Source organism: Bombina bombina, chromosome 10 (genome assembly GCF_027579735.1).
Source record: "Bombina bombina isolate aBomBom1 chromosome 10, aBomBom1.pri, whole genome shotgun sequence".
In the NCBI taxonomy this organism is placed as follows: Eukaryota; Metazoa; Chordata; class Amphibia; order Anura; family Bombinatoridae; genus Bombina; species Bombina bombina.
The window spans coordinates 174,217,000-174,282,321 of record NC_069508.1 but is presented as its reverse complement, the minus strand read 5'-3'; the positions used below and the strand labels follow the sequence as shown (position 1 = coordinate 174,282,321).

The window sequence follows — 65,322 nt, the reverse complement described above, 5'->3', positions numbered from 1 at the left end:
CAGCCTTACGTGCCTGAATCAAGGTATCAGTGACCGAATCAGAGAACCCTCACTTAGATAAAATCAAGCGTTCAATCTCCAAGCAGTCAGCTGCAGAGAAATTAGATTCGGATGATGGAAGGGTCCCTGAATGAGAAGGTCCTGCCTCAATGGAAGCTTCCACTGTGGCAGAGATGACATGTCCACCAGATCGGCATACCAAATCCTGCGAGGCCATGCAGGAGCGATGAGGATCACTGAAGCCCTCTCCTGTTTGACTCGAGCAATCACCCGGGGAAGGAGAGCAAACGGAGGGAACACATAAGCTAGGTTGAACGACCAAGGCACTGCCAAGGCATCTATCAATTCGGCCTGAGGATCCCTGGACCTGGATCCATATCTCGGGAGCTTGGCATTCTGACGAGACGCCATAAGATCCAGCTCCGGCCTGCCCCATCTGAGAATCAGGTTGGCAAATACCTCCGGATGGAGTTCCCATTCCCCCGGATGAAACGTCTGTCTGCTCAAAAAATCCGCCTCCCAGTTGTCCACTCCTGGGATGTAGATTGCTGACAGATAACAAGAGTGAGCTTCCGCCCACTGAATTATCTTGGATACTTCTGTCATCGCTAAGGAACTCCTTGTTCCCCCCTGATGATTGATGTAAGCCACAGTTGTGATGTTGTCCGACTGGAATCTGATGAATTTGTCTGAAGCCAACTGAGGCCAAGCCTGAAGCGCATTGAATATTGCTCTCAACTCCAGAATATTGATGGGAAGTAGAGATTCCGACCGAGTCCACACACCCTGAGCCTTCAGGGAGTTCCAGACTGCACCCCATCCTATCAGGCTGGCGTTCATTGTCACTATCACCCATGAGGGTCTGCGGAAGCACGTCCGTTGGGACAGATGATCTGGCGACAACCACCAAAGAAGAGAGTCCCTTGTCTCCTGATCCAGATCTATTTGAGGAGACAAATTTGCATAATCTCCATTCCATTGTCTGAGCATGATCAGTTGTAGAGGTCTGAGATGAAAACGAGCAAACGGAATGATGTCCATTGCTGCCACCATCAATCCAATTGCCTCCATGCACTGAGCCACTGACGGACGAGGATTGGACTGAAGGGATCGGCATGTATTCAGAATCTTTAACTTTCTGACTTTCATGGATAGAGAGTCAATTAGAGTTCCCAGGAAAAGAACCCTTGTCTGTGGAATTAGTGAACTCTTTTCTAGATTCATCTTCCACCCGTGAGTCCTTAGAAAGGGCAGAACAATGTCGGTATGAGACTTTGTCAGCTGACGACGCCAGGATCAGAATATCGTCCAGATAAGGCGCCACTGCAATGCCCCACGGCCTGAGAACCCCTAGCAGAGACCCCAGTACCTTTGTAAAAATTTTGGGTGCCGTGGGCAGACCGAAAGGAAGGGCCACGAACGGAAAATGTTTGTCCAGAAAGGCAAACCTCAGGAACTTGTGATGATCTCTGTGGATAGGAATATGAAGATATGCATCCTTTAAATCCACGGTAGTCATATATTGACCCTCCTAGATCAATGGAAGAATTGTCCGAATAGTCTCCATCTTGAAGGATGGAACTCTGAGAAACTTGTTTAGACTCTTGAGATCTAAAATGGGTCGTAACGTTCCCTCTTTTTTGGGAACAACAAAGAGATTTGAGTAAAACCCCTGCCCCTGTATTGGAACAGAACAAATTACTCCCATGGAGGAGAGGTCTCTTACACAACGTAAGAACGCCTCTCTTTTTATCTGGTTTACAGACAATCGTGAAAGAAGAAACCTTCCTCTGGGGAAGGAATTTTTGAACTCCAACTGATACCCTTGAGACACGATTTCTAGTGTCCAAGGATCCTGAGCGTCTCTTATCCAAGCCTGGACAAAGAGAGAAAGTCTGCCCCCTACTAGATCCGGTCCCGGATCGGGGGCCGCCCCTTCATGCTGTCTTGGTAGCAGCAGCAGGCTTCTTGGGTTGCTTACCCTTGTTCCAAGCCTGGATGGGTCTCCAGTTGGACTTGGCTTGTGAATATTTCCCTTCCTGTTTAGTGGAAGAAGAATAGGGGACTCCCTTGAAATTTTAAAAGGAAATTACTCTGTCGTCCCCTTTGCTTAGATATTTTATCTTGAGGGAGGAGGTGACCCTTACCTCCCGTAATGTCAGAAATGATTTCTTTCAAGTCAGGCCCGAATAGGGTCTTTCCCTTGAAAGGAATAGCCAAAAGCTTGGATTTAGAGGACACATCCGCAGACCAAGATTTTAACCATAAGGCTCTTTGTGCTAAGATGGAGAATCCCGAACTCTTAGCCGCCAATTTGGTGATCTGAAAGGAAGCATCCGTAATAAAAGAATTAGCCAGCTTAAGGGCCTTAATTCTATCCTGTATTTCCTCCAAAGAAGTCTCAGTCCTAAGAGACTCTTCTAGAGTGTCAAACCAAAAAGCAGCCGCAGTCGTGACTGTTACAATGCAGGCCGCCGGTTGCAATAAGAATCCTTGATGAACATAGAGTTTTTTGAGAAGACCCTCCAACTTCTTATCCATGGGATCTTTGAAAGCACAACTGTCCTCGATAGGTATAGTCGTACGCTTAGCCAGGGTAGAGATAGCTCCCTCCACCTTAGGGACCATCTGCCAAGAATCCCGAATGGTTTCAGCTATAGGATACATTTTCTTAAAAACAGGGGAAGGGGAGAACGGGATACCCAGTCTTTCCCATTCCCTTGCAATAATTTCCAAAAATCTCTTAGGAACCGGAAAAACATCGGAATAAGAAGGAACATCTACGTATCTGTCCATCTTACTCAATTTCTCTGGTGGGACCACAATAGAGTCACAGTCGTCCAGAGTCACCAAAACCTCTTGTAGCAAAAGGCGGAGGTGTTCAAGCTTAAACCTGAAGGACATGACGTCCGAATCTGTCGGGGGCAATGCACTTTCTGAGTCAGACAGTTCCCCCTCAGACAGGGCCTCCCTACCCCCCAATTCAGAGCCTTGGGAGGGTACATCGGAGATCGCCATCAAAGCATCAGAAGTCGCAGAGACCACGTGGGCCTCTGTCCTACTGCGTTTGCCTTGTAAAGCTGGCAACTTATATAAAACTTCTGAAAGAGTGGATGACATAACTGCAGCCATATCCTGCAGGGTGAATGAAGCGTACGCAGTTGAAGAACACGGCGGGCTGTGACGCTTGGGAAGAAAGTTTCGGCATACCCTGAGTCTCATCAGGCTGAGAAACATACTTAGATATACTTGCATTAAAGAAAATTTGTTCTTTAAACTGTAAAGCCCTCTCAGTACATGAGGGACAAAAAGGAATAGGGGGTTCCACATTGGCATCTAAACACATAGAACATGTACTTTCCTGAAGGTCAGCCATGACAAAAACAAGCAATAGCAATATTGGTTGTGGTACTGTAATTAAAAAATAAAAAGCAAGAACTTTGAGAAAATTTGCTGAAAAACGAGTGTATTGTGTCTTTAAAAATTAAAACTGTATAGTTTTTACTGCTCCGCAATAAACAATGCAATAACAGGGAAACACTATAGGACTTTCAGTAGATCTCCCTTATAAATGTACACTCTAACTTTGCATAAAGCCTTAGGGACAAAAATTAGCACTTGCACCTCGCCACAGCTCTGCTGCGGCGCCTACCTGTCCCCACGAATCACTCAATAGTACTCTGTGAACGGTGCGCCTTAGAACGCTTGTGAGTATTACAGACACAAGCCGACTTAGGTCACACCGGAGCCTCTAGATATGCTGCCGTAATCGTCAGTATCCGGATATCAACTGCGCGGCTAAGCGCAAAAAATGCTAAGCCCCGCCCATCGTGGGCGGCAACGAACTCCGGAAAAGTAGAGACCGCATGGGAAATAAACATGTCGGTAACAAAATACCTGTCCCCACACAAACTTATAGAAAGTGTACCGTGACCACTAATGTGCCCCTTCAAACAAAAACAAAAAACACAACCCTGTCCTGCCATTAGCTTAGCAACCGTTAAGGTTAGGACACTTGGGTCAGAGCTCCCACAATCTCCTAGCATCAAGCCCACAATCAATGTGTATCCGCCGGGCTAATTACTCATTAGAGCCCACTGATAGTACCGCTGAACTTCAGCTCACTGAATAAAAAGGGTAGACCCATGCACACAATTTATGTACCATGTGCAAACTGATAACCCCTTCCCGGTATAGGGAATAAATGCCAGTCTGTTCTGAGTTACTCAGTCTCCCCAGAAGCAAAAAGACTGTACATACCTTAATGCTGAGCGCAGCATGAACTTGTCCCACACAATGAAGATGTTCTTTTCATCACCTCCAGCAGATCTGTGGGAACATACAGGGTCTTAGATAATATCTGCTAAGACCAACAGCAGGGCAGCAAACAGTATGGGAGTCGCAGAAAGAATGAAAATCTCCCCAGTCCCTATTGCTGAAAAGCCTGTAGCTCTAGCCCTGAGAAAAATAGCACACACTGGTACCATTTGAAAATAATAAACTCTTGATTGAAGAATCTAAACTAACACCTCACTTTACCTCTCCCTATCACTAACACAAGCAAAGAGAATGACTGGATTGGGAGGGAAGGGAGGAGCTATATATACAGCTCTGCTGTGGTGCTCTTTGCCTCCTCCTGCTGACCAGGAGGCGATATCCCATAAGTAAGGATAAATCTGTGGACTCGTCGTATCTTGTAAAAGAAATTAAAATAAATATATATATAATAAAAAAAATATATAAAAAAAATATATATAAAAAATATAATACAAAAAAGGGTGTGTGTGAGTGAGTGAGTGAAAGTGATGATTGGTGTAAAATAAGATAAATAATATAAAATTATTAAAATCAAAGATCAAACGCTGCTAGGTCCACACATTCATTAAGACCTTCAGGGGTCAGAGTATGTAATTTGAGGATCCAGTAAGTCTCCCTACGTCTAACTACACTGTACTAGATCAGTGATTTTTAACCCTTTTTTTGCTGTGGCACACTTTTTTACATTAAAAAATCCTGTGGCACACCACCATCCCAAAATTTTAAAAAAAATCACACATTGTAGCCTAATACAGCATATATATATACACATACACACACACATACTGTATGTATTGTGCTGTTATGCCATGCCTCCTACAAACTACCCCTGCACTGGGAGTAAAAAACAAGCAAAGTTTAAAAAATATGTCACACTGTTCTCAGTCTGCTGTGGCACACCTGAGGATCTCTCACGGCACACTAGTGTGCCACGGCACACTGGTTGAAAAACACTGTACTAGATATATCACATAAGTGGATTCACATGTGAGGCGTTTCTTGATGGCAAACTTCTCTCCTGTACTATTTGAGTGAAAAATCTTTGTGCCATTTTTAACAACTTTACACATATTGCATCTAGATTTATAGCATTTAAACATACCACATTGGGGTACAAAATTACCCAAAAAGGTTTTCTTGTAATTATTAGTAGCTATAGTAGTTTGATTTTGAGATATTTTCTCTCTATCTTACTTGGTGCCTATTTGTTTTTTTTTATTGTGGGAGCTCTTCTAAATAATAATCTAGGTCTGGAGGATATTTTATTTTTTCAAAAATGGATCATCACATAAAATCGACCAATGTTTGGAGATAATCTTCTTGATCTTACAATGATGACTACTGAAACCAGTTATAGATAATGGAGTATTTAATTCATCCGAGGACTTCTTGGATGATAGGTTTTGTTTATTGTTTCTTTTCTTGGTAAAATATAAGGCCCTATCGTCATTAAGGGCTCTAAGATAACCTTTTTGTACAAGGTCCAGAGGATATCCCTTTTCGAGAAATCTATCTTTCAAAATTGCCGACTGCAATTTATAATTTTCTATAGTACTACAATTCCTCCTTATGCGCCTGAACTGTCCGTACGGGACATTCTTCTTCCAGCTTAAATAGTGGTTGCTATTGAAGTCTAGAAAGCTATTGCAATTAACCTTCTTGAAATAAGTTTCAGACATAATGTGGCCCAAATGAGAGAAAGAAAGTGTCATATTAAGATAGTCTATTTTGGTGGATTGAATATTACTAGTAAACTCCAGGCCATAATCGTTAATGTTGAGGGATTCTGTAAATAAAGATGCTTCTTTAAACGACCCCCTAAACACAAAAAATAAATCATCAATGTAGCGGTCATAGAACACCGCCCCCAAAGTGGAACCATAACCACAGGTATCCTCAAAATGACCCATGTACAGGTTCGCATAACTGGGGGCAAATCTGGTGCCCATGGCCGTACCCTTGATCTACAAATAAAAACCACCCTGGTATTTGAAATCATTGTGTAGTAAAATAAAGTAAATAAGTTAACTGATATACTTTTGTTGTTTGACCGGCATATATATATCAGTTTTAAATAGGATTGGATAGCCAATAAGCCTTTATCATGAGGAATGTTAGAGTAAAGGGAGCTCACATCACTAGTGATCCACCAAAGTTCTTCATTTGTTTTTGTAATTTCAGATGGCTAGATTACGAGTTTTGCGGTATGAGTGAAAAAGCAGCGTTAAGGCTCATAACGCTGCTTTTTCACTACCGCTGGTATTACGAGTCTTGCAGGTTTAGGGGCACTGCACACTTTTTGGCCTTAACGCAAATTAACTTACGCAATTTGTGTAAAGTCTTTTTTTAATGGGACTTCCATAGCGCCGATATTACAAGCTTTTTCTGGGAGGCCAAAAAGTGAGCGGTACAGCCTATCCCGCAAAATTCGTAATGCAATCTAAAGTTAGTAGTTATGAGTTTTACGCTACAAAGCATAAAACTCATAACTAAAGTGTTAAAAAGTACACTAACACCCATAAAGTACCTATTAACCCCTAAACCGAGGCCCTCCCGCATCATAAACACTAAAATAAAATAATTAACCCCTAATCTGCCGCTCCCGACATCACTGCCACTATAATAAACATATTAACCCCTAAACCGCCGCACTCCTGCATCGCAAACACTAGTTAAATATTATTAACCCCAATCTACTGTCCCTAACATTGCCGCAACCTACATTACAGTTATTAACCCCTAATCTGCTGCCCCCAACGTTGCCGCCACTATACTAAAGTTATAAACCCCTAAACCTAAGTCTAAACCTAACCCTAACACCCCCTAACTTAAATATAATTAAAATAAATCTAAATAAAAATTACTATCATTACCTAAATAATTCCTATTTAAAACTAAATACTTATAAAATAAACCCTAAGCTAGCTACAATATAACTAATAGTTACATTGTATCTATCTTAGGGTTTATTTTTATTTTACAGGCAAGTTTGTATTTATTTTAACTAGGTAGAATAGTTAGTAAATAGTTATTAACTATTTACTAACTACCTAGCTAAAATAAATACAAATTTACCTGTAAAATAAAACCTAACCTGAGTTACACTAACACCTAACCTTACACTACAATTAAATAAATTACCTAAATTAAATACAATTACCTAAATTACAAACAAACACTAAATTACACAAAATAAAAAAAGAAATTATCAGATATTTAAACTAATTACACCTAATCTAATAGCCCTATCAAAATAAAAAAGCCCCCCCAAAATAAAAAAACTCCTACACCCCCCCCAACAGTAAAACCCACCACCCATATAACCAAACCCCAAATAAAAATCCTAACTAAAAAAAAACTAAGCTCCCCATTGCCCTGAAAAGGGCATTTGGATGGGCATTGCCCTTAAAAGGGCATTTAGCTCTTTTTCTATTGCCCAAACCCTAATGTAAAACTAAAACCCACCCAATAAACCCTTAAAAAACCTAACACTAACCCCCGAAGATCCACTTACAGTTTTGAAGACCGACATCCATCCTTAACGAAGCCGGGAGAAGTCCTCAGCGAGGCAGCAAGAAGTCCTCATCCTAGCCGGCAGAAGTGGTCCTCCAGACGGGCAGAAGTCTTCATCCAGACGGCATCTTCTATCTTCATCCATCCAGCGCGGAGCGGGTCCATCTTCAAGACATCCGATGCGGAGCATCCTCTTCAATCTAAGTCTTCTTCCCGAATGAAGGTTCCTTTAAGTGACATTATCCAAGATGGCGTCCCTTGAATTCCGATTGGCTGATAGAATTCTATCAGCCAATCAGAATTAAAGGTGAAAAAATCATATTGGCTGATGCAATCAGCCAATAGGATTGAGCTTGCATTCTATCGGCTGATTGGAACAGCCAACAGAATGCAAGCTAAATCCTATTGGCTGATTGGATCAGCCAATAGGATTGAAGCTCAATCCTATTGGCTGATTGCATCAGCCAATAGGATTTTTTTAACTTTAATTCCGATTGGATGATAGAATTCTATCAGCCTATTGGAATTCAAGGGAGGGACACCATCTTGGATGACGTCACTTAAAGGAACCTTCATTCGGGAAGAAGACTTTGATTGAGGAGGATGCTCCGCACCGGATGTCTTGAAGATGGACCCGCTCCACGCTGGATGCATGAAGATAGGCCCAATTTGGACATTTCCACTTAGGGGTGTACTCACTTTTGTTGCCAATGGTTTAGACATTAATGGTTGTGTTTTGAGTTATTTTGAGGGGACAGCAAATTTACACTGTTATATGGGCTGTACACTCACTACTTTACATTGTAGCAAAGTGTCATTTCTTCAGTGTTGTCACATGAAAATATAATAAAATATTTACAAAAATGTGAGGGGTGTACTCAATTTTGTGAGATACTTTATATATATATATATATATATATATATATATATATATATATATATATATATATATATATATATGAGCAAACAAGATAGGAAGCGCACCTACATAGTGCAGATCAATTTATTCAAACAAAAATATACACTCGTATAAAAGGAAAATCCCCTGTAGGGTATCTACTCACAGGAGCAAACCTCAAACATGTGAGGTATGTGAAAGCGTATATGGATACAAGCACACAGCTGAAGATCAGTGTTCACTGTAATTAATCCAGAACACTGAAACAATCACCATAAATCCAGTGTGTTCCTGAGGTTCCAAGCAGTCATGCAGTTTCTCAAGTCTATTATATAGACTGCTCAGATAACAAAGATATCGCAATTTCAGATGATACAGTGTCCATTAACACAAGATGCAAACATTAAGCTGATCACTGGTAACTGACGCAAGGTGGGCGTGTGTGTATATATATATATATATATTCCCAGTTGCATCAACAAAATATAGCCAAATTTATTGAAGTTTCGGGGGGTATATTTCCCCTTCTTCAGAACAATAATTACACAAATGCTGTGCTTATGGTAAATTTATTTCTTTTACGATATGACGAGTCCACGGATTTCATCCTTACTTATGGGATTTAACCTCCTGCTAGCAGGAAGTGGCAAAGAGCACCACAGCAGAGCTGTATATATAGCTCCTTACCTTCCCCTCCCCCTCCAGTCATTCGACCGAAGTTAGGAAGAGAAAGCAAGAGCCAAAGGTGCAGAGGTGACTGAAGTTTAACAAAAAATAAATACCTGTCTAAGAAATGACAGGGTGGGCCGTGGTCTAGTCATATCGTAAAAGAAATAAATTTATCAGGTAAGCATAAATTTCCTTTTCTTTTACAAGATATGATGAGTCCATGGATTTCATCATTACTTATGGGATACAATACCAAAGCTATAGGACACGGATGAAAGGGAGGGACAAGACAGGAACCTAAACGGAAGGCACCACTGCTTGAAGAACCATTCTCCTAAAACCAGCCTCAGAAGAAGCAAAAGTATCAAATATGTAAAATTTGGAAAAAGTGTGAAGAGGCGACCAAGTTGCAGCCTTGCAAATCTGTTCAACAGAACCATAGTTTTTAAATGCCCATGAGGAAGCCACAGCCCTAGTGGAATGAGCCGTAATTCTTTCAGGAGGCTGCTGTCCAGCAGTCTCATACGCCAGACGGATGATACTCTTCAGCCAAGAAGAAAGAGAGGTAGCCATAGCTTTCTGGCACCTACGCTTTCCAGAAAAAACAACAAATAATGAAGATGATTGACGGAATTCTTTAGTCGCCTGTAAGTAAAACTTCAGGGCACGGACCACGTCCAAGTTATGCAATAGACACTCCTTCTTATAAGAAGGATTAGGACATAATGAAGGAACAACAATTTCCTGATTAATATTCTTATATTCTTATTAGAAACAACCTTAGGAAGGAAACCAGATTTGGTACGTAAAACCACCTTATCAGAATGGAAGATAAGCTAAGGCGAATCACATTGTAACGCTGAAAGCTCAGAAACTCTACGAGCAGAAAAAATAGCAACCAAAAATAAAACTTCCAAGATAACAACTTAATATCTATGGAATGCATGGGTTCAAACGGAACCCCTTGAAGAACATTAAGAACAAAATTCAAACTCCAGGGTGGAGCAATTGGTCTAAACACAGGCTTGATTCTGGTCAGAGCCTGACAAAAGGACTGAACGTCTGGAACATCTGCCAAACTTTTGTGTAGTAAAATCGACAAAGCAGAAATTTGTCCCTTTAAGGAACTTGCTGATAACCCCTTCTCCAATCCCTCTTGGAGAAAAGATAAAATCCTGGGAATCCTAACTCTACTCCATGAGTAGCCCTTGGATTCGCACCAAAAAAGATATTTATGCCATATCTTATGGTAGATCTTTCTAGTAACAGTCTTACGTGCCTGAATCAAAGTATCAATGACCGAATCAGAGAACACCCGCTTAAGATAAAATCAAGCGTTCAATCTCCAAGCAGTCAGTTGCAGAGAAACTAGATTCGGGTGTTGGAAGGGTCCCTGAATGAGAAGGTCCTGCCTCAATGGAAGCTTCCATGGCGGCAGAGAAGACATGTCCACGAGATCGGCATACCAAGTCCTGCGAGGCCACGCAGGTGCAATTAGAATTACTGAAGCCCTCTCCTGTTTGATCCGAGCAATCACCCGGGGCAGGAGAGCAAATGGTGGAAACACATAACCTAGGTTGAACAACCAAGGCACTGCCAAGGCATCTATTAGCTCGGCCTGAGGATTCCTTGACCTGGATCCGTACCTTGGAAGCTTGGCATTCTGACGAGATGCCATCAGATCCAACTCCGGTCTGCCCCATCTGAAGATCAGAGTGGCAAAGACCTCCGGATGGAGTTCCCACTCCCCCGGATGAAACGTATGTCTGCTTAAAAAGTCCGCTTCCCAGTTGTCCACTCCTGGGATGTAGATTGCTGACAAATAACAAGAGTGGGCCTCCGCCCACCGAATTATCTTGGATACTTCTGTAATCGCTAAGGAACTCCTTGTTCCTCCCTGATGATTGATGTAAGCCACAGTCGTGATGTTGTCCGACTGAAAGCGAATGAATTTGGCCGAAGCCAACTGAGGCCACGCTTGAAGTGCATTGAATATTGCTCTCAATTCCAGAATATTGATTGGAAGAAGTGACTCAGACTGTGTCCACACACCCTTAGCCTTCAGGGAATTAAAGACTGCACCCCAACCTAGTAGACTGGCGTCCGTCGTCACTATCACCCATGAGGGTCTGCGGAAGCACGTGCCTTGGGACAGATGATCCTGCGACAACCACCAAAGAAGAGAGTCTCTCGTCTCTTGATCCAGATCTATCTGAGGAGACAAATTTGCATAATCTCCATTCCACTGCCTGAGCAGGCTCAGCTGTAGTGGTCTGAGATGAAAACGAGCAAACGGAATGATGTCCATTGCCGCCACAATCAATCCAATTAACTCCATGCACTGGGCCACTGATGGCCGAGGATTGGACTGAAGGGCTTGGCATGTATTTGGAATCTTTAACTTTCTGACCTCCATCAAGAACATTTTCATAGATATATAATCTATTAGAGTTCCCAAGAAGGGAACCCTTGTCTGTGGAATTAATTAACTCTTTTCTAGATTCACCTTCCGCCCGTGAGTCCTCAGAAAGGACAGAACCATGTCTGTATGAGACTTTGTCAGATGGTAAGATGACGCCTGGATCAGAATATCGTCCAGATAAGGCGCCACTGCAATGCCCCACGGCCTGAGAACCGCCAGAATTTACCCTAGAACCTTTGTGAAGATCCTGGGTGCTGTGGCCAACCCGAAGGGAAGAGCCACAAACTGAAAATGTTTGTCCAGAAAAGCAAACCTTAAGAACTGATGATGATCCTTGTGGATAGGAATATGAAGGTATCCTTCAAGTCCACGGTAGTCATATATCGACCCTCCTGGATCAATGGTAGAATTGTACGAATAGTCTCCATCTTGAAGGATGGGACTCTGAGAAACTTGTTTAGACTTTTTAGATCTAAAATAGGTCAAAACGTGCCCTCTTTTTTGGGGACCACGAAAAGATTTGAGTAAAACCCCTGCCCCTGTTCCAGTATTGGAATGGGACAAATTACTCCCATAGTAGAGAGGTCTTTTACACAATGTAAGAATGCCTCTCTTTTTATCTGGTCTACAGACAATCGTGAAAGAAGAAACCTCCCCCTTGGGAGAGAACTTTTGAATTCCAGTTGATACCCGTGGGTCACGATTTCCAGTGTCCAGGGATCCTGAACATCTCTTACCCAAGCCTGGGCAAAGAAAGAAAGTCTGCCCCCTACTAGATCCAGTCCCGAATCGGGGGCCGCCCCTTCATGCTGTCTTGGTAGCAGCAGTGGGCTTCTTGGGTTGTTTACCCTTGTTCCAAGGATGGTTGGGTCTCCAGACGGGCTTAGTCTGAGCAAAAGTCCCTTCCTGTTTAGCGGAAGAAGAGGAAGAAGAGGGGACTCCTTTGAAGTTCCGAAAGGAACGAAAATTATTTTGTTTACACCTCAGTTTAGCTGTCTTATCCTGAGGCAGGAGATGACCCTTACCTCCCGTGATGTCAGAAATTATTTCTTTCAAGTCAGGCCCGAATAGGAATTTTCCTTTGAAAGGAATAGCCAAAATCTTTGACTTAGATAACACATCAGCAGACCAGGATTTTAACCATAACGTTCCGGCAAATCCGACATTCTTAGCCGCCAATTTGACAATCTGTAACAACAACATCTGTAATAAAAGAATTAGCCAGCTTAAGAGCCTTAATTCTATCAAAAATATCCTCTAAAGGAGTCTCAGTCTTAAGAGACTCTTCTAATGCATCAAACCAGAAGGCTGCCGCAGTGGTAACTGGTACAATGCAGGCCGTCGGTTGTAAAAGGAAACCCTGATGAATAAACAGTTTCTTTAGAAGACCCTCCAATTTCTTATCCATAGGGTCTTTGAAAGCACAACTGTCCTCAATAGGAATAGTTGTACGCTTAGCCAGGGTAGAAATAGCTCCCTCCACCTTAGGGACTGTTTGCCAAGAGTCCCGAATAGTGTCAGATATGGGATACATTTTCTTAAAATTAGGAGAAGGGGAGAACGGGATACCCGGTCTGTCCCATTCCCTCTTAACAATCTCCGAAATATCTCTTAGGAACCGGAAAAACATCCGTGTAAGCAGGTACCTCTAAATATTTGTCCATCTTACACAATTTCTCTGGTGGCACCACAATAGAGTCACAGTCATCCAGAGTCGCTAAGACCTCCCGAAGCAACAGGCAGAGGTGTTCAAGCTTAAATCTAAAGGACATAACATCCATGTCTGTCTGAGGCAACACACGTCCCGAATAGGAAAGTTCCCCCTCAGACAGAAGTTCCCTGACCCCCAAATCAGATCCCTGTGAGGGTACATCGGAAATAGCTAACAAGGCATCAGAGGACTCAGTATTCACATTGACTGCTGTCCTGCTACGTTTGCCCTGTAACACTGGCAACTTAGATAATACCTCTGTAAGGGTAGTTGACATAACTGCAGCCATATCCTGCAGAGTAAATGAATTAGACGTGGCTGAAGAACCCGGCGTTGCTTGTGTGGGCGTTAAAGGTTGTGACGCTTGAGGAGAGTTCTGCGTTAGCCATCAAAACCAGCGTTAAGGGGTCCTAACGCTGCTTTTTACCGCCCGCTGGTATTTAGAGTCAGCCAGGAAATGGTCTAACGCTCACTTTCTAGCCGCGATTTTCCATACCGCAGATCCCCTAACACCGGTATTTAGAGTCTTGGCTGAAGTGAGCGGTAGACCCTCTACCGACAAGACTCCAGCTGCAGAAAAAAAGTCAGGAGTTAAGAACTTTATGGGCTAACGCCGGTTTATAAAGCTCTTAACTACTGTGCTCTAAAGTACACTAACACCCATAAACTAACTATGTACCCCTAAACCGAGGCACCCCCACTATAATAAATGTTTTTAACCCCTAATCTGCCGACCGGACACCGCCGCCACCTACATTATCCCTATGTACCCCTAATCTGCTGCCCCTAACATCGCCGACACCTACATAATATTTATTAACCCCTAATCTGCCCCCCCCAACGTCGCCGCTACCTTACCTACACTTATTAACCCCTAATCTGCCGACCGGACCTCGCCGCCACTATAATAAATGTATTAACCGCTAAACCGCCTCACTCCCGCCTCGCAAACCCTATAATAAATTTTATTAACCCCTAATCTGCCCTCCCTAACATCTGCGACACCTAACTTCAAGTATTAACCCCTAATCTGCCGACCGGACCTCGCCGCTACTCTAATAAATGTATTAACCCCTAAAGCTAAGTCTAACCCTAACACCCCCCAAAGTTAAATATAATTTTATTCTAAAGAAATAAATTAAATCTTATTAAAAAAATTAATCCTATTTAAAGCTAAATATTTACCTGTAAAATAAACCCTAATATAGCTACAATATAACTAATAATTACATTGCAGCTATTTTAGGATTTATATTTATTTTACAGGCAACTTTGTATTTATTTTAACCAGGTACAATAGCTATTAAATAGTTATTTACTATTTAATAACTACCTAGTTAAAATAATTACAAAATTACCTGAAAAATAAATCCTAACCTAAGTTACAATTAAACCTAACACTACACTATCAATAAATTAATTAACTAAACTACCTACAATTACCTACAATTAAATCAACTAAACTAAAATAAAAAAACAAACACTAAATTACAGAAAATAAAAAAAGATTACAAGAATTTTAAACTAATTACACCTACTCTAAGCCCCCTAAAAAAAATAACAAAGCCCCCAAAATAAAAAAAAAATGACCTACCCTAATCTAAAATAAAAAGTTAACAGCTCTATTACCTTACCAGCCCTTAAAAGGGCTTTTTGCGGGGCATGCCCCAAAGAAATCAGCTCTTTTGCCTAGAAAAAAAAATACAATACCCCCCCAGCGGGTCCATCTTGAAGCAGCCGGCGCGGATCCATCCTCTTCTAACGACGTCCTAACATCGAATGAAGGTTCCTTTAAGGGACGTCATCCAAGATGGCGTCCCTCGAATTCCAATTGGCTGATAGGATTCTATCAGCCAATCGGAATTAAGGTGGGAAAAATCTGATTGGCTGATTGAATCAGCCAATCAGATTCAAGTTCAATCGGATTGGCTGATCCAATCAGATTGAGCTTGTATTCTATTGGCTGTTCCGATCAACCAATAGAATGCGAGCTCAATCTGATTGGATCAGCTAATCCGATTGAACTTGAATCTGATTGGCTGATTCAATCAGCCAATCAAATTTTTCCTACCTTAATTCCGATTGGCTGACGTTATTTAAAGGAACCTTCAGTCGGTGTTAGGACGTCGTTAGAAGAGGATTGATCCGCGCTAGCTGCTTCAAGATGGAACCGCTCCGCTCCGGATGGAAGAAGATAGAAGATGCCGTCTGGATGAAGACTTCCGACCCTCTGAAGGACCTCTTCTGGCCGGATAGGATGAAGACTTCGGACCCTCTTTTGGACGGATCGGATGGTACCCGGCTGGGTGAAGACAAGGTAGGAAGATCTTCAGGGGCTTAGTGTTAGGGTTTTTAAGGGGGGTTTGGGTGGGTTAGATTAGGGGTATGTGGGTGGTGGGTTGTAATGTTGGGGGGGTATTGTATGTTTTTTTTACAGGCAAAAGAGCTGATTTCTTTGGGGCATGCCCTGCAAAAAGCCCTTTTAAGGGCTGGTAAGGTAATAGAGCTGTTAACTTTTTATTTTAGATTAGGGTAGGGCATTTTTTTTATTTTGGGGGGCTTTGTTATTTTTTTTAGGGGGCTTAGAGTAGGTGTAATTAGTTTAAAATTCTTGTAATCTTTTCTTATTTTTTTTTTTTTTTTTTTAAATACCAAGCTTTATTGAAGACAAGTTGGGTTTTACATAATATACCAAGTCATGAACAAGCAAATAGGCATTTACACATATTTTAAAGTGCTATAGTTCGTTCCTCTTTTATGTCTATCAGTATTTATATAGTCTAAAGTTCTTAAAGAAGGTGTAGTCCAATTTGCTTGAAGATTCCAACTTTGTCATTTGCTTCTATCTCAATAAACATGGCCCTTGAGCTTGCTTTTTCGATACAAGATTATATTATCTTAAGAAACTTTAACTGATAAACAGAAAATAAACATTTTGAAAAATGCATCAGGCAGGTCATTATACACTACTAAGGTTTCCAGCGTTTCTAACACATACTGCTGGAAATTTCATGATACCTGATGTTTACTCATTGAGATGAGCGAAGATAGGTTCATAGGAAGTGAAGAGATAGGAGAAAAGTAGCTTTAAGAAGTTATTAGTAGAGGAGAGAGCGAGATGAATAATGAGGAGAGAGAGAAAAGAAAGAAAAAAAAAAGGGGGGGGGGGGAGGGCGGTGGGATCAGAGGGAAGAGAGGGGAGAGAGGGGGCACGGGGCAGGGAGAGAGCGCGCAGGGCACCAAATGTTTAACAAGGGACTCTCTCTACCGACACCCACCAGGTCCATTATAAGTAGGCTAGTATTCTCTACCTTCCCAGGTCAAAGTCATCATTTCATGTGTTGCAATTTTGTCAATTTTCAGATAATGGTAACGTTCCAATCGTAACATGTCTCCCACTATGGCCTCCCACTCCCTCACGCTAGGAATCTGAGTGCTCTTCCAGTGGGCCGGGATGAGTCCCTTGGCACTGCTTATCATCAGGAGGAAGAGAAGGTATCTCTCCTCTCCGATTATCTTAGGGAATCCATGAGAAATCAAATATGTTGGTTTTGGAGGAATTATGACCTTAAGGCGATTACCCATCGCTCCCAGCACCTCCTCCCAGAACGGCTGTATACGTGGGCAGTCCCACCATATATGGAGGAATGTCCCCCCACCCCCACACCCTCTCCAACACTCCCTTCCCGCCTGGGGATAGATCCTATGGAGCCTCGAGGGGGTGAGGTACCATCGGCTCAGCAGCTTGTAATGCATTTCTTGCAATCTCGCCGACACCGAGGCTTTCTTGGTTTTCATGAAGATTTTGTCCCATTCTTTGGGCGATATTTCTATGTTTAGTTCGGTTTGCCATGCAGCAGTATATGACGGGAGTTCTGATCCTCCCCTCATCAAAAGCATCCTGTATAAACATGAGATCAAGTGGGTTGGGGTCTGCTGCATTGTGCACAGGGACTCAAACTGAGTCCTGTGCCTATTCAGAGCTGGTCGTTCTTTGTGCATGGCATAGTAATGCCTAATCTGTGCATGCCTGTACCATGAAGCGAACATTTCTCTGTCCCACTCCAGAAGTTCAGATATCGGTTTAAGTTTTCCCTGTTGTATAATGTTGGAGAATGCTGTCTCAGCCAGCGCATAACTATTTCCCCAGGCAAATGGTTCAATTTCCATGCCCAAGTCTGGGTTGTCATGAACCGGTATATTAGGCGAGGTCCTGGAGGAGACCGCAGGCTCCTTTGTCAAGATTTTGTCCCAGACCTTAAAGGTGTCGGACAGTAGCGGATAAGCTGATATCACCTGAGGTCGTTTCCTCTCTGTGATCCAGGCCAGTGACCCAGTGTTTCTCCTCCCAAGGATCTCATTGTCAACTTGGGTCCATCTCTTATTAGGGGAGTTTCTACACCACTCAACTATGTGCTGGAGGAATATGGATCTCTGATACTCCCTCAGCAACGGCACTCCCAAACCCCCCTTCTCCCTGGGGAGGTAGATGGTGCGCTGCTTGATCCTAGGTTTTATCCCATTCCATATGTACACTTCCATGGCTGTTTGGATACGGTTAAGGTAACCTGTCGCTGCCAATGCTGGGATTGTCTGCATGATATACAGAACCCTGGGAAGTATATTCATTTTAACCACCCCGATGCGGCCAAGCCACGAGATGGTTTTCTTTTTCCAGTTACCAAGATCTCTCATGACCTCCTCGCTGATATTTTTATAATTCAGCTCAATGATCTCCGCCAGGTCTCGGGTGATCTCAATACCCAGGTAAGTGATGTGATGATCAGCCACCTTTATGGGACAAGCTGATTTACCGCCTTCAAAGGCGTCCGTTGGGACCGTGATGTTCAATATTTCAGATTTAGATGGATTGAGGAGAAAGTTCGAGACCCCACCGTAGGCCCTAAACTCCTCCAAAGCAGCCTCTAAGGAGCTCACAGAGTCCGATAGGGTGAGAAGTATGTCATCAGCATACATTGATAGTTTGTGTTCCGTTTTTCCTATAGTAAAGCCCCTCACCTCCTGATTGGCTCTGATTCTTCTTGCCAGCACTTCGATGGAAAGGGCGAAGAGGAGGGGGGACAGGGGACATCCTTGTTCCATTCCTTATCTGAAAAGTGTTTGAGAGTGTGCCATTCACTCTCACCCTGGCGTTTGGTGCTGAGTATAAGGACATGGTTTTGTTAATGAAGCCTGGTCCAAACCCGAATTTTAGCAGTGAGCACCGAATGAACTGCCAGCTGACCCGGTCGAACGCTTTTCGGCGTCGGTTGTGACCAGGGCCAGTGGTCTATTATTCACCTGGGCGTAGGAGATCATCTGCAGCACCTTGAGGGTATTGTCTCTTGCCTCGCGAAGAGGGACAAACCCCACTTGGTCAGTAGAAACGAGGTCCGGCAGAAATCTGTTTAGGCGAGCTGCTAAGACCTTTGCTAGTATTTTGACGTCTGCATTGAGCAGCGAGATCGGCCTATAGCTCTCAGGTTTGTCTTGAGGCTTTCCAGGCTTGGGAATCACAGCGATGTGCGCTTCAAGCATGGAGTCCGGTAAAGAGGGGGAGTCGGAAAGGGCGTTAAACATGTTTGTTAATATGGGGACCAGAAGGTCTGCGTATAGTTTATAATACTTAAGCCCGTAGCCGTCCGGCCCCGGTGACTTCCCGGTCGGCAGATCTTTTATGGCTTTGTGCACTTCCTCGTTAGAGATCGGGAGGTCCAAAGACTCGGAGTCTGATCTATTTAAGATCGGGAGCTCAGTGTTTTCAAGATATGTTCGGATGTCATCTTCGTTACCCTCTGCTGCTGGGAGCGCTTGGTCATTCCGGCTGGATGAGGGTAAGTTGTATAAGGACTCGTAGTAGGCTCTAAAGCTCTCTGCTATTGAGTTGCCGTCGGAGCAGATCGCTCCTTGTGCGCCAGTTATGTGGTGCACATAGGCTTTTGTTCTCTTTCTCGCAATTGCTCTAGCTAGAAGTTTGCCTGGCTTATCGCCCTGTTCAAAATAAAGCTGTTTTAGTATAAGAGCTTGCTTTTGATATCCTTCCTGAAGGAATTGCAATAGGGTTTTCCTGGTGGAAAGCAGAAGAGCCAATCGTGCCTCGTCTTGGGGATGGGCCTTGTGGGCCAATTCTGCTCTCTCAACCTGTGAGAGTAGGCTACTGTAGCGCTCTCTGCCAATTCTTTTGAGCTTTGCTTTGTGTTTAATCAGCAGGCCTCTAATGGTGCATTTATGTGCTTCCCATATAGTGGTATCTTTTAGTTGTTCTGAGGCATTAAGCTGGAAGAATTCAGTCAGTGCTTTCCGAATTTCTAATTGGAATATTGGATCCGTCAATAGCGTATCGTCCAGCCTCCAAACAAAGGGAGTGACCGGGATAGTGGGCCATTGTATAGAGCAGCTTACTGGTGCATGATCCGACCAGGTGATCGCGGAAATATTGCTACTCTTAGTAATTATGAGACCTGTTGAGTCCGTGAACAGGTAATCGATCCTAGTGTATTTCCGGTGCGGGTGAGAGTAAAAGGTATAGTTTTTCGTCTGTGGGTGGTGTGTGCGCCAGATATCGTGCATTGCTAGTTCCGATAGGATAGCAGTTATGCGTCTCCGCACTTTCTGAGGAGAGCTGGAGATGCCATTTGAAGTGTCGAGTGAGGGGTCTAATGTCGCGTTTAGGTCTCCTCCAATGAATAGGATCCCCATCCGGTGCTCCATAATTTTGCTGGAGACTCTATGCAGGAAGAGGTGCTGCGAAGCATTAGGGCAATAGACATTAACAAATGTCACGGGCCTACCATAGAGGGTGCCAGCTAGAAGCAAGTACCTGCCCTCCGGGTCTCTGTATATCTGCGTCATTTGGAAGGGTATTCCTTCGCGTATGAGGATGCCGACCCCGTTCTTTTTGTGCGGGTTCGAAGCAAGGTATGCAGTCGCATAATGTCGGCTAAACCACTGGGGTTCGTGCGTGTTTGCGAAGTGGGTTTCTTGTAGGTAAATTATGTCACCCCCCATTCTATGTAAGTCCCTGAACACTATGGAGCGCTTGTTAGGGCTGTTCAGGCCTTTCGCATTTATGGAGATGAGCTCCAAGGGGTGAGCTCCACCCGATCGCTGCATCTTATTGTGGGGTGGGTCCCGGCTGAGGACAGGGGACGCAGGGGCCAGGGGGGAGGCAATACCCCGGGGGGGGTACGTATTGATGAAGGGAGGCTATAGCAGGATACGCAGCGGGGAAGAAGGGGAGGGTACGAGGAAGGAGAAGAGGGCTAATAAAGTAAAAAAAAAAAAAAAAAAAAAAAGGGAGGGAAGAAAGAGTGAAGTCAAGAGTAGCAAATGGGGTATACGTATAAGAGTCAGGTCAGTCACAGAGAAGGGTGCTTTCTGAGGTGAGTGTGAATTACTCTATAGAGAGTTTGCAATCTTTGGTGTAGTTCCCTGGTACTAGGAAGATAAGGCAAGGGTATAGGAGGAGGGAGAGAGAAAGAGGAAATAAGATAAAAGAAGAGTCTTGGTAAGAAATAGAAATATAATCAAGGTCTATATTTCACAGTGCAATATAATTATCAACTACTAAACCAAACAGGGGTAGTTGTCCCTGTATACTTTGCCTGAGTCATAAACAAATAAATAACTTTGTAACTAGGAATGATCTAGGTTTGTTAACAGTAAGTACGTGTATTAGGTGAGCCCTGGATGCATCGTGAGCTGGATCACTTATCTATGTTATTATCCTCTACCACTGCTAGTTTACATATATGCTTTTCCATGTGATAGTCTAATAATTTTTGCCTGACCCTTCCTACATCAGAGTCTCTACGCAGGTACTTTTGAAAGAGAGGCTAGTGCTGCGTGAGCTAGTGGAGTTAGAGTGTTTTGAGGGCATATGATGTCTAGCTACCTAAGGTGTTGTAGTGTCCTTCAACTTAGAGGTGTTCCATGTAAGGCCTAGATAGTTACTATTCTAGTTTGTATCATCGGTCTTGTATGCTTAATCTGTTGTGACAGTTCCCCCTGACAGCAGTACCTGGTGTTGTTATTCTGCGGCTCCTACTTCCCTGCTTGTCATTTTATGACATATCTTAGATTAGCTGTGTCTGGAAGGAGTTACCTAATTATTGCTATGAGCAGTGGGACTGGTGCAGCATTCCCTATCAAAGTGGATATGTTGCTGTCTATCTCAGTTATAGGTTATCATTTTTCATACATTTCAGACAACTATTACACAGTTAGAATATAGTATGACATTATGTTCAAAGGTTATCACATTACATGCATCACATAGAACAGCTACACAGTCTAAGCATAATATAACATCATTTCAGATAACATTTTCCTGGCGTAAGACTGACAATTATAGTAAGTTGTAAAAGTGTAAGAAAGTTCCGCCTCTAAGGCAAAATGTCTTTTTGTGGCCAAGTGTCCTAGTACCCTAAGTATCTTAAAGAGCCTTTGGCTTAACATACATTATAATTGTTGTTTAACATGGTGACATACGACCTGAATACTCTGCATCGTCAGACTTGGGATCAGGGTCCTTGTAGGGAAGGGCAGTTCACTGGTGTCAGTGATAGAGGATAGGCCCCATTTAGGGCTGCGGAGATATGGATACCATACCAGGGCTACCTGAGAGAATAGTGGAGTCCTCCACTCAGACCTGGCGAGCTTCTTCTCGAATTCTGTGGTTTGGAGCGGCATCCTCCTCTCCTGGTGGTCTGATGTCAAGCTCTAGCGCCTGTGCAAACCTTGGTATATCTTCTGGGGTCTTCAAAGTGTGAGTGATGTTGTTCTTGGTTGCTATTAGGCTGGTAGGGAAACCCCATCTGTATGGGATCCGTTTTTCTCGGAGTGCTGAGGTGATGTGCCTTAAGTCCCTTCTTTTTTGCAGGGTTGATGGGCATAAGTCTGAAAATACCTGTATTTCTGTCCCTCTGAACCTGAGTGGATGTGGATGTTTGGCTCTTGCAAGTTTCAGCACTTCCTCCTTTTCTTTGAATGAGAGGAATTTCATTATAACATCCCTCGGTGGGGCTCTGTTAGGGGGTTTAGGGCGCAGCGCTCTGTGGGCCCTTTCAATTTGTATATCTGGAACAGTGGGGTCTGTTTTGAGATGTTTGACAAAGTCTTGTATGTACTGTTGCAGGGCAGGGGGGTCCACAGTCTCAGGGATGCCTCTCAGTCTCAGATTACTCCTCCTGCTCCTATTTTCAAGGTCTTCTATTCTTTCCATGAGACTTTGCACAGTGCCCTCCTGGGCCTGCAGGTAACTTGCTTGCTGCTGCATATCTGAGCTGAGGGTTTCTTGCTTTTCTTCGATCTGTGTGACCCGCCTGCTTACTGCACCCATATCTCTCCTGAGTTCCCCAAACATATTCTTAAAGTCCAACATTGCATTTTTAATGTCGTCTTTTGAAGAGAGATGCAGGATGTCACTTTTAGTAAGATATCCGTGTGACTGCATATTGTGTGCTTGGTCTGTTGTTTGGGCTGAGTTCTGCTGGCCCACGCTGTCTTGTATGAGCTTGCTAGAGGGATTTGAAGGGTCTGCAGATATTAAGAAGTTCTCCATTACTGAGGATTGTGACCCTTTATGGGGTTTATTGGTCTTTTTACTTGTCATACTGCTGTTAGGTAGTGCCACAGCTGGGGGCCTTCTGTGTGTTCTCCTATCAGAGTGATTAGTTATGTATTTTAATGAGTTACACTGGGCATTGAAAGAGTCCTCACTCTGATTAGGTTAAGGGTGAGTAAGTCTCCCTTCGTTGCTGTTCTGCAGTGTCTTAGCATGTGTGGAGCTGCTTAAATGGACGCCATGCGGTTTTGGCCTATTTTCTGGTTGCGCAGTATGTGCCCAGCTTACCCACTTCTGTACTGCCCCTACATGTAATATAATGATCTTACCCTAGTCAGAGGTTACTGTGAGTCAGGTATAGGGTCGGGATGAGCTCCGTTCAGGAGGGTTATGCCTGTCGCACAGTTTTCTCAGCCGAGGCCTACCTCTCCGAATCCACCGGGTAGTCTCGTGAGCGCTGCCCCCTGCGAATAGCGGTACTGACCCCAGTCAGGGTTAGCAGATGCCAGTGATGGTACGTTCCTCCGTGGGAACCGGGAGGGAGCTTCAGGCAGGTAAGTCTCGTCCACCTCGTTATCTCTCTGCACAGGCTCACTTCAGCCCGATCACCGGGTTATCACGTGGGCGCGGCCCGTATGCCTCTGGCCTGGTTGCGGTGAATAAGGTCAGCCGCTCGGTGCAATGGTACACCACTAAGTGCCTTAGCTTGGCTGACAGGTTCCGGAGGGTGTCTTGTGAATGGGACGTCTCCTGAAGTGCTGCAGGGCCTAATGCATGCGTAGGGATTGTTACACGGCCTATCGAGCTTCCTTCTTAAGCTGATACCTCCGCTCCGTTACCCGCTGTTTTTTGGGTCTTTGCTAGTTGTTAGCTTTGAGTCTGGGGTGCTCACCACAGTACTTTTATTTTGTATTGTGCTGTGCGATCATTCCTAATTTCGGCTAAGTATAGTCAGGACTACGGAGCACTAACAAATTGCAGCCATTTCGTTCAGTGGCTAGGCTCCGCCCCCGATAATCATCTTTTCTTATTTTTTGTAATTTAGTTTAGTTGATTTAATTGTAGGTAATTGTAGGTAGTTTAGTTAATTAATTGATTGATAGTGTAGTGTTAGGTTTAATTGTAACTTAGGTTAGGATTTATTTTACAGGTAATTTTGTAATTATCTTAACTAGGTAGCTATTAAATAGTAAATAACTATTTAATAGCTATTGTACCTGGTTAAAATAAATACAAAGTTTCCTGTAAAATAAATATAAATCCTAAAATAGCTGCAATGTAATTATTAGTTATATTGTAGCTATATTAGGGTTTATTTTACAGGTAAGTATTTAGCTTTAAATAGGATTAATTTTTTTAATAAGATTTAATTTATTTTGTAAGAATAAAATTATATTTAACTTAGGGGGGTGTTAGGGTTAGACTTAGCTTTAGGAATTAATACATTTATTAGAGTAGCGGCGAGGTCCGGTCTGCAGATTAGGGGTTAATACTTGAAGGTAGGTGTCGCAGATGTTAGGGAGGGCAGATTATGGGTTAATAAAATTTATTATAGGGTTTGCGAAGCGGGAGTGAGGCGGGTTAGGGGTTAATACATTTATTATAGTGGCGGCGAGGTCCGGTCGGCAGATTAGGGGTTAATAAGTGTAGGTAAGGTAGCGGCGACATTGGGGGGGGGCAGATTAGGGGTTAATAATTATAATATAGGGGTCGGCGATGTTGTGGGCAGCAGATTAGGGGTACATAGGTATAATGTAGGTTGTGGCGGTGTCCGGAGCGGCAGATTAGGGGTTAATAATAATATGCAGGGGTCAGCGATAGCGGGGGCGGCAGATTAGGGGTTAATAAGTGTAAGGTTAGGGGTGTTTAGACTCGGGGTACATGTTAGAGTGTTAGGTGCAGACTTAGAAACTGTTTCCCCATAGGAAACAATGGGGCTGCGTTAGGAGCTGAACGCTGATTTTTTGCAGGTGTTAGGTTTTTTTTCAGCCCAAACTGCCCCATTGTTTCCTATGGGGGAATCGTGCACGAGCACGTTTTTCAAGCTAGCCGCTACCGTAAGCAACGCTGGTATTGAGAGTTGAAGTGGCGGTAAATATGCCTGTACGCTCCCTTTTTGGAGCCTAACGCAGCCCTTCAGAGAACTCTCAATACCAGCGTTATTTAAAAGGTGCGGGGGGAAAAAAACACGCGTAGCTAACGCACCCCTTTGGCCGCAAAACTCTAAATCTAGCCGATAGTGAACTATAGATTATCTAGTGAATCTAATTTATAAAAAAATAAAAATGTAAAACCAGGTGACACTATGTCAATATCTCGACTGATATATGTTACAATTAGCCCAAGTATACTTGAAATGACAAGGGAGCAGCATATCTTACTAGATATAACATAGGAAACAGAAAAATATATGTTTTAAGGGGTTCTATCTTTATATGGCTAACGCAATAACTATAATCTTCCAGTAGACCAGCATACTATAGCTGGATTAGAGGAAGCAATGCCTTTCCATTTTAACATTTAACCCCTTTGGGGTAAGGGTTTCCAGTTCATATGTCCATCTTGTCTCTTTCTGCATCAGGATCTTATTCCTATCTACTCCTCTTGAGAGGATGGGGATGTGATCTATTATTGTGTAGCGCAAGTCAGATACATTATGACCATTCTAGAGGAAGTGGTGTGCCACTGGCTGATCCGAATCTTGTTTCTTGATGGCTGTCCGGATTGCACTCCTATGGTTGGCCATCCTAATTCTCAGATTATTCTAAGTGGGTAAAACCAGTGACAAACTACATGGGCAGTGTAGCAGGTAAACCACATGACTAGTGGCAGGGCCACCATCAAGGGGTGACAGGGGTGACTCCTGTCAGGGGCCCAATGGGCCAGGGGGGTCCCATGAGGCAAGAACTAAAAAAAAAATTTTTATTTTTTTATTTTGGCAGCCACCAGTGGGTACTACAGCAGAGTGCTAGTTGAGCATGGGAAATGTTATTATAAGGTGTAAAGTATTAGCATTTGAGAGGATTTCTGAGTGTGCACTAAACCACTATGCACAGTGTGAGACAGACTTGGCACTTTGTTTGTACAGTGTGTGCCCGAGTCAGACGGCAGATCACTTTCAGTTGCAGAGGAGGTAGGACTTACTTAGCAAATGTTTTTTATTTCTTTGTGCAATTTCGGATTGTAACTTCAGTATTGTAGTAGTTGTATGGTGGGGCCAGGGGTCCATAAAAACACATTTTTTTTAGCAGCAGTGTATTTATGATTATTTGACAATGCTGTAGAAATACTATATTTAAAACCATGCAGAAATGTTTCCTCCTGATTACACAAATGGTAGGTGCACTTTTGGCAGATATGCATTTTTTTATTAATAAATATATATATATATATTACATTACAGTTTACTGCCCCTTTATGCAAGGACTTTCCAGATAAAAGGAAGCATTTTATCTAAGACTTTTACATCTGCATAACATGTTATACTCTCAGACTAAGATTTCTCAGTGTTTGAAATGAGACAGGCTAACTTAAAACCGTTCAGTTTACACTACAGCTGAATTAATTTTGAAATACATACAAACAAGCCTAAATCCTGCATTTAACCAGAGCTAATGGTATGAGTACCACAGCTTATGATTCCACCAAGACCATATAGAGTACAGCATTTTCAAAATCCATAAGTACAGCTGACTTGGTTGGGGATAATGGGGGAAAATCAAACAAACATATGTCAACCTTTTAAAAATACTTTTCTTCATCTAGCCATCTACCCAGATCATTAATGTACAATTTTGAATTCACAGAATTATTTTTGTTTGCACATTTACAAATATGATTCTTTAAAAAGTGATCTGTTAATTTCTGCAATTTTTTTTATCATGCATGTCACACACTGTTGATTTAGGGGATGCAAGGTGCATAAATGTTTCCTCCTGTGAGTGTTTCTGTGGGTGTCTGTGCTTTGGTTTGTCTCTCTATGAGTGTGTATGTATTTTTTTCTGTGGGTCTCTCTGTGAGGGTTGGTGTGTATGTCTGTGCATTTTCTGTGGATGTCTGTGAGGGTGTGTGCATATGTCTTTGAGCTTTTTCTATGGGTGTCTCTGTGAGGGTGTGTGTATGCTTGTCTTTGTGTATTTTCTCTGGATGCCTCTGTGAGGGTGGGTGTATATGTCTGTTTTCTGTGGATGTCTCTGTGAGGGTGTGTGTGTGTGTATGTCTGTGCTTTCTGTGGATGTCCTTGTGAGGGTGTGTTTACTGTGGATGTCTCTGTGAGGGTGTGTGTATGTCTGTGTGTTTTCTGTGGATGTCTCAGTGAGGGTGTGTGTATGTATGTCTTTCTGTGTTTTATGTGGTTGTCTCTCTGTGTGTGTATGTCTTTCTGTGTTTTATGTGGTTGTCTCTGTCGGTGTTTCCTTGGGTGTATGTGCAAGTTTGAGTTTGTGTGTGTGTCCATTGTCTGTTCCTTTTTAGGACATTTTGACATTACTACTGATTATTCACATCTTTCTACAGACTTTGAGACTAATGAGACCTTTCCGGAAGTCGCTAATCTACCATTTAACCTTTAAATGATTGTTTAGGCAGTTCAGGGCCCTTCCTTTCAGCCACTGCATGCTGTTGTCATCATTTAGTTGGCATCTTCCTTTACAAAATGATAATCAGAACTCCATATTTTGTTTTCTAAATCTCCTTTTTTTACAAAACTGTAGTTTACCTCATTACTTGTCAGGCCAATGTAAACAAGTGCTGAGTGTCTGTTTGGGTGTCTGTGTCTGAGTGTGTTTCTTTGCGTGTCTGCTAGAGTGTCTATATGTGAATCCTTATGTGTGAGTGTGTGTGTTTCAGTGTATGAGTGTATCTGTGTGTTTGTATGTTACTACCTTTACAACATTTCCAAGTTTAAATAGACACGTAACCCCTTAATGACCACAATGTAACCTGTATGTCACTGGTCGTTAAGGGTTTTTTCACGACATAATAGCACAAGTCTAGCAAGAACACGTTATTAATACCCTCCCTCCAGCAGGCTTTGTGGAATAGAGCAGTCTCAACGATGGTGGCAAGACCGCGCTATAAAACAATCAAGTCCCAAAAAAAAGGCCAGTGACATACAGGGTACATCGCTGGTCCTTAAGGGGTTAAGAATAAAGTGCATATACATTTTAGTCACTTGGTCAAAAATTGCACATGTCAAAGGGAGGGGGGGGGGGGCTGATCAATGGTTAAGTCAGGGGCCCCAAAATTTCTAGTGGCGGGCCTGACTAGTGGTGCAGGTCATCCTGTGTTTGTGGTAATACTTTTTCCTGCTCCTTGGGTGGTGAAAGAATTGACCAGTTAACATCCCATTGCAGGTGGTACATCCACTACACTTGAAACAGCCAGGTTTGGCTTCTTCTAGCCAGGTTTTCGTGATGTAGCAATGGGTGGGATCAGTTTATTGTAGAATATCCTTTAAAGATCTGCCTCGTCTGTATCCTATTCTCGGAATCCCCATTCCCTTAAAGGGAAGAGATTCCTCTGCGCTCAGTATCTTCCAATTATCTCTGAGGATCTCATTAAACCTGTTTTTATCTGGGGCATAGGTGTAGCCATAGTAATTTTTTCTTGTTCTCCACTACCTTTTCTTATATTGGCAATTTCACTTGTTTTTATTTCGGATATGTGTTGCTGGAGGAGTTGATTGTGATATCCTCTTTTTAGGAACCGGTCACACATTTCCTCAGTTTGTATATCAGCCTTTCATTTGTCAGTGTTATTTCTCTTAACTCTGACAAATTGTGATTTCGGTAGAGCTCTCGTCAGGGGGTGGCAGCTAGATGCATCAAGAAGTGTATTTCTGTCAGTCGGCTTTCTAAATAAAGTAGTGCCCAATCTCTCACCTTCTTTAAATATCTTAAGGTCCAGGAATTCAATTTCTTGAGGACTGTGGTTGATTTTGAATTTTAAAGGAGCATGTTAAATTCATTAAACCAGGTGTGTAGATCTTCCTCTTTACCTGACCAGATTATCATAAGATCATCTATGAACCTCTTGAAGTATATTATCTCCTGCCTCTGGAAACATTTGGTGCCATTACTTTCAAATTCAGACATAAAGAGGTTTGCGTATGATGAGGCCACATTGGACCCTATCGCTGTACCCATTAGTTGCTGGTAAAACTGCTGTTCAAATCTGAAGTAGTTCTTCTTTAGGCACATCTCCAATAGGTCTAATATGAATTCTATTGGAGGTCCTATATAGGGGTATCTCAACATTTGTTTCCTTACTGCTGCCAATCCCTCATGATGGGGGATGACTGTGTAAAGGATAGTGACATCCAGTGTCACTAGCCATTCTTCTCCCTTTAGAGGAATGTTTGTTAGTTTCTTTATCACAGCATTTGAGTCTCTAATATAGGTGTCCATGTTTTGAACCAATGGTTGTTAATTGTAGTTGGGTTAATTGTAACAGATATCAGTCGAGATATTGACATACTGTCACATGGTTTTACATTTTTATTTTTTTATAAGTTAGATTCACTAGATAATCTATAGTTCACTATGTTAGTAGTGTATGGTGAATAGGTTGCCTGGCAACGAACGGCACCTGCAATGACGCACGCTATGCACCGAGCTACAGCTCTGATCTGATTACACGAGGTGTTAGTTGCCTCTGGCCACTGATTGCTAGGCAACGTACGGCGGCTCTGATAATGCAAGCTATGTGCCGGGTGGCTACTGCTGGAATGCACTCACGGTGTGATTACCATTAAATAAGGCACTTGGGGTAAGTAGGGTATATAAGTTTATATTCACAGTATTCAATGTTATGTAAGTCTGAAGACGGGGGTGAAGATACGTTGATGCTGTTTAAAGATACAGAGAGTGCCTGCCTTTTTTTACCTTTGAAATATATATACACACACACAGTATATGTGTGTGTGTGTGTATATATATATATATATATATATATATATATATACACATACATACATACATATACACACACACACAGTATATGTGTGTGTATATATATATATATATATATATATACACACACACACACACACAATCTCACAAAAGTGAGTACACCCCTAACATTTCTGTAAACATTTTTTATATCTTATATGACAACACTGAAGAAATGACACTTTGCTACAATGTAAAGTAGTGCGTGTACAGCCTGTATAACAGTGTAAATTTGCCCCTCAAAATAACTCAACACACAGTCATTAATGTCTAAAACCGTTGGCAACAAAAGTGAGTACACCCCTACGTGGAAATGTCCAAATTTGTCCCAATTAGCCATTTTCCCTCCCCGGTGTCATGGAACTCGTTAGTGTTAAAAGGTCTCAGGTGTGAATGGGGAGCAGGTGTGTTAAATTTGGTGTTATCGCTCTCACACTCTCTCATACTGGTCACTGGAATTTCAACATGGCACCTCATGGCAAAGAACTCTCTGAGGATCTGAAAAAAAAGAATTGTTTCTCTACATAAAGATGGCCTAGGCTATAAGAAGATTGCCAAGACCCTGAAACTGAGCTGCAGCACGGTGGGCAAGACCATACATCGGTTTCACAGGACAGGTTTTACTTAGAACAGGCATCGCCAAGGTCGACTAAAGAAGTTGAGTGCACATGCTCAGCATCATATCCAGAGGTTGTCTTTGGGAAATAGACGTATGAGTGCTGCAAGCATTGCTGCAGAGGTTGAAGGGGTGGGGGGTCAGCCTGTCAGTGCTCAGACCATACGCCGCAGACTGCGTCAAATTGGTCTGCATGGCTGTTGTCCCAGAAGGAAGCCTCTTCTAAAGATGATGCACAAGAATGCCCGCAAACAGTTTTCTGAAGACAGCAGACTAAGGACATGGATTACTGGAACCATGTTTTGTTGTCTGATGAGACCAAGATAAACTTATTTGGTTCAGATAGTGTCAAGCGTGTGTGGCGGCAACCAGGTGAGGAGTACAAAGAAAAGTGTCTTGCCTACAGTCAAGCATGGTGGTGGGAGTGTCAGGGCCTGCATGAGTGCTGCCAGCACTGGGGAGCTACAGTTCTTTGAGGGAACCATGAATGCCAACATGTACTGTGACATACTGAAGCAGAGCATGACCCCCCTCCCTTTGGGGACTGGGCTACAGGGCAGTATTCCAACATGATAACGACCCCACACACACCTCCAAGACAACCACTGCCTTGCTAAAGAAGCTGAGGGTAAAGGTGATGGACTGGCCAAGTATGTCTTTAAACCTAAACCCTATTGAGCATCTGTGGGGCATCCTTAAACGGAAGGTGGGGGAGCGCAAGATCTCTAACATCCACCAGCTCTGTGATGTCATCATGAAGAAGTGGAAGAGGACTCCAGTGGCAACCTGTGAAGCTCTGGTGAACTCCATGCCCAAGAGGGTTAAGGCAGTGCTGGAAAATAATGGTGGCCACACAAAATATTGACACTTTGGGCCCAATTTGGATATTTCCACTTAGGGGTGTACTCACTTTTGTTGCCAAGGGTTTAGACATTAATGGCTGTGTGTTGAGTTATTTTGAGGGGGCAGCAAATGTACACTGTTATACAGGCTGTACACTCACTACTTTACATTGTAGCAAAGTGTCATTTCTTCCGTGTTGTCACATGAAAAGATATAAAAAAAAATATTTACAAAAATGTGAGGGGTGTACTCACTTTTGTGAGATACTGTATGTGTGATATATATTTTCAATAGTCGCAGACAATAGCTGCTATGTGCAGGGTAGAGTCTGTGCAGCTAAGATCACATTTCATGGAGCAAAGTGTGAGTGTTGTGGGCTTCAGCAGCCTATGACTGCACAGCCAAACCAGTTACCTAGGCAATGTTGCATATATGTTAAAAAAAAAGTAAACAGAGCAGCACTGGTTATGTTGGGGATGGGCATTTGCTGCCTCACTCATGTTTTTTTTTTTCTCCTGTGCAAGTTTGAAACAGAAAATCTCAGCTCCTGGTTGCAGATCCGCCAACATTAAACATGATTTCATATTGCACATTAATTTCATATCCAGCAATTGTACAGAAAGTGCCACCACAGAGACGTTTGTTATGTTATTAACCTCTTAAGGACATATGACGGAATTTTTCCGTCATAAAACAATTGAGCAAACTGAAAGCTGTGTCCTTAAAGGGTTAATTGCTTTCTCACTTCTTTATTTATATTTAAAGGGACATTAGAAAATAAAACCTGTGTGTTAATATTTTATTTTTAAACCCTTAAGGACCAGGTATTTCAGACAAAAACTTCCCCAAGAGCATTTTTAGCATTTTTGCCATCACTACATTTAAACAGAAATAGAGCCTTTTTTATATTTACCTATCAAAACTATATATATATATTTTTTTTTAGTAAACAACCTAGAGTATTGATCTAGGCCTATTTTGGTATATTTCATGCCACCATTTCACCACCAAATGCGATCAAATAAAAAAAATTAACTTTTTCACAATTTTATGTTTCTCACTGGAATTATTTACAAACAGCTTGTGCAATTATGGCACAAATGGCTGTAAATGCTTCTCTGGGATCCCCTTTGTTCAGAAATAGCAGACATATATGGCTTTGGCATTGCTTTTTGGTAATTAGAAGGCCACTAAAAGCTGCTGCACACCACGCTTGTATTATGCCCAGCAGTGAAGGGGTTAATTAGGTTGCTTGTAGGGTTAGTTTTAGCTTTAGTGTAGAGGTCAACCTCCCACCTGACACATCCCACCCCCTGATCCCTCCCTGACCCCTCTCAAACAGCTCTCTTCCCTCCCCCACCCCCTAAAGGTCACCCCCATCTTAAGTACTGGCAGAAAGTGAGCCAGTATAAAAATACATTTTTATTTAAAAATTATATATTTTCTGCAGGGTAATATCCCCCCTTACCTCCCAATCTCTCTGACCCCCGCCCCCCCCAAACAGCTCTCTAACCTTCCCCCTCTACCTAATTGCCGCCATCTTAGGTACTAGCAGCTCTCTGCCAGTATCCCGTTTGCTACAAATTAAAAAAATAAAAACAAATTACCCATTTTTTCTGTAGTGTAGCTGCCCCCTCAATAACCTACCCCTCCTCCCAGATCACTTTCCCACAACTTTTTTTTTTACAGATGATACCCTCATTGCCTCTCCTCCCTCCTTCCCCCTCACTGGGACAGCACACCAGAATTTTTTTTTCTTTCCCTTATCGCCTCTAGAGTGGCGTAGCAGGCCTGCCCTCCTCCCGCCCCCTCCAGCAATGGGCCGCCCACCCGCCTCCCTCCTTAAGTGGCCCTCTCTGCATTGGTAACTCTGCAAATCTATTTCTGCATGCACCACTAGTGGGGCATGCAGAAATAGCGCATTCTCGCAATTTTGAGTAAGACTGCGGCAGAGAGAAGCCCAGGGGGTTAAAACAGTATAAATTCTTACTCCTTGATATTGTTCAAAATAATAAAAGCAGTTTTACTTTTTAGCAAATACTACATTTCCAAATAATCTGATTTTTCAGAATATTTATATAGTAATTATTTATATATAGAGATGCCACCCAACTAGTATTTTACTGACATGGGCGCTATTTGCAAGAGATAAAGGGATAGTCTAGACTTGATACAGAGTCCTTATTACTTATTGTTAAATACCAGACAAGTATCTACAACGGGTTCCACATCTATAAGCTTGTAAGAAATACATGAAACTTTTAAATAATCATTGTTTATTAGCAGCCGAAAATGGCGGCCAGGCTCCGTCCACAGCTTTCTTCTTTTCCAGTTAGATGTTTGCTTGTATGACAGTTTAGCAGTGCACGTTTAATATTTTTCAGTTAGCTATTTCATATTGCACGTGCACAAATCAGCGTATGCGAGTAAAAAACAGAATTTATGCTTACCTGATAAATTACTTTCTCCAACGGTGTGTCCGGTCCACGGCGTCATCCTTACTTGTGGGATATTCTCTTCCCCAACAGGAAATGGCAAAGAGTCCCAGCAAAGCTGGTCACATGATCCCTCCTAGGCTCCGCCCACCCCAGTCATTCGACCGACAGACAGGAGGAAATATATATAGGAGAAACCATATGATACCGTGGTGACTGTAGTTAGAGAAAATAATTCATCAGACCTGATTAAAAAACCAGGGCGGGCCGTGGACCGGACACACCGTTGGAGAAAGTAATTTATCAGGTAAGCATAAATTCTGTTTTCTCCAACATTGGTGTGTCCGGTCCACGGCGTCATCCTTACTTGTGGGAACCAATACCAAAGCTTTAGGACACGGATGAAGGGAGGGAGCAAATCAGGTCACCTAAATGGAAGGCACCACGGCTTGCAAAACCTTTCTCCCAAAAATAGCCTCCGAAGAAGCAAAAGTATAAAATTTGTAAAATTTGGCAAAAGTGTGCAGTGACGACCAAGTCGCTGCCTTACATATCTGGTCAACAGAAGCCTCGTTCTTGAATGCCCATGTGGAAGCCACAGCCCTAGTGGAGTGAGCTGTGATTCTTTCAGGAGGCTGCCGTCCGGCAGTCTCATAAGCCAATCGGATAATGCTTTTAAGCCAAAAGGAAAGAGAGGTAGAAGTCGCTTTTTGACCTCTCCTTTTACCAGAATAAACAACAAACAAGGAAGATGTTTGTCTGAAATCTTTAGTAGCCTCTAAATAGAATTTTAGAGCACGGACTACATCCAAATTGTGTAACAAACGTTCCTTCTTTGAAACTGGATTCGGACACAAAGAAGGTACAACTATCTCCTGGTTAATATTTTTGTTAGAAACAACTTTAGGAAGAAAACCAGGCTTAGTACGCAAAACCACCTTATCTGCATGGAACACCAGATAAGGAGGAGAACACTGCAGAGCAGATAACTCTGAAACTCTTCTGGCAGAAGAGATTGCAACCAAAAACAAAACTTTCCAAGATAGTAACTTAATATCTACGGAATGTAAGGGTTCAAACGGAACCCCTTGAAGAACTGAAAGAACTAGATTTAAACTCCAGGGAGGAGTCAAAGGTCTGTAAACAGGCTTGATCCTAACCAGAGCCTGAACAAATGCTTGAACATCTGGCATAGCTGCCAGTCGTTTGTGTAGTAAGACAGATAAAGCAGAAATCTGTCCCTTTAGAGAACTTGCAGATAATCCTTTCTCCAAACCTTCTTGTAGAAAGGATAGAATCTTAGGAATCTTTATCTTGTTCCATGGCAATCCTTTGGATTCACACCAACAGATATATTTTTTCCATATTTTATGGTAAATTTTTCTAGTTACAGGCTTTCTAGCCTGAATCAGAGTATCTATTACAGAATCTGAAAACCCACGCTTTGATAAAATCAAGCGTTCAATCTCCAAGCCGTCACCTGGAGGGAAACCAGATTCGGATGTTCGAATGGACCTTGAACAAGAAGGTCCTGTCTCAAAGGTAGCTTCCATGGTGGAGCCGATGACATATTCACCAGGTCTGCGTACCAAGTCCTGCGTGGCCACGCAGGAGCTATCAAGATCACCGAAGCCCTCTCCTGATTGATCCTGGCTACCAGCCTGGGAATGAGAGGAAACGGTGGGAATACATAAGCTAGGTTGAAGCTCCAAGGTGCTACTAGTGCATCTACTAGAGTCGCCTTGGGATCCCTGGATCTGGACCCGTAGCAAGGAACCTTGAAGTTCTGACGAGACGCCATCAGATCCATGTCTGGAATGCCCCATAATTGAGTTATTTGGGCAAAGATTTCCGGATGGAGTTCCCACTCCCCCGGATGGAATGTCTGACGACTCAGAAAATCCGCTTCCCAATTTTCCACTCCTGGGATGTGGATCGCAGACAAGTGGCAGGAGTGATCCTCCGCCCATTGAATTATTTTGGTCACTTCTTCCATCGCCAGGGAACTCCTTGTTCCCCCCTGATGATTGATATATGCAACAGTCGTCATGTTGTCTGATTGAAACCTTATGAATTTGGCCTTTGCTAGATGAGGCCAAGCTTTGAGAGCATTGAATATCGCTCTCAGTTCCAGAATGTTTATCGGGAGAAGATTCTTCCCGAGACCATAGACCCTGAGCTTTCAGGGGTTCCCAGACCGCGCCCCAGCCCACCAGGCTGGCGTCGGTCGTGACAATGACCCACTCTGGTCTGCGGAAGCTCATTCCCTGTGACAGATTGTCCAGGGTCAGCCACCAACGGAGTGAATCTCTGGTCTTTTGATCTACTTGAATCGTCGGAGACAAGTCTGTATAATCCCCATTCCACTGTCTGAGCATGCACAGTTGTAATGGTCTTAGATGAATTCGTGCAAAAGGAACTATGTATGTCCATTGTTGCAACCATCAATCCTATTACTTCCATGCACTGCGCTATGGAAGGACGAAGAACAGAATGAAGTACTTGACAAGAGCTTAGAAGTTTTGATTTTCTGACCTCTGTCAGAAAAATCCTCATTTCTAAGGAATCTATTATTGTTCCCAAGAAGGGAACTCTTGTTGACGGGGACAGAGAACTTTTTTCTTTGTTCACCTTCCATCCGTGAGATCTGAGAAAGGCTAGGACGATGTCCGTATGAGCCTTTGCTTTTGACAGAGATGACGCTTGAATCAGGATGTCGTCCAAGTAAGGTACTACTGCAATGCCCCTTGGTCTTAGAACCGCTAGAAGGGACCCTAGTACCTTTGTGAAAATCCTTGGAGCAGTGGCTAATCCGAATGGAAGTGCCACAAACTGGTAATGCTTGTCCAGAAAAGCGAACCTTAGGAACTGATGATGTTCCTTGTGGATAGGAATATGTAGGTACGCATCCTTTAAATCCACGGTAGTCATAAATTGATTTTCCTGGATAGTAGGTAGGATCGTTCGAATAGTTTCCATTTTGAACGATGGTACCCTGAGAAATTTGTTTAGGATCTTGAGATCCAAAATTGGTCTGAATGTTCCCTCTTTTTTGGGAACTATGAACAGGTTGGAATAAAAACCCATCCCTTGTTCTCTTATTGGAACTGGATGAATCACTCCCATCCTTAACAGGTCTTCTACACAATGTAAGAATGCCTGTCTTTTTATTTGGTTTGAAGATAATTGAGACCTGTGGAACCTTCCCCTTGGGGGTAGTTCCTTGAATTCCAGGAGATAACCTTGAGAAACTATTTCTAGCGCCCAAGGATCCTGAACATCTCTTGCCCAAGCCTGAGCAAAGAGAGAAAGTCTGCCCCCCACCAGATCCGGTCCCGGATCGGGGGCTATCCCTTCATGCTGATTTGGTAGCAGTGGTAGGCTTCTTGGCCTGCTTACCCTTGCATTGGTTTCCAGGCTGGTTTGGGTTGTGAAGTATTACCCTCTTGCTTAGAGGATGTAGAATTAGAGGCTGGTCCATTTCTGCGAAAGGGACGAAAATTAGGTTTATTTTTAGCCTTAAAAGACCTATCCTGTGGGAGGGCGTGGCCCTTTCCCCCAGTGATGTCTGAAATAATCTCTTTCAAATCAGGTCCAAATAATGTTTTACCTTTGAAAGGAATGTTAAGCAATTTTGTCTTGGAAGACACATCCGCTGACCAAGACTTTAGCCAAAACGCTCTGCGCGCCACGATAGCAAACCCTGAATTTTTCGCCGCTAATCTAGCTAATTGCAAAGCGGCATCTAAAACAAAAGAGTTAGCCAATTTAAGTGTTTGAACTCTGTCCATAACCTCCTCATACGAAGATTCTTTATTGAGCGATTTTTCTAGTTCCTCGAACCAGAAACACGCTGCCGTAGTGACAGAAACAATGCATGAAACTGGTTGTAGAAAGTAACCTTGCTGTACAAAAATCTTTTTAAGCAAACCCTCTAATTTCTTATCCATAGGATCTTTGAAAGCACAACTATCTTCGATAGGAATAGTAGTGCGTTTGTTTAGAGTAGAAACCGCCCCCTCGACCTTGGGGACTGTCTGCCATAAGTCCTTTCTGGGGTCGACTATAGGAAATAATTTCTTAAATATAGGGGGGGGACAAAAGGTATGCCGGGCCTTTCCCACTCTTTATTTACTATGTCCGCCACCCGCTTGGGTATAGGAAAAGCGTCGGGGGGCACCGGAACCTCTAGGAACTTGTCCATCTTACATAATTTCTCTGGAATTACCAAATTGTCACAATCATCCAGAGTAGATAACACCTCCTTAAGCAGTGCGCGGAGATGTTCTAATTTAAATTTAAATGTCACAACATCAGGTTCAGCTTGATGAGAAATTTTTCCTGAATCTGAAATTTCTCCATTAGACAAAACCTCCCTCATGGCCCCTTGAGATTGGTGTGAGGGTATGTCAGAACAGTTATCATCAGCGTCCTCTTGCTCTTCAGTGTTTAAAACAGAGCAATCGCGCTTTCTCTGATAAGTAGGCATTTTGGATATAAGATTTGCTATGGAGTTATCCATTACAGCCGTTAATTGTTGCATGGTAATAAGTATTGGCGCACTAGATGTACTAGGGGCCTCCTGTGTGGGCATAACTGGTGTAGACACAGTAGGAGATGTAGTATCATGTTTACTCCCTTCACTTGAGGAATCATCTTGGGCAATATCATTATCTGTGGCATTACTGTCCTTACTTTGTTTGGACACTATGGCACAATTATCACATAAATTTAAATGGGGAGACACATTGGCTTTCATACATATAGAACATAGCTTATCTGATGGTACAGACATGTTAAACAGGCTTAAACTTGTCAACAAAGCACAAAAAACGTTTTAAAATAAAACCGTTACTGTCACTTTAAATTTCAAACTGAAAATACTTTATTACTGAATATGTGAAAAAGTATGAAGGAATTGTTCAAAATTCACCAAAATTTCACCACAGTGTCTTAAAGCATTAAAAGTATTGCACACCAAATTTCAGAGCTTTAACCCTTAAATTAACGGAACCGGAGCCGTTTTACATTTAACCCCTATACAGTCCCAGCTATATGCTTTGCTGAGACCCAACCAAGCCCAGAGGGGAATACGATACCACAAGACGCCTTCTATAAGCTTTTTCAGTGATTCTTAGCTCCTGACACATGCATCTGCATGCCTAGCTCTCCAAAAACAACTGCGCATTATTGGCGCGAAAATGAGGCTCTGTCTATAACTAGAAAGGCCCCCAACTGAAAAAGGTGTCCAACACAGTGCCTGCCGTTTTCCTAAACGTTTCCCCAAGATTATAACACCAAAAATTAGTTAGAATCTGTATAATATGCCTAATAAAGCAATCGTTTTAGCCCAGAAAAATGTCTACCAGTTTTTAAGCCCTTTTTGAAGCCCTTTATTCTTTTATGTTAAACTAAGAAAATGGCTTACCGGTCCCCATGAGGGGAAATGACAGCCTTCCAGCATTACATGGTCTTGTTAGAAATATGGCCAGTCATACCTTAAGCAGAAAAGTCTGCTAACTGTTTCCCCAACTGAAGTTACTTCATCTCAACAGTCCTGTGTGGAAACAGCAATCGATTTTAGTAACTGTCTGCTAAAATCATCTTCCTCTTACAAACAGAAATCTTCATCCTTTTCTGTTTCAGAGTAAATAGTACATACCAGCACTATTTTAAAATAACAAACACTTGATAGAAGAATAAAACTACATTTAAACACCAAAAAAACTCTTAACCATCTCCTTTGAGATGTTGCCTGTACAACGGCAAAGAGAATGACTGGGGTGGGCGGAGCCTAGGAGGGATCATGTGACCAGCTTTGCTGGGACTCTTTGCCATTTCCTGTTGGGGAAGAGAATATCCCACAAGAAAGGATGACGCCGTGGACCGGACACACCAATGTTGGAGAAACACATATTCATGAGTCGATCACACAATAAGTGGGCGGGACTTGGTGGCCATTTTTGGCTCCTACCAAACAATGAATATTTAAATGTTTCATGTACTTCTTACAAGCTTATAGATGTAGGACCAGTTGTAAGATGCTTCTCCGGGATGTAACAACAAGTAATAATAATTAAGTATTGGGTTGACTGTCCTTTTTAAGTCAATGTAAATAAGACAAGACAGATTTACTGACACATGGGGGCCATAAATAAAAGGGACATAAAACACAATTTTTCTTAATTTTCATGATTCAAACAGAGCATTGGATTTCAGACAGCTTTCCAATTTACTTCTTTTATCCAATTTGCTGCATTCTTTTTGTATTCTTTTTTGAAGGCACAGCTATGCACTACTGGCAGCCATCTAAAGACATCTGGTGAACCCATGAAAAGAGGCATTTTTGTGCAGCCACCAATAAGCAGCTAGCTCCCAGTAATGCATTCCAGCTCCTGAGCCTACCTAGATATGCTTTTCAGCTAAGTATACCAAGAGACTGAAGCAATTAGAAAGTTGTTTAAAATTACACGTTCTGTCAGAATCATGAAAGAAAAAAATGTGGGTTTTATGTCTCTTTAAAGGGACAGTAAAGTCTAAATTAAACTTTTATGATCAAGATAGAGCATGTGATTCTAAACAACTTTAGAATTTACTTTTATTATCAAATTTGCTTTGTTCTCTTGATATCCTTTGCTAAGAGTAAAGCTATGGGCCAGATTATGAGTGGAGCGTAAAGTTTGCAAACAAGCAATAAGGGGTTTGCTCTTGTTGGGCTTACCACTGGTATTACAAGTTGAAAGTAAATGCGATCATGTGAGCTATGGTTAACTTCTTTGCAAAACAAAAAAGTAACAAAACACATGAAAAATACATTACAAATAACATTTACACTCACAACACTATATAATAAAAATTATTCAAAAAAATATTGCACACAAAAGTTATAAGGGCTCAAAGATATGAGATCTCAGGTGTTAGAAAGAAAACAAAAAGCTGCCAACGGGCTTAAATATAGAGATGAGATACATATATATATTTATCTCTACACACACACACACACACACATCCATCTATCTCTTATCCCACAAAAGTGAGTGCACTACTCACATTTTATTATATATTTTCCTGTGACAACACTGAAGAAATGACACTTTACTACAATGTAAAGTAGTGAGTGTACAGCCTGTATGACGGTGTAAATTTTCTGTCCCATCAAAATAACAACACACAGCCATTAAAGTCTAAATCGTTGGCAACAAAAGTGAGTACACCCCTAAGTGGAAATGTCCACATTGGGCCCAATTAGTCATTTTCCCTCCCCGGTGTCATGTGACTCGTTAGTGTTACAAGGTCTCAGGTGTGACTGGGGAGCACGTGTGTTAAATTTGGTGTTATTGCTCTCACACTCTCTCATACTGGTCACTAGAAGTTCAACATGGCACCTCATGGCAAAGAACTCTGAGGATCTGAAAAAAAAGAATTGTTGCTCTACATAAAGATGGCCTAGGCTATAAGAAGATTGCCAAGACCCTGAAACTGAGCTGCAGCATGGTGGGCAAGACCATACAGCGGTTTTCACAGGACAGGTGGCACTCAGAACAGGCCTTGCCGTGGTCCACCAAAGAAGTTGAGTGCACATGCTCAGCGTCTTTGGGAAATAGACGTATGAGTGCTGCCAGCATTGCTGCAGAGGTTGAAGGGGTGGAGGGTCAGCCTGTCAGTGCTCAGATCATACGCCGCACACTGCATCAAATTGGTCTGCATGGCTGTCGTTTCAGAAGGAAGCCTCTTCAAAAGAAGACGCACAAGAAAAAAATGTGACGGTGTACTCACTTTTGTGGGATACTGTACATATACGCACACACACATATACACAGTAGACTCTCAGTTATCCGGAACTCAGAAAGGGTGACTTTACAAGGTTGATGGATGAAACTCCCTTTGATTCTTAGTGATGGTAAATCCTAGCGTTTGTTAAACACTTGGATTTACCATCACTTTAATTAACAGCCGAACTATTTGCGATACATATGTCTGGCACATTTTTAGGTCTTACCTGATTCACAATGATAATGTTGTATTTATGTTTCTAACTACAATATAAACGTAACATAATATACCATAAATAATCAGTAACTGTGGTATATAAAACACAACTCCATTCAAATGAATATGTTCTAACTAAATTTATTCTCAACCTTATTAAGGCAGATTTAGTAAGGCCGGGCAGAGTGAGACTTCCAAGCAAGAGAGGTGAAAGAACGTCAGTAGTACAGGAGGTTAGGAACTAGATTTCTCTTTGAAACCTTTGTATTTGGAGGGTTTTTGTTCTAACCTGTCATTCTGTGCGTCTTCCCTGGCAGGGGGACCATAAAGGATCCAGTGATTTACGGTCCCCGATTCCTTAAATCTACGCCCAGTTGAGCTGTTAAAAAAGTTTTGATTTATCGATGCGAACTCCTGCAGGACTCTAAGAACGAGTGCAGATCCCCATAAGTTCTCTCTAGGGTTGTAGAAATGTTCTGTACATGAGAACACAGTGTCTGTACATTACTACACAAGTTTTCTAGTACCCGCATCTGCTGCTCGTGCTGTGATGCCATAAGAGATAAAATATTATCTTCCAGGAACGTCATGCGATTGGTCGGGTCATAATTGATGTTGCTGACAACAGAGTGGAAATCAGAGGAGGTAGAAGATGGGAAGTGTAGATCAGCAGGAGCCTCAGACGTTGGATGCTCAGGGTCCCCTACTGTCACCATGGTTGTTTCTTCCACTGTCTGATGTTCAGAAGCTGAAATATATTATTACTATTATCAGGAGGCCAAGGCCAACTAAGTCACCAAAATGTGCCATAGTGAATTAAATTTGATCTATATTAATGGAAGTGGCCATTATGTGACAAATACCTATGGCGGTTTGGGCAGGAGCATAGGGTAAGTTTGGATAGAGGGGCTTTTGCATGAACCAATTATGGGCTTTGCAACAGCCATAATCAGGGCCGTACAAAATCTAGATCTACACATGTAATAAAAATACAGTATAACCAATATATTGTATATTAAATATAGCTATATTGTTACTTGCGTGAAGATACAGAAGGCACATGACTAACCATGATGCATAATAATATAATGTACACACCTGATATTAAAGAAGGAAAGTTCCTATCTAGGGTCACAGGCTCTAGATAACGGACAAGATCTTCTTTCTTGATCTGTGGTTGAGCTGGAACCGTAGCAGGAGGCACCCCGTGCTCTGGTTCTGCAGGTGGTACATATGGGGGCCACAGATCAGTACTAAGCCTTAAGGGTCACATAGAACTGTATGGCTATTTAAAGAGACATGAAACCCAATTTTTTTCTTTCAAGATTCAGATGGAACATACAATAAAAAAATCCTTTCCAATTTACTTCTATAATCACGTTTTCTTTATTATCTTGGTATCCTTTATTGAAAGAGCAGTAATGCACTACTGGGAGCTAGCGGAACACATTGGTAAGCCAATGATAAGAGGCATATATGTGAAGCCCCCGATCAGCAGTTAGCTCCCAGCTTCTCAGCCTACCTATGTATGCCTGTCAACAAAATAAGTACAAGTACATTGGAAAATTGTTTAAAATTGTATGCTCTCTCACTAATTTTCAAACCTGTATTTTACCTGCTCTCATCCAAGGTAATCCTGAAAATCTGGCCTGTTAGGGAGGCCTGAGGGCAGTTTTGAAAGCCAGTGCTCTATCTAAATCATAAAAGAAAATGTGGGGGTTTCATGCCCTTTTATCAAACAAACAAACAAATTTCCTAAAAATTTCCAGTGGCACAGGGACAGATTTATGTAAATTTGAAGAGTACCCTTTGTCTGTTACTACGGCACACAGTGTTAGTTCTGCTTTTTCCTGGGGGCCACAAAAACTAACGGAAAGGGCCACACGTGCTGATCGGTTGGCAGTTGGCTATTGCTGATGTAAAAAAATAAATATAGAAATAAAGGCCTTATTATCGTGAAATATATTTTAATTATGTGTGAATTTAATTTAATTTATAATAAATCAGTTATTTAAAACCTTATCAGCTTTAAGTACTTCCTTATTGCTGCATAATTATTTGTGCTAATTAGCATTGCTGGTGACAAATTATATATATATATATATATATATATATATATATATATATATATATATATATATATATATATATATATATATAAATAAACACAATGCATTTTTATAGTTTTTATTCTGTTATTTATCATGTTAGTGCTTTTAATGTGACAGAACTGTACTAGGTGGTAAATATGATTAATGTAAATTTGTTATAGATAACAGAGCCGGGGTGAATGCACAGGAAGAGATTTACAATTTAATTTTCAATTTGTTGTTATTATCATCAGTTATTTGTAGAGCGCCAACAGGTTCAGTGGAGCTAAAGACTTGGGTCTAATCTGCAAGGTGACAGTTATGGAAGACAAAGGGATAGAGGGCCCTGCCAAGAGTTTCACTGTTGTAAATCATCTCTCATGAAGGTGATCTACAAAGCAGCTAGGCTCGTAGGCTTTACATGCTTAGTGGGTTCAAGGGGATAACTAAAGGAGGAGAGAGACTAAGATAGGAAAATTGTTAGTGAATATTATATGCATCCCTGAACAGTAGAGTCTTTAAGGAACGCTTGAAAGTATGAAATCTAGGGGAGAGTCGTGTAGAGCGAGGCAGAGAGTTCCACAAAAAAGGGGAGAGATCCAAATAGTGTGTCACACTATGTTATACTGTGAGCAGCTCTGTGTTTGCTGTGCAGTCAGCACAGACTCATTAACCTTCACTTATGACGGTTTGAGCTTGTGAGGTGCGCGCCTGCAGTGCTGATACTAAAGCCGTTTATAACCTCGGAGGAAGGGAACTTAAATCATATCAGACTGGCTCACTCTGGATGATTGACAAGCTCTTGTCTTAAAGGGACTTGAAACCCAAAAGTGTTCTTATATGACTCAGATAAAACATACACTTATTATCAAATGTTGTTATCCTTTGTTTAAGGAGCAGCAATGCACTACTGGGAGCCGGCTGAACACATTGGGTGAACCAATGACATGAGGAATATATGTGCAGCAAACAATCAGAAGCTATGATTTGCATGCGTTTCAGCAAATGATACCAAGAGAACAAAGCAAATTAAATAAAAGAAGTAAAATGGAAAGTTGTTTAGAATTGCTTGCTCTATCTGAATCATGACTTTACCGTCCCTTTAAGATCAGTCGGATGGGTGTCACAAGTAAATGCTTATGAAGGTTAATGAGGTGAGATTTGTATCAGTGGTCGACAACACTGGAAGTGGATGTTAAGTTATGGGACAAATACCTATGGTGGTTTGGGTAGGAGCATGACCCCATTATACCCATAATCAGGGATGTACAAAAAATAGATCAAACATATGTAATAAAAATACAGTACAACTAATATATTGTATATTAAATAGTCACATGATTAATCATTATCCATAATAATATATGTAGTGTACACACCTGATATTAAAGAAGGAAAGCTCCTGTCCCGGTTCACAGGCTCTAGATAACCTTCCTCTTCTCTCTTGACCTGTGGTTGAGCTGGTACCGTAGCCGGAGACCCCCGATGCTCTGGTTCTGCAGGTGGTACATTACAGGGTATAATGACATGGCTCCACAAGGCTAAAACAAGAACTTGTGTTAGAAATAATACAGGACAAACTACGTCATTTCAGACAGTAGGATCAGTTCTCTTGCAAAAGGTGTTGGAACCATTACAATATGTTATATATATCTATATAATATGTTATGGGTAACGTCTGAAACTAGGATTACCCAGGTAAAGCTGACATTACCCAAGCGGCTGTGTGTAAAGCCTGATTTAATGCAATTCCTCCATCTACACTATTTTTTTGGCTTCTGCCTGGGGGCAAGGGGGGCGCCCCGCCGATCCTCTAGCATACACCCCAAGTGAACCTTAGGGAATGGGGTTTACGAGGGGGGGCTTTGGCCCACATGAACCCCCCAGATGGAGGCAAAAAAGATAGTGAAGATGTGTGAATTACAGTGCATTATATATATATATTTGATGCGGTGACTCTATGCACTCTGAGGAGATTTATCATGTTACATTGGGCTTTACCCAGAGCCGCTTGGGTTATGTCAGGTTTACCCTGGTAATGCTAGGATCACGCAATACTAATATAAATATATATATATTACATAAAAAAAATCTTCAATCCAAGAGTAGGAAAGCGCTAATAAAGATAATGGATATTTATATTCGCGCTCTCCTACCCTTGGATTGAAAGTTCTGTGTAAATAGAGTGACCTGAGGAATCGCTCTGTGCTTATTTGGAGACAGCAGCAATTATAGGGTGTATAAACAGGGACTTTGAAAGTATTCTTTGTGTTTATTGTATATATCTATACACTTTTAGATGTCTTAAGTGTGTTATGTATCTGTATATTTTTACCGTATTCTCATAGTAGCGCCGATTTGGACTTGTCCGAGTTTTCTAAGATATTTATATATATATATAAATTTTACACACACATTTTATTTATTTATATATTTATATAAGTCAAGTGATCCTAAGCAAATCATTTATTTTCTTTTAATAAAGGGATATGAAACTCACACTTTGTTTTCATGTTTCAGAAAGAACAGCAATTTTAAGCAACTTTCTAATTTACTGCTATTAATTTTTCTTCGTTTTTATGGTATCTTTATTGAAAAAGCAGGACTACTGCTATTTTCCTCTCCGCCACCTCAGAGGTGGGGAGATCAATCACTTGACAATCGCTTTGGGGTGATTGGCATTCCCTGTTCTAGCGTAATCGGTTGCACCGGTGCAGGGGGAGATATTGCACAAGGATCCTCTTGTGCAATGAAACATCACAAGAGACAATTGCAGACGAGCAGGTTCACAATTTGCAAATTGTCTGCCTGCAGGGATGGTAAATTTACCCCTAAGTCGGTCATTGTTAAAACAAATTAACAACCTTCATAACTATAATATTATAATGTAGGTGTTTTCCATTCACATCCAGAACCCTCTATAGTGAGATAAATAGCTCTCACGCTACAATTAGTCTTTCTACAATTCTTAGAGTACTGTTGAGATATAGATAACTTGGCAGACCAGAGTGATCTAGCGAACTGGGCCCTACATGAGTTTAAAAAAGAAAAAAAATAAATTATATAGAACATTCAAGACTTGTAGTTAGCTTTGATATAAAAGGAGAGAGAAAAAGAGAGAGGAGAGTGAGTGTTATCTATTTCTCCATCTATCAGTCTCTCCATCCATTCATCCAACCATCTATAAATCTATGAAGAGATCCCAATGTCAGTCTGGATTATTAATATAATACAAATCAGTGTGACAGTGAAGTGTACCCTTGGTGTACTTACATGATGGTGCATCTGTGTCAACGCTTCCCCCAATCTCAAGGCTCCCTCCTACCCCAAGTATGTTATCCATCCCCAGAAGCTGCAGAAGCTCCTCCTCATATGAGGTCAGCTCAGCCACTTCAAAAAGGTTCCTGCCGGTCCCTCTGGTTTGGTCTATGGCCCTGGAGAGTTTTCGCTTGACTATGCGCTTGATGTCAAAATAACTGTTAAATGAAATAATTATGTTATAAAGTGTGCAGAGAAGAGTGTGCATCTGAAGGCAAATTTTAACTGCAGAATTATTCCCTCCCAAGCAAATACCGTCAGTAACGTAATTCAAGTAAATACCAGTCAGTAACATATTGCAAGCAAATACCAGTCAGTAACATAATGCAAGCAAATACCATTAGTAATGTAATGCAAGTAAATAGCATGAGTAACGTAATGCAAATAAATACTGGTTAGTAACAATGTCAGTAAATACAAGCAGTAACATAATGTCAGTAAATACCAATAGTAACAATGTCAGTAAATACCAATAGTAACAATGTCAGTAAATACAAGCAGTAACATAATATCAGTAAATACCAATAGTAACATAATGTAAGTAAACACCGGTAGTATAATATTAAATGTATTGCAGCTTACATACCCCTCTATCAATTTTTTAAACTTCCTAGGCAATAGAAGTCGGTTAACCCCCAATTCTGATAGAAATATATGAGGCAGATATGAGCTAACAACTAGGGGGCTGATGTAAGTATGGGTCTGATAAGGTGGCTGCAGGGCTGGGGTTCTGATCTGAGGTCTTTTGTGGAAACAAATCTGATAGGGTGTGGCAGCAGAAATGGGGTCTGTCTGATGAAGTTATGGGTCTGATAGGGCATCTGCTGGGTTGTGGTCTGATCTAAGGTCTGATGTGGGTATAGGTCTGCCAGGGTGGTTGCAGGGGTGGGGTCTGATCTGAGGTCTGATGTGGGTACAGCTTCGATAGGGTGGGTACAGGGCTTGGGTATGATCTGATGTCTTATATCAGTACAGGTCTGATAGTGGGGTTGTGGGGTTTAGGCATGATCTGATGTCTAATATGTGTACAGGTTTGATAGGGTGGGTACAGGCCTTGGGTATGATCGAATGTCTGATTATGGGTACAGGTTCAGAAAGTGCTTTACCCCTAAGAAATGTGTGTATAGGTAAATTAAGAATATATCTCAGCAACTATTGAGCTGAGTAATATATTCATACAATATCTTTATTAGAGCCACTATACAAATCGTACAAAAAAAAATTATAACCACTAAAACTCTCCTAAATAATACTTAGAAGGGAAATGAATCTTGGCAAGTATTGTACCAGATAGATGGATATGTATCAGATACTACGTATCAAGTGGAGAGAACAATTATCAAGGTAGAGATAGGTGTGGAATAATGGAGCTTGTCAGGGGATAACAACAAGAGATATATTAATCTATTAAAGATATGTGGCAGGGATTGTAGCAGAATGCTAGTTTTACTCCAATCAATAATTCAACGGTTCTCTATTGAGTCCTATTGCTCATGTATTCACACTCACAAACGGTTAAATCTCTCTACTTAAGCCCTTTCTATAGCGGGGGCTGAATTAATATTAAAACTCGCTATACTGACATACATACACTGCACATCATGTTGCATATTCCCCATACATACTGAAACAATAGAAGTTATTAGGAGAGTTTAGCGGTTAAAAAAGAAAGACAAGCTCTCAGCAGCTAGGCCCCTGACACGTGTTTCGCTCACGCTTCAGGGGGGATACGCGTCAGCTGCAATTTCGATTTATTTACAGGTTCAAAAGTCCCACCTCCTAAATAGGATAGGAGGTCGGAAGTAATTAACTGTACACTGATAGGTTGCTTGGTACATCAATCAGTGCTTTGTATCCAATGAGGAGATATTTCCTTGTTTACAATAATTGCAAGTATATTGCTACTTTGAAACTACTCGGATTGAAACTTTGAAAGTTTGGGAATAATACATATTCCATGTAAAACGCATCATCCGTCTGTTTGCTTCAATATAGGGCGCATGTATTTTGTAAATAACGTTCACGAAGGTTGTAATAAAATGTATGCATAAAACTAGCAGTTATTGCAAGTTCGTGATTATTTACTTAAATTGTGCACTTACGATTTGAGAGTATTATACATATAATACTCTCAAATCGTAAGTGCACAATTTAAGAGTACAGGTTCAATAGGGTGGGTACAGGGCTTGGGTATGATATGATGTCTGATATGGGTACAGGTCTGATAGGGTGGGTGCACGGCTTGGGTATAATTTGATGTCTGATATGGGTACAGGTGTAATAGGGTGGGTGCAGTGTTTAGGTATGATCGGTCTGATAGTGTGGTTGTGAGGCTTTGGTATGATTGGATGTCTGATATGGGTATATAGGTCTGATTGGGTGGTTGTGAGGCTTGAGTCTGATCAGAGGTCTGATGTGGGTATATAGCCAATTACTGGACAGCAGACGCTACTACAGCAACATCGCTTTTTGCACTCTGGGAGGGCACATATGAAGTTTCTATGCCAAACATAACTTATTGAGGATTGTAAAGAAATTGTCCATGTCCTCTTCCATATATCTGGCCATTACTGTAAGCCACTGGAACAACGTTTTAAGAACTGCATGCCCATGCTAATTCAGCTGTCCTGGTTAATCCCAGGGAATGCCAGATGATGACTGTAGGAGTAATTTGCTTTTTTTTTTTTTTTTAAAGAACAAGAAAAATAGAAATAATGAATCAAGCTGCTCTTCTATTCAGATCAAGCAATCCACTCTCTTGTTCAGATGGACATATTTGGTTGTGTAGTTTGCCCAGGGAATGCTGTTCGGTGTATTGCACTGTCCCTACCATAAAGTTTGGTGGAGAATCTGTGATAAAGTGAGACTGCTTTTGCCGAGGAGGTCCTTTGCAGTACTCTCCAGCGTAATGACCGACAGATAACCAGACATTTTGGACAAGTCTGCTCTAACTACACAGTGGAAGTACATCAGCACAGATTCCCGACAATTTTAGCAAAATCAATCACATTACCAAGCTGCAAGGTAAAGGCAGGCTTAGTTTGAGGAGCATGAAGTACAGCTGTTGGATTGGCCAGCCCAAAGCCCTAAGATAAATCCAGTAGAAAATCAATAAGTGCAGCTAGAATATCAAATCTTAAGAAAAGAAAAAAAATTTTGGCACTTATATCAGTGACAACAGTAAACTTATGCAATTCCTCTTCAGATAATCTGGAAGCAAGTGTTGAGCCTCTCTGTTTAATTTAAGCATAATAGTGCTCTCCAAGAGCTATCTTTAGTGCCCACCAATTAGTGGTCTTTTTTATTGTTGTTGTTTTCAGATATTCCCACCAAGTCTATACACAGTAATATAGTATGTGGTGCTCTCTTTTACTCAAATCCATTCCTCTTCTGCAGCTTTGGCTGTAAATATGCTAGAGGACAATTCCTATTCAGACTTACTGGCATTTCATGAAAAGCATGCCTAGAAGATCTGCTGCAGTTATCAGGGTCAAAAGTGGACTGTCACGGATACCGGGCTGCAAGGGTTAAACCCCTACCCCCCCCCCCCCCCCTACAACCTCACCCCTGTTTCTCAGTGGTTTTGGGCTCATCAGAGCAACCACAATCTCTGGAAGCTTTTGTTTGCTTGTTTTGTGTTCTAACCTTGTTAAGAGAAGAGCTGATGTATGACTGGGAAAACCCTCATAGGCTGGCCAAGCTCCTGGAACTCCCAGTCGGCCGCCTCACAACGGACACCTGCCTAACCCCTCTCAGGCTGGCCGGGCTCCTGGAACTCCCGGTCGGCCACAGAACAGCAGGACACCCACTAACTTTACCCCTGGTCGCTCCAGCAACCTTTTCCCCCAGAGCTTCGCTCTTTTGGGGATTAGTAGCCCCTAGGGAGGTCAAGAGGTGGGGGAAATACCGGAGGGGAGCTCCTTTGGGAGCCGGGGGTTTTTGATACCCCTACCCCCATAACTTCAATGGGCTGTATCTCCGGTCCCCAGTGACAAATCACACTGTGGCATCTGGGGACCAAGAGCTTTAAAATGACACCCTGGAAGTGCTGCCACTCCCCCGGGATCACCCCGAAACCGCCACTCCTGTGTCCTGGGATTCTGTTGCTGCTATGGAGGTGCAGGTCTGTCTGGAGGGGCGGGAATGGCGTGAAAATTGTGAGATTGTCCAGTATCTTATCAAGATGAGCTTTGTGTATAAAAGGAGTGTTTTCAATAAAATCAGTTCCTGTTTCACCTGAATGCTAGTATGTCTAGTAATTTGGGTGGGTTCCTGCTAAAATCACTTTCCTGGGCTACATAGCAGCCTGTTCCAGGCAGAGGAATGACCCTCTGGCAGAGCTACCTAGTTTGGGTAGCCGGAGTCTGCCACAGGGTGGGACCGTGAGTGCTGGTGCTGTCGGGTGTCAGGGGTGGATACAGGCTGTGGTCACTTGCCAGGTACATAGCTGCATTCGGCATGGAGGAAGCAGGACCCGTTTGGCGGAGATACCCAGTCTGGGTAGCTGGGGTATCCGTCACATGGACTATTTACTCATTTTGGGCTAAAAAAAAAAAAAGCTTTTGTTTATATTCAACCTAGGTGTTTAAAATACTTTTTTCCACAGTGTATGTGTATCACACAGCAGGCCAGCAAACATGTTTTTGTGTATGTATAAGGGTGTGTTATATGAACAGACACATTGTGTGCATATACTTGTGTATGTGTGGGGAGAGTATGTATAGGTTTGTGCATATGGGTTTATAGGTGGGTGTTTGTGCATGTCTAGATTGGTCTTTATAGATGTGCTTTATATTGAGTGTGTGTATTTATGCATGTGCGTGTATATGGGTGTCTGAGCATTTGTGGCTCAGGGTATAGGTGTGTCTGCATTGTTGTGTCTGCATTGTTATGGGTTATATTGCAGTGTGTATACTGAAGTGTGTTCTGTGTACGTATGCAAATGTGCATGTGATGTAAATATATGTGTAGAAATATGTGTGTATAGGTGGGGGGAGTGTATAGAATGTATATGCTTATATTTGGTGTGTACACTGGGGTGTTATTTTGGAGTGTGTAATTGTGCATCTATTGTGAATATATGTGTGTATAGGTGTAAACATTTGTATACTGGAGTGTATATTTGTGCACATATGTAACTGTGCATCTATTGTGAATATATGTGTATACGTTTGTATACTAGATTGTATTGTGAATATGTGTGCACATATGTAACTGTGCATCTATTGTGAATATATGTGTGTATAGGTGTATACATTTGTATACTGGAGTGTATATTTGTGCACATATGTAACTGTGCATCTATTGTTTATATATGTGTGTATAGGTGTATACGTTTGTATACTGGAGTATGCTGGTGTGCACATATGTAACTGTGCATCTATTGCGAATATATGTGTATACTGGATTGTATTGTGAATATGTGTGTGTGTATAGGTGTATACTAAAATGTGTATCTGTGGCTGTGTGTTCTAGGCAAACATTAGCTTGTGCATATGTGTGCATGTCATATTGGCATGGGTGTAAGTATCAGTAACACGTGAATATGCCTCAGGTAGCGCTCGAGCTGTTGATAGGTTAGATAAGTGGGTGACGTATGTCAGCAATCGGTTGGGTGTCTGCTCCCGCACTGTATGTGCAAGATGTATACATAGTGTAACACATGCCCTGATTATAAGTGTATTACTGGTACTTACCGCTGCTTCACAACATCTACCTTGCGGCTATGCCCACCAACCGTATTCACAGCATCCAGAATTCTGCTCCACAGCACATTCTTCCTTGTATGTGAGGTTTTCCTTGCTCCTGCCCCTATAATGCTTCTGTAGTACTGGCTAATTTTGCTAACCAGTACACAGTTCTCCTCATTAGTAAAACTGGGCAGCTGCTTCCTCCCTAGTGGTCCCCTACCTCTCCTGCCTCTGACACTGCCCCAGTTTACTGCCCCAGAGGGCCCCTGCCCAGCTACATTGGCAGCTTTCTGCATTATAGCATTGCTTTGGCAGCAGTAGGTAAAGCTATGGTAGCCTGCTCTGTCTTCCTGCAGAGTTTTAAAGATGTGTGCTGCTCACTGATTGGTTGTCTAACTTAGCGGGTGGATTTACATGTAAAGCTGTGGTGGCTTGTTATGTTTCTGCAGAGTGAAAAGATGTATCCTGCTCTCTGATTGGCTGTTTCTGTTATTGTGAGGATTTACATGTATTGATTTGTTATTTAAAGAGCCATCACGTGTTTCTGTTGTGTGATAACTACAAAGTTAGTTAAAAATCAGTTTTATGCAACTTTCTACAGTTTAAATATTTTTTTTTTTTAAATCATTATTAAATTATATAAAAGAAATACAGGAAGATAGTAAGTTCTGATTGTCTAGATACATTCAGCTTAATTCTCTATTGAATCAAATCTGAAAATCTACATAACTGTACATATTATTGTATCCAATGTAATAACTTGCAAACTAAACAGTAATTTAACAAAACACGAATAGTAAATGGTACATGAAATCTTTCTTCCACGCTGCTGTTCGGTATTTACAGAACAGTATGTCCAAGGCTAAGCATAAATTGAGTAATTGAGCCATGCAAGTGTTAAAGGTCTTCATATATCTGGGATGTCCTCTTCTGATAAAATTGTTAACAGCTGTATATAAATTATCTTGTTTTTCTATTTTCATATATTGATCATGTTCTAATGAAATTTATCCTTGTATTGTTTGTAACTTCATATCCTAAATCAGAACTTCAGCAGATTTCAAGAACTTTGAGATGAAAAATTATTTATCACAATCCACCAAAACCTTGCCAATTGCATTGCGTTGCTTTTTGCAGAATTTTTAGACTTGATGCAATTTGAATTTGGTCGAAAACCTATTCATCCAAGCGCATATGTAGCTCAATAGCGCCCTCTATACCTTGCATGGGGAAAATTCAATACAGTTATAATAATTCATCAGCAAACCTGCAATGACCCATCAGCAAATTTCTGCTGGATGTGAGAACATTTTAAATTCAAAAAAGTTTTAACCTGTTAAAGACCCCTTGTTCCCCGTTTGCGCCCCCGGCAGCTCTTAGAATGATTATTTTTTTTTTTTTTTATGACAAGAGTTTTTAAACATGCCCATTTCACACGTTGAAAATATAAATTAAATCACACTATTAAAATTCTGAAATTAGGATTTCAAATTAAATTAATTATCATAATCATATTAACAATAATCATAATAACAATTATCATAATGTTCAATTATCGCTGCAGTGCAATATTTGGACATAAAACATAATATTTATAAAATGTATGCACACATTATCATTAAATACATTTATGTTGTTAAATTATGCAATTAATTGGTAACCTGGCTTGCAAAATGATTTTATATATATATCTCTATCTCTATCTCTATCTATCTATCTATCAAAGATATGCACTCCTCATCCATTTGTAAATGCCACGGTGCTAACAGGCTTAAATCCAATATTCATACAAAGAAAGCACTCAATGGACTTGTAAAGATGAAATCCATAACTTTTATTACAAAGTTATGCATAACATCCCACCTTACATCCCAACCTTATATACCTACATAATACCTAAAGTGATTAAAACATAAGAGATACTTAGCCCCATAGAGACCACACTGACTTTGCGTGTACCGCCATCGCTCCATACGGCTTGGTGACGTCATGTTGGATACGTCATCACATCCCAGGAGTGGGTGGAGAATGACCTGACAGCTGTCAGAGCTGTGATAACGTATACGCACTCAAATCGATGAACACATCATCGGTTTAAGGCCATACATGTAAATTCATCAATATACATAGAAAACGTCAGGGGCAAGTATCAGACATAATTAAAATGCAACAAATACACCAAGCTAGTGTGTCGCATCATAGCATGTGAACATCCTATATGTCCACATGTAACACAGGCACTATATATTTCAATGAGATATTGTATACTGATTATAGAGAATACAGGTAGCCCTCATTTTTTAGAGATAACATGAAATAATGAGTAAACACATTAGGAGAAATATAACCTGTCACATTGTATATGACAGTTGAAAAAGTCCCATCTTCAGAGGCTAATGATAGAAGGGGGTGAAGTCCACGTAAGTGTTTAAGCCCTTAGGCATAATGGTGTCCAAAGTGTAGATCCACTTTGTTTCCCTCCTCAGTAGAGCTTTCGCTCTATCGCCCCCTCTAGACATGGGGGGTATATGGTCGATCAACAAAGTTTTCAGGCTAGCAGCACTGTGTTTCTTCTGGCAAAAATGCCTGGCAACAGGTTGATCAGAGTCGCCTTTGTCAATGGCTTCCCTGATCGCACACCTGTGATTAGCCATACGGTCTCTGAATGATGTTAAAGTCTTCCCAACGTAGAACAGGGAGCATGGGCATATGAGGATACAGATAACATAGTCACTTGTGCACGTTAGATGATGGTGGATCTTATATCGTTGGTTTGTATGAGGGTGCTGGAATGAGGAGCCCCTCAACTATTACATGTATCAATTGCCACAATGAAAGCAGCCTTTCTTGCCGGTTTGTAACCATGTAGTTTTGCGATAACACTTCACTGGATCGGATTCCATTAAGATATCTCTCAGGTTCCGTGCCCTCCGATAGGCCATCCTAGGGTGTTCTGTCATATACAATGTGACAGGTTATATTTCTCCTAATGTGTTTACTCATTATTTCATGTTATCTCTAAACAATTATGGCTACCTGTATTCTCTATAATCAGTATATAATATCTCATTGATATATATAGTACAGTAAGACATGCATTGTACCTGTGATACATGTGCACATAGGATGTTCACATGCTATGATGCGACACACTAGCTTGGTGTATTTGTTGCATTTTAATTATGTCTGATACTTGCCCCTGACGTTTTCTATGTATATTGGTGAATATACATGTATGGCCTTAAGCCGATGATGTTTTCATCGATATGAGTGCGTTTACGTTATCACAGCTCTGACAGCTGTCAGTTCATTTTCCACCCACTCCTGGGACGTGATAACGTATCCGACATGCTGCATCGTGATGACGTCACCATGCCGTATGGAGCGACGGCGGTACACACAAAGTCAGCGTGGTCTCTATGGGGCTAAGTATCTCTTATGTTTTAATCACTTTAGGTATTATGCAGGTATATAAGGTTGGGATGTTATGCATATTTTTTGTATCATTTGACAAAGGGTCCGGAACCCGAAACGTTATGATAACTTTGGAAAAAAAAAAAGTTATGGATTGCATCTTTACAAGTCCATTATATAAAACATGGAAGGGAACTGCACTCCAAGCCCGGATCAGGTACACATCCCGTGACTCAGTAACATCCAGCCCTGGTGCTAAATAGCACTCCAAAAAAGCTATGATGTCACCAGAGCCACAGGCAGTTAACCCCAGTCCGGAATGGGTGCAAGAAACAAGGGAGATTACAAATAAAAAGTAATACAACACATAGAAACACCCAGCACTCACCAGCTAGCTCACAGCTAAGATAAAATCACAACTGGAAAGGTTAGTCACCGCATCTGGCCAAATGGGAAAGCTCAGGCACCACGTCAAGGTCCTTTCCATTGCCTGAGTCCCTAACACAGCCACACCATCATGCGAGCTCACAAAGCCAAACAAACTGAGAACAAAGAAGGGGTGCACAGGTGGCTGTAATCACCCATAGAAAATACAAAACATGTATATATATGATATAAAAAGTCTACACACCCCTGTTAAAATGTCAGGTTTCTGTGATGCACAAAAAATGAGACAAAGATAAATCCTTTCAGAACTTTTTCCACCTTTAATGCGACCTATAAACTGTACAACTTAATTCAATAACCAAACTGAAATATTTTAGGTGGAGGGAAGAAAACCAAAAAAAACCTAAAATAATGTGGTTGCATAAATGTGCACACCCTCTTATAACTGGGGATGTAGCTGTGTTCAGAATTAAGCAATCACATTCAAAATCATGTAGGAGTCAGCATACACCTGCCATCATTTAAAGTTCCTCTGATTAACCCCAAATAAAGTTCAGCTACTCTAGTTGGTCTTTCCTGAAATGTTCTTAGTCGCATCCCACAACAAAAGCCATGGTCCACAGAGAGCTTCCAAAGCATCAGAGGGATCTCATTGTTAAAAGGTATGAGTCAGGAGAAGGGTACAAAAGAATTTCCAAGGAATTAGATATACCATGGAACATAGTGAAGACAGTCATCAAGTGGAGAAAATATGGCACAACAGTGATATTACCAAGAACTGGACGTCCCTCCAAAATTGATGAAAAGACGAGAATAAAACTGGTCTGGGAGGTTACCAAGAGGCCTACAGCAACATTAAAGGAGCTGCAGGAATATCTGGCATGTACTGGCTGTGTGGTACATGTGACAACAATCCGTATTCTTCATATGTCTGGGCTATGGGGTAGAGTGGCAAGACGAAAGCCTTTTCTTACAAAGAAAAACATCCAAGCCAGGCTACATTTTGCAAAAACACATCTGAAGTCTCCCAAAAGCATGTGGGAAAAGGTGTTATGGTCTGATGAAACCAAGGTTGAACTTTTTGGCCATAATTCCAAAAGATATGTTTGGCGCAAAAACAACACTGCACATCACCAAAAGAACACCCTACCCAAAGTGAAGCATGGTGGTGGCAGCATCATGCTTTAGGGCTGTTTTCTTCAGCTGGAACTGGGGCCTTAGTTAAGCTAGAGGGAATTATGAACAGTTCCAAATACTAGTCAATATTGCCACAAAACCTTCAGGCTTCTGCTAGAAAGCTGAACATGAAGAGGAACTTCATCTTTCAGCATGGCAACAACCCAAAGCATACATCCAAATCAACAAAGGAATGGCTTCACCAGAAGAAGATTAAAGTTTTGGAATGGCCCAGCCAGAGTCCAGACCTGAATCGAATTGAAAATCTGTGGGGTGATCTGAAGAGGGCTGTGCACAGGAGATGCCCTCGCAATCTGACAGATTTGGAGTGTTTTTGCAAAGAAGAGTGGGCAAATCTTGCCAAGTCAAAATGTGCCATGCTGATAGACTCATACCCAAAAAGAGTGCTGTAATAACAAAGTATTAGTTTAAGTGTGTGCACACTTATGCAACCATATTATTTTATTTTTTTCTTCCCTCTACCTAAAAGATTTCAGTTTGTTTTTCAATTGAGTTGTACAGTTTATAGGTCACATTAAAGGTGGAAAAAGTTCTGAAATGATTATCTTTGTCTCATTTTTTTACATCAAGGAACTTGACATTTTAACAGGGGTGTGTAGACTTTTTATATTCACTATATATATATATATATATATATATACACACATACATACATACATACACACACAAGCGCTCTACCAGGAACGAACAGCTCAGTAGCTTGTTCTATGGCGAGTTACCACCTAGGAGCAGCCTCTTTTAGCCCAGTTGTGCTTTTCACAGAGACTTTTCTGAAGTATATCGGTCTGATCCTGCCGAGTAAGGTCAGTCCAAACAAGAAATACCAGGGAATTCTCCTCTGACCAAGGAACATGACAATGCCAGACGAGCGTTTCGGACTTCTGTGGGACTCGTCAGTGAAGTTCAGCCATATTCCTTTAAGCACACTGGGCGAGGAGTTCAAGTCTGGTTTCCCCCATCACCCTTAGGGAGACCTCCCCAGGGTCCTAATACAAATGCATACAGAGAGAGAAGAATGAACAACAGATCCGTAGCTTGTTCTATATTTATCATTTTATATTTTGATCCGGGGCCTATTGGACATTAAAAAATATAATATAAATTAAAATGTCACTAACTAGTTAATTGCATGTAAATTCATATATACCTGAAAAAACCTGCATTCAAACACATACCACATCATTATAAATCAGGGCTCGACAAACCCAGGGAGCCACTGGCTCCTAGAATTTTACTCCTGACTCCTAACTTTTTAGGTTATTGTCCATATATCAATTTAGATATATCACTGTGGCTCCTAAATATTCCTACTGGCTCCTACATTTTAAACAGATTTGTCAACCCCTGGATAAATACCTTCTAACATTTTCTCTGTCAGAACTGTTAGCTGCCACTCGTGATCTGGCCCATAGTTTTTGCACTACTCTCTGTGGAACTCTGTGTGTTTAAGCCTTGCAAAGGAATTAAAAACAAAAAGTCCTTCTGGGGAGCTGCAGAGAACCGCTGGCCCAAAACAGCCGGTTAGCCATTGAACAAGGCAGTTGCACAACCCCATCAGTTACCAGTTGTCTTCAGCTCGGGACTTTAGATATGTATTTAACCACCTTGCAAGAGGTAAGGTGGTCCAGTACATCAACTACTTGTGCAGTAAAATATTTGAAGGACACCGACATTTAACTGATGAGGCCCTGATTTTGGCATAAGGTGATGGGGTACAGGGATGTAAGTCTGATCAGGGGGCCGATATGGGAATATAACAGGCGCTGTATGAAATGGTGTCAGATCTGAGGTCTGATCCCGACTCCCTGTACCTCTCTCACCTGATCCCCCACTGGCTGATCAGTATTTGGTGTGGAACAGCTGTCAGCCCTATCTCTGGGTATAAATATAATGTTTATTGGTACTTACCGCTGCTTCACAACATCTACCTTGCGGTTATGCCCACCAACCGTATTCACAGCATCTAGAATTCTCCCCCACAGCACATTCTTCCTTGTATGTGATGTTTTCCTCGCTCCTGCCCCTATAATGCTCCTGTAGTACTGGCTAATTTTGCTAACCAGTACACAGTTCTCCTCATTAGTAAAGCTGGGCAGCTGCTTCCTCCCTAGTGGTCCCCTACATCTCCTGCCTCTACACTGCCCCAGAGGGCCCCTGCCCCTGCTACAAAAGCAGCTTTCTGCATTAGGCCGTGGCATGTAGGCTGTGGCATTTAAACAATGCTCAATTGGCACTAAGGGGCCCAAAGTGTGCCAAGAAAATATCCCCCACACCATTAAACCACCAGCAGCAGCAGCCTGAACCATTGATACAAGGCAGGATGGATCCTTGCTCTCATGTTGTTTATGCCAAATTCCTACCATCTGAATGTCGCAACTGAAATCGAGACTCATCAGACCAGGCAACGTTTTTTCCAATCTTCTATTGTCCAATTTTGGTGCAAATTGCAGCCTCAGTTTCCTGTTCTTAGCTGACAGGAGTGGCACCCGGTGTGGTCTTCTGCTTCAAGGTTTGACGTGTTGTGCGTTCAGAGATGGTATTCTCCATACCTTGGTTGTAACAAGTGGTTATTTGAGTAACTGTTGCCTATCTATCATCTCAAACCAGTCTGCCCATTCTCCTCTGACATCAACAAGACATTGTCATCCACACAACTGCCGCTCACTGGATATTTTATCTTTTTCAGACCATTCTCTGTTAACCCTAGAGATGGTTGTGCGTGAAATCCCAGTAGATCAGCAGTTTTTGAAATACTCAGACCAGCCCATCTGGCACCAACAACCATGCCACGTTTAAAGTCATTTAAATCCCCTTTCTTCCCCATTCTGATGCTCGGTTTACACTTCAGCAAGTCGTCTTCACCACGTATAGATGCCTAAATGCATTGAGTTGCTGCCATGTGATTGGCTGATTAGCAATTTGTGTTACCAAGCAATTGAACAGGTGTACCTAATAAAGTGGCCGGTGAGTGATTATAAATATAAATATATATATATATATACAGTATATATATACAGTATATATATATATATATATATATATATATATATATATATATATATATATAGAAGTAAAATTAATTTGTTTAAAATAACTGCTCTATTAGTTTAATTGATTATAGTCTCTTGGTATACCTAGGTAGGTCTGAAGCAGGTAGCTGCTGATTGGTGGCTACACACACGACTTGTCATTGGTTGATGTGTTCAGCTAGTTCCCAGTAGTGCATTACCACTCCTAACCCTACGTAGGTATGCTTTTCAACAAAGGATACCAAGAGAAAAAGGAAATTTGATAACAGCAGTAAATTGAAAAGTCTCTAAAAATGATACGCTTTATCTAAACCTTTAAAGTTTAATTTTGGCTTTCATGACCTTTAAAAGGAACATCTGATCATTCTAATTTATGCCTGCTACCTGTTAGCTACCCCCTCCCTAGGGTATGCATAGTGCCTAGTGTAACACTATTTAACAAGCTTCCTGGGTAGGACTTCCAGATGTCCAGTAGTTAAAGGGAAATAAACGTACAGTTTTAAACAACTTTCCAATTTACTTCTATTATCACATTTTTTTTGTTTTCTTGTTACCCTTTGTCAAAAAGCAGGAAGGTAAGCTTAGGAGTGTGCACATGTCTTTAGCGCTATATAGCAGCAGTTTTGCAACAACGTTATACATTAGCAAGAGCACTAGATGACAGCACTATTTCCTGTCATGTAGTGCTCCAGATGTGCACGCTGCCTATCTAGGTATCTCTTCAACAAAGAATAACATGAGAACAGAGCAATTTTTTTTAAAAAAAATGTAAGAAATTATTCTCTATCTAAACCATGAAAGAAAAAAATATGGGGTTTATGTCCCTTTAAAAGAACTGTGCAGTATTTAAACTAGTTGACCAGTAAAATATTTTAAGGACGCTGACATTTAACTGATGGGACCTGATTTTGGCATAAGGTGATGGGGTACAGGGATGTAAGTCTGATCAGGGGGCCGATATGGGAATATAACAGGCGCTGTATGAAAGGGTGTCAGATCTGAGGTCTGATCACAACTCCCTGTACCTCTATCACCTGATCGCCCACTGGCTGATCAGTATTTGGTGTGGAACAGCTGTCAGCCCTATCTCTGGGTATAAATATAATGTTTATTGGTACTTACCGCTGCTTCACAACATCTACCTTGCGGCTATGCCCACCAACCGTATTCACAGCATCTAGAATTCTCCCCCACAGCACATTCTTCCTTGTATGTGAGGTTTTCCTTGCTCCTGCCCCTATAATGCTTCTGTAGTACTGGCTAATTTTGCTAACCAGTACACAGTTCTCCTCATTAGTAAAACTGGGCAGCTGCTTCCTCCCTAGTGGTCCCCTACCTCTCCTGCCTCTGACACTGCCCCAGTTTACTGCCCCAGAGGGCCCCTGCCCAGCTACATTGGCAGCTTTCTGCATTATAGCATTGCTTTGGCAGCAGTAGGTAAAGCTATGGTAGCCTGCTCTGTCTTCCTGCAGAGTTTTAAAGATGTGTGCTGCTCACTGATTGGTTGTCTAACTTAGTGGGTGGATTTACATGTAAAGCTGTGGTGGCTTGTTATGTTTCTGCAGAGTGAAAAGATGTATCCTGCTCTCTGATTGGCTGTTTCTGTTATTGTGAGGATTTACATGTATTGATTTGTTATTTAAAGAGCCAGCATGTGTTTCTGTTGTGTGATAACTACAAAGTTAGTTAAAAATCAGTTTTATGCAACTTTCTACAGTTTAAGATGTTTTAATGCTTTTTATATCAGAAAAATATAGGTACATGATAATCACTTTTTTGTATGATTACTTACAATAAAGCAAAACAAGAATCCAATGTAATTATCTGTTGCTATGTTGAAGAAACATGAAAACTTTATAAATAAGCTGGAAATAATAAAATTCCCTGAGTTGTGCCTCAGCCAATGGTTGTGCACCTAGAAATTGACCCCTTAAAGCAAAAGCATGTCATTTTTGCACTATTGAGGTTCCAAAGCCATGTTTGATCCCCGCAAAGATACAACAGATGGTTATTGGATGGGCTGTGCAACTACCAATTGGCTGACCAGCTGTTTTCTTCTTTGGACTAACAGTTCTTTGTGGCTCCTGTACAGGACTTTACCTATGTGTTTAATCTATTTCATTTTCTCCTGTTTTTTGCTGATGAGCATTAACAGTACTTGGATTCTGCGCACGTTTACACATGAAGGAATAAAGACACGGTGGTAGTGATGAAATAGAGAGTAAGCAGAGGGATATAATTTCCCTATTTTCATATAGTGATTCATAGAATAAATTCTTGTCTTTTTTAACCCATATTTTATTTACTGGAACCTCAGAGGTTTGACATAATGTTTGCACAATTTATCACAAGCCGCACTGCAATCCATTAGATTTGTCTGTGAGTTACATCATGTGACTGCTTACTGGGCATCTGAGTCAGGATATCCTGCGATAAACCATTTATCATAAACTCTATGAAAGGATTTGTAGTGTGATAGCACCTCCTACACCTTCTCAATTCAAAACTGCTATTCCAATACACCATAAAACACAACGGGTTAGATTACAAGTGGTGCGCAAACAATAATGCACAGTGTGTTATCTTTTGCTAGGTCTTGCACAAAAAATAATGCACAATCTGGTATTAATTAATTGTAACACCCCATTACTATCCATGTGTGTATGTGTATATATGTATGTGTATGAATATATGTCTGTATATAAGTATGTGTATAGATTGTCTGTATGTATGTGTATATATGTACTGTATGTATATGTATATATTTATGTGTATATATGTCTGTATATATGTATGTGTATGAATATATGTCTGTATATAAGTATGTGTATAGATTGTCTGTATGTATGTGTATATATGTACTGTATGTATATGTATATATTTATGTGTATATATGTCTGTATATATGTATGTGTATGAATATATGTCTGTATATAAGTATGTGTATAGATTGTCTGTATATATGTGTATATATGTACTGTATGTATATGTATATATTTATGTGTATATATGTCTGTATATATGTATGTGTATGAATATATGTCTGTATATAAGTATGTGTATAGATTGTCTGTATATATGTGTATATATGTACTGTATGTATATGTATATATTTATGTGTATATATGTCTGTATATATGTATGTGTATGAATATATGTCTGTATATAAGTATGTGTATAGATTGTCTGTATATATGTGTATATATGTACTGTATGTATATGTATATATTTATGTGTATATATGTCTGTATATATGTGTATGTGTTTATATATATGTGTATGAATATATGTCTGTATATAAGTATGTGTATAGATTGTCTGTATGTATGTGTGTATGTGTATATATGTACTGTATGTATATGTATATATTTATGTGTATATATGTCTGTATATATGTATGTATATATATATGTATGTGTATGAATATATGCCTGTATATAAGTATGTGTATAGATTGTCTGTATATATGTGTATATATGTACTGTATGTATATATTTATGTGTATATATGTCTGTATATATGTGTATGTGTTTATATGTATGTGTATGAATATATGTCTGTATATAAGTATGTGTATAGATTGTCTGTATATATGTGTGTATGTGTATATATGTACTGTATGTATATGTATATATTTATGTGTATATATGTCTATATATATGTATGTGTATAGATTGTATGTAGATATGTCTGTATATATGTGTGTATGTATATATGCATGTTTATATATATATATGTGTGTGTTTAAATATATGCATGTATGTGTATATATGTATATTTGTGTGCTTGGAGCAAGCTGGTGATTGATGGCAGTAGCCTACACAAATAATCTTTTTGTCATTGGCTCACCAGATGTGTTCAGCTAGCTCCCAGTAGTGCATTGCTTATCTGGAGGTGACTTTAACTATAACCCCTTAAACAAACCGTTATATGCAAGCAATAGTACAATAATAAAACGCCCTACATTCTTCTACGTCTCTTTAAAGGGACACTCAAGTCAAAATAAACTTTTATGATTCAGATAGAGCAGCAGTTTTAAGACACTTTCCAATTGTTTCTATTATCTTTTTATATGCACACTTTCTGGGGAACAAGATCCTACTGAGCATGTGCACAAGCTCACAGGGTATACTATACGAGTCTGTGATTGGCTGATGTCTGTCACATGATACAGGGGGCCAGAAAATGGGAGAAAAAATACATTTGTCAGAAACAAATCTACTGCTTATTTGAAATTTAGAGTAGGTGTTTTTGCATTATGTACTTGTT

The 65,322-nt window shown here is 41.2% G+C and overlaps 1 protein-coding gene across 4 annotated transcripts; it reads right to left on the bottom strand.

The window, feature by feature from the left end:
- Positions 1–42,053: 42,053 nt before the first annotated feature.
- LOC128641006 (uncharacterized) lies at positions 42,054–62,534 on the bottom strand. Of its 4 annotated transcripts, none has more exons than XM_053693513.1 (5): positions 62,176–62,534; positions 47,292–47,494; positions 45,398–45,559; positions 43,027–43,146; positions 42,054–42,676 (listed from the first exon to the last, which is right to left on the bottom strand). In XM_053693513.1, exons 1-5 carry the CDS (start codon positions 62,463–62,465, stop codon positions 42,327–42,329), a joined length of 1,125 nt encoding a protein of 374 aa, XP_053549488.1. In that variant the 5' UTR covers positions 62,466–62,534; the 3' UTR covers positions 42,054–42,326. The 4 variants fall into 4 exon arrangements, with proteins under 4 accessions (XP_053549488.1, XP_053549490.1, XP_053549487.1 ...); XM_053693515.1 differs by lacking the exon at positions 62,176–62,534 and adding an exon at positions 58,747–60,997; XM_053693512.1 differs by lacking the exon at positions 62,176–62,534 and adding an exon at positions 53,033–54,975.
- Between the last annotated feature and the right edge of the window lie 2,788 nt (positions 62,535–65,322).

Excerpts from the sequence above, each read along its gene's own strand:
- LOC128641006 (XM_053693513.1), bottom strand. The coding sequence starts at position 62,465 with ATGCAGAAAGCTGCCAATGTAGCTGGGCAGGGGCCCTCTGGGGCAGTA. Across the intron at positions 47,495-62,175 it reads GTAGATGTTGTGAAGCAGCG|TTATTTTGACATCAAGCGCA; the intron begins GTAAGTACCAAT and ends TTCATTTAACAG. Across the intron at positions 45,560-47,291 it reads TGACACAGATGCACCATCAT|CCTTGTGGAGCCATGTCATT; the intron begins GTAAGTACACCA and ends TTCTTGTTTTAG.